Source organism: Gymnoscopelus microlampas (genome assembly GCF_963454915.1).
Source record: "Gymnoscopelus microlampas genome assembly, chromosome: 24".
Taxonomy (NCBI): Eukaryota; Metazoa; Chordata; class Actinopteri; order Myctophiformes; family Myctophidae; genus Gymnoscopelus; species Gymnoscopelus microlampas.
Window position 1 is genome coordinate 34,077,596 of NC_139961.1, and position 71,499 is coordinate 34,149,094.

Here is a 71,499-nt window from a genome sequence, read left to right on the forward strand (position 1 = left end):
GTTGTACTTTTACTCAAGTAAATCTTGAATTCCGGTCTTTTACTTTTTTTACTTTAACAGAGTATTTCTACATTGCTGTATTGATACTTTTACTTAAGTAAAAAATGTGAATACTTTTTCCACCGCTGGTAGCTCACCTAAATGTTTGACCCTGGTAACTGGACTTCACTCTCACTGAGGACCAGCTTGCTGCACCAGGGATCTCCTCCGGCCTGGAAGAAACAAGCCTTCACCTCCTCACTCAACCTTTCAGCCATCTTCACCTTAGACACCTGGGCTTATGCTTGGAATAACATTATTAGACAGCTACATGCTAAATGCACCTCCCACAGCACAGCACAAGTGAAACATGTAGGTCTACTGTCAGTGGAGACCAGAGAAAAAAAAATTAAACTTAATCATTAAGTATGCGTATGATATTATCCACAAGAATTGGACCAGAGTCCATGATCTTTTAAATAGGTATGGTTAAGAACACTCACAATTATACAAGAGCAAGCATCATGTCAGGGTTAGTTCCTGTAGTGTAGAAAATAAAACATGGCATTGATAGAAAATAAGAAAACAACATAATTGACGTGATGCTGCAAACAAATGCATAGTATGCATAGTAAAATGCATAGTAAAACATGTGACTCTGGGCACAGAGGTTACAGCTTGTTGGAGCTCATTTGAGATCATCAAAAACTTTGAAAACTTTAGAAAGCCGCTGCAACCAGTTCCCAACAAGATGAGTGGAGTGCTGGAGAACCCAGCACCCAACCTGTCTGCCTGTGTGCTTGAGAACTCAGTACCCTCCCTGCCTGTCTACAGTAGCTGTGTGTTGGAGAACCCAGTACCCTGCCTGTCTGTCTGTGTGCTCGAGAACCCAGTACCCCTAAACTGTCTGTCTGTGTGCTGGAGAACTCAGTACCCTCCCTCCCTGCCTGTCTAGCTGTGTGCTGGAGAACCCAGTACCCTGCCTGTCTGTCTGTGTGCTCGAGAACCCAGTACCCCTAAACTGTCTGTCTGTGTGCTGGAGAACTCAGTATCCCACCTGTCTGTCTGTGTGTACCTGGATCCTCTGGTATGCAGTGACAAGTCCTGAGCACCTCTGCTGCAACAGCTTTGGTAGCAGGGTCCTGAAGCATCCTATCCAAAAACACCATGCACAACACTATTACACACCCTGTCCTTCAACTATAAATGCCCATGTCATTACAGTTCTCAGATAGCACCCATGTTACTCACTCAGAAATGTCTCTCACTCTCCTCTCCCTAGTCTAGCCTGAGTTGACCAGCCACAGCCTGCCTTGTAGTTATTAATGTCAGCTGGTTATGGTAAAATACAAGTTAAAGTCCTGCTCCAAACACACTAACCTTCTTGTTTATATTTTTAACAGGGTTACACACTGATATCCTCCCCTTGGCTCTTAATTTGGTGACAACATTATAACAAACACTTCAACATCACTGTTTTCACCTGTTTCTCTCACTCTCTCTTCCTCCTTTTTTTGTCCCACCCCCTTTCAGAACCTGGTAGGTTGACAACAGTTGATTGACACCCGGCTCCTCCCCAATGGCATTGTGTCCATGAGTAAAAATGCATAACAAACCAGTCTGGATCCTAGTGGACCTTGCCATTTAGCCAACTGGTTGGTGGTGCTGCCTGCGATATGAGAGACCTGGATTCAACTCCCCATCTGCATGTCTTAGTTGTTTGATGCTAGGTTAAGAGTACTTTAAACACCTCTCTAACCTAAATTAAAACTACATTTGTACAAATATTAAAAGTTAATGTCTATCTTTCCTCTCTTTTATCATTTGTCTCTCACTGTATGTGTCTCACTCATTTATGATCATTTACTGTCTCCGCCAGGCCGAATGGCCGAAGGCCGAAGACTTTGTCCACCTCAAGCTCACTCAGCGTACATAAAATACCTTATATGAAAAGTTATCAAAGTGTGAGTTTTCACCAAACAGCGTTAATTGTCTTAACCATGCTTTTTGTTCTTCAATATGAGCCTTGCTTGGATATGCAGATAGCCTGGCCAGTCTATCTGGCTGGCAATCCAACTATCCTACCAGCTTGACCACCTTACCAGCTGGGCTTTGCTGGTCAGTCCAGCCAGCCAGCTGGCCAACCAGCTTGACCTGCTGACTCCAGCTTGGCCTGACTGGGTGATCAGCCATACCAAGCTGACCAACTATACATACTGACAAACCAGCAAAACCAATCTGACCAGCTTGTCCAGCCTATTAAACCAACTAAACCAGCCCAAGGCCAGCTAAAACCATGCTTTTTTATAGCAGGGTTTACTGTACATGGACTATACTTAGATTGACCCTAACAGGGCATGTAGGATATCCCTTTATCAATCCTGATAGATTGATACAAATCCCTCCAAAAAAGTAATAATTAATTCTAAGGGAAATTCAGTCATAGCAGCACCGCAATACGGATGAAACAAAAATAAAGGTAAGGATAGAGAATAAATAGACATACGTTTCTAGTAACAAAAAGGCTAATATACTGTAATGTTTTTAATATAAAAGACCATATAAAGATAGTGTAAAGATGACTTAACATCCGACCTGGCCTTGCGTGTAGCATCTCTGACTTGACAGAACAGTTTCACTTTAAAAACTTTTTTGAGTCAAACCTGGATGAACGGAGGCTATTTACCGAGGGCAACAGGGAGCAAAATTGGGAAGATGTCCCTGATGGTGTGTACACTCAGATACTGTATAGTATCTGCATCTACTTATTGTACCCGTCTATACAAGCTGGTGTGTATTTTGTTAGCTCATACTAACTGTCTGTAGTCATGTCTTTCTTCGGAGTTGCCTGCACATGCATGCTTGGTAAGAAGTGCTGATGTCTTAACCCAGCACATTAAATTGCAGGCTATTTTCAATACCATTTGGCCCACATCATCAGAGTCAAACCTATAATCTGAAGCATAGCTGCTGATGCACTTATCAGAAAGAGGTGGTTTTACCTTTTTGCTGAAAGCATAGAATTCGGTATTCTATTGTGTGTGTGTGTGTGTGTGTGTGTGTGTGTGTGTGTGTGTGTGTGTGTGTGTGTGTGTGTGTGTGTGTGTGTGTGTGTGTGTGTGTGTATTTCACTGGAACTGGAAAAAAATAAAAATTCCGATAATCAACAATGGTAATGGAGCCGAGAAATCCTGTCTAGGACTGCAAGTTGTTTTGCCCTGTGCCATAGAATTGTCACGGACAGACAGGAGCCTACCATTTTATACTAAGGAGTGCGAGAAGCAAAAAGAGAGTCCCGGCACTTACAGCCAAAAAGGTTATTGCAGGTACAACGTTTCGCTGACCGAAACATACCTGCAATAAACGTTTTAGCTGTATGCGAAGACAGTGTGCGGGACTCTCTTTTTGCTTCTCAAACTTTGTCTGCCTACTCCTACGCACCTGTCCTTTCAAGTAGATGTGTGAAGGGACCTTTTTATTAGGTCTACTAAAACTAAGAAGTGCACCATCTATCATTCCCTATTCTATGCTTGGAGCATTTGGTTCACACGATGAAATGGAGACAGCAATGACTGGAATGTGGAATTTGGTTACATGGATTTCAACACATAAAGCATAGTGCAAGCAGACACTTGCCACCCGCGTGCACGCACACGTGTGTCTTAAATCCCCAGAATGGCTGGCTGTGATTGGCCAGAAAATCGGATGTTTTCTCATCCAAGCATTTCCCAGACACACCTCTTGCTCTGTCTTGTCTGTATGTCTAACTCACTCTCGCTTCCTGCCCCCCCCCCCCCCCATCTCATCCTTCTGTCTATCACCCTATCATTTATGTCACAGCTGTCGGTAACCGCCTTGGCCCTAGACACCATGACAAAGACAGAGTCAAGTAAGTAAGTCATTCACACAAGTGACACATACTGGTTTGTAAGGTACCGCATATCCTTTCAATGATACAAAATGAAATGTGAGGACGTTTGTTAGGATCGCTAGGATTGGTTTTGGGACATTAATAAAGACCTTGAATCTTGAACCTTGGTTCTAGGACCACATTTTGGGCAAATTGTACACCAAATCTCTTTGCCATAAATACCTATTTGCAAGCTCACAACGCATTTTGTTGTGAGCTTGTAAAGCTGATATTTTTGGTGAATGTTCACCCCAGAGTAGGGACAGTAGGGTTAACAATTATTTTATTATTTTAAGTATCTACAGGATCTACAACCTTGTAAATCGGCTATTTTCTCTATTCCTCATACGACATAGTATATATTGTAGGGCTTAAGTGGTTAAGGCATGCAGTGGAGAGGGTTTGAATTGGTGTTAGGGAAATAAATCTAGCAGGGAATCAGTCAAAGGTCCTCACAGACGTAGTAGTACACACCTGTGTTTGCACACACCTGTGTTTGCGCGCACCCGTGTGCGCGTCTCCCTGCGACATACAAACCCACATACACACACAACCCCCGGGGCAGTAGAATCACTGAGGTATGTAAGGTCTCTTTTTGTTTCGGGGCTGTGAATAGTACTCACACACACAGCACAATTCACAGCCTACCAGTGTTGATTCAACTCCGAAAATGTAACTTTTTTACACCCTGAGTTAAACCAACACTGAGCATTTTACTGTGTGATATCGGGGGGGGGGGGGGGGGGATAGGTTGATCAAAGGACCACCTAGGCCCCAGGGAGAAGCTTGCAAGTGAAAGCAAGGAAGAGAGCTCGAGTTTCTAGACATCATACTGGGCCACCCACCCGCTGACACACACACACACACACACACACACACACACACACACACACACACACACACACACACACACACACACACACACACACACACACACACACACACACACACACACACACACACACACACACACACACACACACACAAGAGCGATAAGAAGGACATACTGGGAGCTATAGGAAGAACGCAGACTGACTTTTGATGGAGAGCAGGAAGGCTGATGGGGGGGGGGGGGGTGGCACTGCTCATTAAATTGGTTGAACTCAGACACTGGCAAATACATATATAGGTATACTGTATGTTTTGATGGTAACCTCAATCTATCAATAAGCTCAATACAAATTTGGGTTTGTCTCAGTGCTAACAAGGCTCCCCCTCCCTCCCTCCCTTTCTCTCTCGCACACACGCACGCACGCACGCACGCACGCACAGGGCTTCTTGAGGCGAGCAAATGACGGACCAAGAGAAATGCCAGATGAGACAGACAGAGAGACTCACCATGAAGACGACAGAAGGAGAGACTTACAGTAGACTGAGACTCATGACAGGGTACTTGGAGCAGCACTACCACACACACATACACACGCACACACGCACACACGCACGCACGCACGCACACACACACACACACACACACACACACACACACACACACACACACACACACACACACACACACACACACACACACACACACACACACACACACACACACACACACACACACACACACACACACACACACACACACACACACACGTTTTCTCCCCATCAGGTAGACAGTAGCAATACCTTTTAGACATATACAGAGTAATACGTGTGTGTGTGTGTGTGTGTGTGTGTGTGTGTGTGTGTGTGTGTGTGTGTGTGTGTGTGTGTGTGTGTGTGTGTGTGTGTGTGTGTGTGTGTGTTCACACACATTCACAGCAGCTCCTCCCATTCATAGAGTGAGGGAAGGACAAGGAGAGAGAGAGAGAGAGAGAGAGAGAGAGAGAGAGAGAGAGACCACGTCAGTATAAGCTGTGTTCACACATGTAGAAACTCTCAGTCCGCAATCCACTCCTTCATTCAATCCGCTGGGACAGAGATTTATTTGGACTTATTGGATGCATCCCTCCCTCTTTCTCCATCGCTCCCCTTGGATACGCACTGAAGTCTAAGCAAGGAAGCTGCTTGGGAAATTTACAGTTCTTCTTGTGCAGGATTTGGAATAAACTCTCTTACAACTCTGCATACCTGCTCTCTATCTCTCTCTCTCTCCCTCCCCCTCTCTCTCTCTCTGAGGATCAAATAACCCCAACAATAGGTTAGGATGGATTTACAAAGTGGGACAAAACTGTGCTCCATCCTTGAGCCGCAGCACATTTTAAGTATGTCTGAATGAAACATTGAGTCTTCTGAAGAACACAACAATAACTTAAGAGAAGGAGAAAACGAGAGAGAAGAGGGGAGTGACCGTGAGAAAAAGACAGAGGAAAGGAAAGAGTGAAGAAGACAGCTGTCTGAGAGGAGAGAGAAAAAAAGATAAAAGCGTGAAGAAAGTCATAGAAACGGATAAAACAAAGGACAAGCACTGAAAAACAAATTATAAAAGGCATTCAGGATTACAACACTCACCACAGACTCAGATTGAAGAGTTCCTGTTTCAAATGCAAGGTCATTTGACTTGCATTAAAACTGGATCAGCTGCCTACTGACAGGAAATGTGCTTAATTGTGGGTCTTTTTCCTTTCTCGTGACTGTTATTTATGTTTTGTTTTTGTTTTTTTTAACCAGTTTAGCAGCGAAGCACAGCTCTACTAACAAACACACAACACTCACTGGCTCTGGCAAGTGAAAGGTGCCAAAACACATCTGCAGAAAGGATGGAGTGACTGAAAAAGGCGAGGAATACATTTCTATGAAGAGAGGACCGAGACAAAAGACCGTCTTTGAACACAAGAAATCAAAGAGGAGATACTTTGTTTTGTTTTTTCCCCATCATGTTTTGCACAATAAATTGCCTTTTGGTAAGCCTCATCCTGGGCCTCAAAACCAAGTATGTTCCTGGCTAGCAGGAAGACATGAGACGGAGAAGAGAAGACAGAAGCTGACTCAGTTATACCTCTTCTTCCCCATCACCTCTCTCTGCATCCCTAATCAATCGTTACACCTTCCTCCTCACCTCTCTCTCTTCCCACTATGTGGATACTAGCCGTGTTCCTATGGATTCTCAAAGTCAGTCATTTGTGCTTTGGACAGGAGTATAAGGAATATTACGAAACTGGAGACATGGGCACTGAGGTAAACCTTCCTTCTTCTTTAAATTTCACACTGATGCACTCACTTGAAAATAGGCCAGACAACTCCTCCACAATCTTTGAATGCTGCAGTATTACAGTTTGTAATTCTGTCTCGTAAAATTTGACACAGAATTACAGTCATCTGCTCTACAGACCGGAAGGGTATTCGACCAATCACTAATGCAGAGTTCATGAAAATATTATTTAAAAATATCTCTGTAATATATTTTTTTGTTTCCAATTTTGTTAAGCAGCTAACTAGCTAGGTTTTGTCTCATTTGGTTTTCCAGTAGGAGTTAATTGCGCGACTGCACATGCGAAACGGAAGTGGGAGGGTCTGATTTACTTTCTACTCATTGTCAGGGCTACTGAAGAGCAGACTGTTTAGGCGGAAGCATTTGAAAATTGTGCAAGCCAACACATCTGTCTCAAGATACTAAGTTGAGAACAACTTTGAAAGCTGACCCAGACTGTTAGAAGTTGAAAGCTGTGAGGGGTCCAGACCTTTTGAGAGCGTCTGACACCTGTATTAAAGATAACTTGCCGGTTTTATGACGATTAGACTGACACTCATTCATTTAAGGCCAACTTTGTTACAGGCCACATCCTTTCTGGGCAATATTGACACCCCATGTTAATTCAATTCAACATTTTGGGGACAAAGCATTTTGGGGACACATTAATGGCTTAATTAAAAAATATCCAGCAAGTTTGGTGATTTTTTGACAAACTGCGATTGATTTAAGGCCAAATGTGAGCCTGGCTCATACAAGGGTTTGGAAGTGATGGCCCCCCCTTATTGGGTGATTTCAAAATGGTTTTATACACATGGTTTAACAGTGCTATGAAACACATCCTGTGAGAGTTTAGTTCTGTAATGATTGGACAATAGTTTTTAATTTGTAATCCCATGTTTTGCATTTGTGGCATGGTTTAGGAGGAGATGTCATGTAAATAGCATAAAATCTATACAGAAAATCTACCCAGAAAATCTACTTACAGTAGGTGTAAATGAGCATGGCTTATATGATCAGATTCGTATTCGGGACCCACAGAACCCAGGAACAAAAGAATACATTTGTTTGTGTGGCTTACAGTTAAAGAACAACTTCACCCATTTTTAACCTATCATCGTATAATTGTTCCTCACCAATGCTCATGATAAAATGTTACCTTTTTTTCTACTCGGTCTGAAACCCGCCTACAAGTGACATCATCGTTAGGCAGATCTATATTAAAAATATATGTTTTTATTTTTTATTTACGCAAGAACAATGGCTTCCATTATAGCATACTAACTTTCTAGAAATAGAAAGCCTGCAATTTCTATTAGATTAGCTTGAATTCCCCATGGATGATGTCACTGGTAGGCGGTTTCTGAACTGTCCACAGACTCTGAGACACAGAGTGGACAAAATTGGCAACATATTATCAGGAGCATTAGTGAGGACCAATTACATGAAGATAGGTTGAAAATGTCCGAAGTCTTCCTTTGAAAGCTTATAGGTTGTTGTTGTAGCGCCACCATCTGGCCAATTGGTATGTTTTTTTTGTCTGAGTAGTGGATGAGTTTCCATCCTATCTGCCAAGATTGGCTTTTACGGTTTCTGAGACACAGATACTTTTAGGGTGGAAGATAGAAAGAAGGAAAGGAAGAAAGAATAAACAGATAGCAATAGTAATGATAATAATAATAATAATAATAATACTAGACAATACCTATTACTGTTTACAGTAGTTTTCCAGAAAACAAAAGGCAAACTTTGTTATTAAACGTGACATTTTAGAATAAGAACCCTCCTTGGATTGGGTTACTGTATCCACAGTGCGAGTGATCTGATTGCCTGGTATAAGCTAAGACTGTTCTATAAAATGCTGGTTTGTCTAGGGGTTTCCACAGGTATGCACAGGTAATCCATGCTTCTTTGAGAGTATGTCTCTTTGGAACACTGACAGAACCGAGATACTGTAGCTTGACAATATTCATTTAAAAGTTACGAGTGTTGTCATGTCAGCCTTGGTTCATTTGTAGCTTAGTTTAACAGATTTAAGCATAATAATGAATGTCACCCATGACTTGATGGTACATAGCAAATTCCTAAACACAGCAGATTACAAAATATGGACCTAGTATTTGTACTAAACTCTAAAAGTTAAGTGAACACTTAGCACTAGCAGTGCTGTGTACTGTAAATCAATACCATTGTTTGTTTTTCTGTTTGTTTGTTTTTTAAAGACGATGATTAAGAATATCTGCTTTGTTAAGACATTGTAATGGAGATTGAAAAGATGCACCACAGGTGCTGAGCATGCCCGGAACACAGGACGTCACATTCGTCACAAGTTAGCACACAGGCAGCACAACAGTAGGTTGAGATAGGTTACATACAGACGCACATGCTTAAAAGGTGTTCCAAACACGTTGTATTAATATTGATTTCAAAATGTGAACCAAGAGGTTTTCATTAGTGTTGGCTTCAGTGGTGTTTTCAGCCCCATGTGATCCACTGCCAGTATCGTTTCACAACTCCTAGGGTAAACACTTTGACGCACATTCAAGATTTAGTTTATTGTAATTTTCCTGCATACATAAAAAAAAGAAAAGAAAAGCTGTTCCTCCCATAATAAAATGATGTCAGCATTGTTCTGTGTAACAGTGAGAGATTTCACCACAGGGCTCCCTGACCATCCAGTGACGGAAACGTCTTTGTTTCGTGGAATTCCATCATGACGCATAAGTCATGTTAGTCACAGTTCTGGTTGGACATGTGTATTTGTGTGTATTGGATACGGAAGACTAGGATGACATCAATGGTGAATGACTCTCTAGGTCAACAGTTGGTGACACTTGACCTGTGTTTGGTGTGAGGCCAACAAGTTCTGTTAAAGATAGTGTGTGACCTCAGCTTGTGTCCTCATTGCAATGGATGAAAGGGTGGGTGGAATGAATGATTTTGTCTTAGACAACAACAAAAAAAGTGACATAGTAAGAAATAAGGTTTGCACATGTGTGTGCACTCATAGCGCAATTTGATTTAAATAAAAAAGACGTTTGTATCACTGGATGGTCAGACAGGAATCCCTGTGGTGAAAATTACTCACTGTCATTGAAGTTGTGAAATGATATTGGCAATGGATGTCTTATCCCTGTCTTAAATGTTCTAATTTCAAGGACCAGCAGTCTGGTATGCATTAGGCCATTAGTTCTCAAAGCGGCGTCCGGGGACCCCCAGGGGTCTTTGAGGGGGTTCCAGAGGGTCCCCAGCAAAAGTAGTTAATGTAGCATCACAATCATTTTAACCATTTATACGTTGGCTATTCAAAAATTGCAGATCTACAAACTCACAGCGCGTCACTTTGTGCTGCGCTGCAAGCTTGTACGTCCCCCCTCATGTCCCCACTTTGAGAACCACTGGCTTAGCTGAAAGATAAAAGGTGGAAAGAGACATAGTAAGACACGGTCTCTGTCGAGACCAAATTCAAAAGCATCAAAAGTAGCAGATCTACATGCTCAAAGCTTGCAGATCTGCTACTTTTGATGCTTTTGTGTGACGCTGTAGTATGATCAAGTAGGGCATTAATTTACGAAAAAACAACAATAAGTTAGAATATGGAGATAAGAGGGTTTCTGTGCCTGACAACGACATAAAGTGTGTGCTCATGCGTGTGTGTGTGTGTGTGTGTGTGTGTGTGTGTGTGTGTGTGTGTGTGTGTGTGTGTGTGTGTGTGTGTGTGTGTGTGTGTGTGTGTGTGTGTGTGTGTGTGTGTGTGTGTGTGTGTGCGTGGTGCGTCGTGCGTGCGTGCGCGTGTGTGTTTGTGTGTGTGTGTTTGTAATAAGCGATGATGGACATATACCCCAGAGGACTGGACAGTAAGCCTCTGGCTGATCAGCTATTGGTCCAACATGACCTCATGTTCCCATAGCGATGACCTCATGTCATGTAATCTCTTGATGGGAGGGGATGCAGACAAACACACGCACACGCACACACACGCGCACACGCGCACACACACACACACACACACACACACACACACACACACACACACACACACACACACACACACACACACACACATGTAAACATACAAATACTGGCAGAGAGATAGGGAGACAAGGTTAGAGAGAGAGAGAGAGAGAGAGAGAGAGAGAGAGAGAGAGAGAGAGAGAGAGAGAGAGAGAGAGAGAGAAGGCAAAAAGATTCAATAATTAGGTTTGGGCATAAAAATCGACCAATGACAATTATCTAGTGGTGACCTCTCACGAGTCATGACTATACAGGTACTTGAGTTGTTGCTTGGAAGTTGGTTTTGCATTTTTAAATACAAGATGTTCATCTTAACTGTGTCACCATCACAGTGTCCCACGCTGTGATGGAAACAGGGACAGGCTGGAGCGGAAAAAGCGAGGGTGAAAGAAAGAGAGGAAGATCAGGTTTCTATCTTTCCTGGGAACCAAGACAAAAGCTCTCTTCTCCTGGGGTATAGCTTTAGTACTTGACACTGTGATTGTTGTTGTGAGGTAAAATTGTCAGTATCATTGTGGGACTTTTCTTTTAAGCAGGCTCGGGACAGGAAGGCTACAAGATCTACTGTCAATGTGCCCTTAAGCAAGGCAGTTCTACTCCTGCTGCTTCAGTGGCAAACAGGTCATGGTTGTGGCTGTATGGCGATTGTGTGTGATGCCATATGATGTTCCACCAGTAGTGTATGCAATGTCCAGCTAGCTGGATGGAAATAGTATAGCCAGCCAGGGACCGGGGATCCACGGGGGCCATACTGTACAAAGGGTGGGTGGACAGACTGGGGGTCTTCCATTTTCAGTAAAGAGATTGGTGTCGAGGGAAGAAAGGAGGGGGCCAAGAACAGACCCCTGGGGGACACCGATCTACTATAAGTATAGGGTTTAAGTGATTAATGTGACAATGGGACGGAGCAGAAAAAACATCATTTGCCGTGGCAAATTGTGCAAATATCTCAGGCGTCTGACGAGTGCACGTACTGTACACAAACAAACTCCTTAAATCAATAACATGATCAGTCAGGAGTCAGGATAAAGCACACACAAACAAAAAGCAGCCGACTGGAAATGTTTTAATGTGTACGGCTATCCAGCTGGCTGACGGTGCTTGAGGGCCAAGTGACAGTGATCACTTATGACAATGACATAGCATTCAGCACTTATAACCACTAGTGTCTAAAAGCCTACCAACTGACTGTTTCATTCCACAGCCGAAAAAAGGGGCTAATTCAAGGAGTAAACTTAATAGAGAGAAATGGGGGAACATAACACCATATCAAACATGTTACATGCGCAGCTAACATTCCCTGCAGAAATAAAGGTTAAAAAAATAATAATAAAGTTGGGCCTGTGAGTGACAACACTTAACATTGCTGTGTTGAAATATGAGAGGGTTGCTCAGAGCAGAAATAAGAGTGACTGACAAGAGGCAGTTTAAAGACAGCTAACAGTAAGTAATTAGGTGATTGTTGGTAAAGTACAGCACATTGTATGCTCTGCTGACTTTCTGTTATCTTTCTCTCTCAGGGAAACATGGCGCCACTGTTAGTGTAATACTGTATCTGAAATGATAGATGATGATAGACAGACAGGGAGTCTGTGAGCAAAGAAAAATGAGAAGATAAAGGGAAGCAGCGCAGCTTGCATGTGTGCTTGCATGTAACGGGCTTGTGCGCGTGTGTGCGTGTGTGTGTGCGTGTGTGTGTGTGTGTGTCTGCGTTCCATAGTGCCCACTGGGGTTGAAAAGTTGGTAAGAATCCAGGGCTATTGGCTAACATTGGCCCTCACGAATGCCACGGTTTGTATGTTTTCTTGTTTAGCAAGTATTATTCAATATCCAGTAAGATATGCAACCACGAGGACCTGAATACCAAGCAGCACTCCTGTGTGTGTGTGTGTGTGGGTGAGAGTGGGTGAAGAAAGGACAGACTAATCCATAATAAGTGTAGTAGCCAACGGCAACATGTTACAACACATTGGCAGCTGTGGCATTCCATGTTTCATTCAGCCGCAAGGAACAAGGGAAATTTACCCTGGAAACTCTCCAGTATCAGACACACAGTAAATTCCTCAGTGTTAATTTAACTCTGAGTGTATACATTATCAGTTGTATGATTGTACTGTGTAGTGTTTCCTTTGTTTTATTTAGATTTCTATCATCTGTAATTGTAGAATACAAACTGCCAATCATTTGCACATTCATTAACAATTATGCGTCTAGTTTTTAACGACTTAAGCCTAATTGTATACTTGATCATAGTCACACAAAAAAAGCAAAAACTGCAGATCTACAAGCTCACAGCTTGTAGATCTTTTATTATTTTGGCTAAAGTGACATCACGCCCTAGTACGGGTGAAAAGGGGTAGGGAATCGGCGTTACATGAGTGTGTTGTAGGTGCAATCAAAGGTGCTTCTTTCGTAGATTTGGCTCCTTTTTGTTGCTCGGGAACTTGAAAAACAAATATTAAATGAAATAATATACGACATACATACTGCACTTACAGGAGACACACAGACAAATGCTTTTCTATATGGCTCGTGGAGTTTTTCAACACCTCTCTCACCTATTCCCACCTCCGCTCCCTCTTCCCTACAATACTTTTCTCCTTTGAAACTTCTCCCTCTTTGTCTCACAGGCTCCTGGAGTGTCGAACGACCAGCCAAGTTTGGGGACGGTGAGCAGCGTGGATGAACTGTTAGAACTAGTGTACCCAGAATTCAGTTTGCTTCAGCACTGTCAGAGGAAGAACTCACAGCTCAACTTGCCTTCCCCCTCATATTCCATCACATCCTCCGTGCCCCCTGTCTACCAAACGGAAGCCGAGGATCTGTGGGGGCGGCCGAGGGAGGCGGCGCTCTACAAGGATGACGGCACGTTTGAAGGTGCAATTCTGGAAATCAGTGGTCGCAAAGCGTTGTGGAAAATGGATGCATCTTAGTCTATGTTCAGACTGGCAGCCCAAATCATATTTTTAGCCTATTCAGATTGGAATAGGGGCGCCTGATGGAGGGGAAAGGAACTGGTTGGAATAACGTGTTCCTTCCACGCACTACGTCCTACCGGGAAAACTCCCCCCTGTCAGGTGATAAGAAGTGGCCTGCTCACTCCTCATGCATTGAAGGAAGCATGAGCGATTCAAATCTGATTTCTAAATATGTGTCAGTCTGGAGACTTGGACACTGTCACACGAGGAAACACATTGTGAGCTTGTAGATTGGCTATTTCCGACGATGTCAGAACACACAAATCTTATCTGATCGCTTGTTGACAGTGACAGTCAGTCCTAAAGATCATTTTTGCCTAGATTTGGATTTGACTGAAGTCTGAACAAAGCCTATTCATTCATTCATTCATTCATTCACCTGTGAAATGCTGCCATCACTCTGAAAATACCTCACAGAGACGCAGTGAACACTCTGTGTTCAGACGATGCATGCAAACAATACTTAGACAAGTCTCTTTAAATTGGTTCACTCTGGCGCCATCTTGGAAACATCCCCGGGTAGTAAATTCTGACTGACAAGACAAGACTCCTATCTCTTTGAACAGGGACTGGGAGTCATCTAAATCTCAATTCATACGTATTATCATCTACATTATCATCTACATATTCTGGCGTATTATGGCATGTTACATTTAATTCCAAACACTGTTTTAATAGAAAAACAGAATGCTATGCATCTTTAGCGTTTCAACTTTTCCCATTTTAAATAGCTCTGTCTCCTTTAATATGTCTTCTCTGGCTTAGACATATCCTGCTGCTGCCAGAATGCAGATATAGCCTTTGCTAAAAACACTTGAAAAACAAATGTTTAATCACTTGAGGCCCTAGCATCCCTATTCTGGGGGAAACATTCGCTGAAAATAGCTTATAATGCGTTGCACTGTGAGGCGTTGTGAGCTTTTACATCACCTATTTTCAGAAAAGAGATTTGTTGTCGGAAGAAACAGAGTGGACCAAGTACAGAGCCAACCACAGTCAACTAAGTTTTCGTTTACTAATTATAGAGGGTATAAGTGGCTAAGTGCATGCCATCAGCCATTCACTGTCAGAACAGGACTACCCATCAGTGTGTGTGTCGATGTTTGCATTGGAAACTATTTCACTTTAATGGCAGGATGTGTTACAATACATAACTCAAGTGTTAAGTGCATATTCTTCTATGCTCTCAGTCATCCTTGAGGAGATACAAAGAACTTTGTGTCAGCCCAGAGAAGTGTGCGTGGAGGTCTCTAAAGAATACCCAGAATCCACCAGTCAGTTCTACCTCCCCCGCTGCGTGGCGCTGCATCGCTGCGGCGGGTGCTGCAATAACGAAGCCTGGTATTGTACCAACACCAGCCACGCACTGGTTAATAAGACGGTAAGCACCTACCAGCACCTATTGTGTGTAGCATGAGGACATGAGATGAATTAGCTAACCTTTCTGAGTATGCCGCAGTGCAGCTACTAGACATACTAACATAATATAAACATAATGCAATGGCTTTTGATGTGTTTGATGTATGCTACTTTTGTAGTGTTTACTAGTGCATACCTATTGAGTATGCATCATATGTAGTTTGGTCTTCAAACCTACCACCAGTCCTCACTGGTCGAAAACGTCAGCCCATATAACCCCCATAAGTTGGCCAACTCCACTGGCTCCCAGTCCACCATACAGAGTAAAGGAGTGGTCTTCAACGGGGGGTCCGGGACCCCTAGGGCGGTCCTCAGAGTTACTACAAGGGGTTGAAGATCCCTGGAGTAAAGCATTAATGGCCAAAGTCCCTGTTACATCAGTGACCTCATAACCGCCCACAAACCCTCACGCTCTAGCCAATCCCCTCTGCTCCACATCCCCCCTACGTCTCCAGACGATGGGAGACTGAGCCTTCTGCTCCTTTCCTAATTGCCTCTGGAACTCCCTCTCAGAAGTGCCCCTTGTACAGCGGTTTGTCAAATGGGCCTTAAAACCCCTTTTTATCAGCACACCTTCTTTAAACCCTTTTTACAGTGCCTCACCCTTGTTTTAATCAACAAAATGAACAAATAGAATAGAAACCAATGTGATGACTTATGCAATAACATGATCTCTATCTCATACTGCTGGGCTTTGGTCATAACTGGACATCAGGCCCATTTGAGCATTTATTTAAGGTCAAGGTTTGTTTAATCATACTCACATGACAGTTTATAAAATTGAAAAGTGAATATTTACAAAATCCATTAATAAAATGAGAAGATAGGATACAAACACAATCTGCACTTAAGTCTACACATGAATAGCCTAAAACAATGATTTAGAAAGTACACTACATTCTGCCTGACGTGTCTTGCCAGTGTGTGGGTTAAACAGAGGGAAGCAGGGGAACCCAGATACAGAGTAAAATACTCATTGTTAATTAAAGCAAAACCCAAGAAGTAGTTTACAGTGATTTTAGAGCAGCTAAAAGGGGGTGTTGTTAGGCACGATGCAATGCGGAGTGTTTATGGAGTATTTTACAACAGGATTCAGCCAATCAGAATCAAGCAATGGAACTATCTGTTTCATAATTATCCATTCCACTTGTAACTCTGACAGTGTAGAAGAAGTGTAATGAAATTATCCTCTAATCTTGTTTACAACATGAAAACACACACACACACACACACACACACACACACACACACACACACACACACACACACACACACACACACACTGACCTCCCTCTTCCTCTGTCCCTCAGTTGGTGGAATTGTCCCCGCCACGGATGGACCGCTCCGTCGTCATGGTGACGTTCGTCAACCACACATCCTGTGAGTGCCTGCACAAACGACCCCTGCATTCCATCATACGGCGAGCTGCAAATGAACACCTGTGAGTGTACACAGTGCGTGCGAGGGTCTCCACGCAATGTGTGTGTGTGTGTGTGTGTGTGTGTGTGTGTGTGTGTGCGTGTGTGTGTGTGTGTGTGTGTGTTTTCATGTGAACACGTTAATAGAACTATGCATGCATTTGTTTAGTTGTTTATTTGTGTGTGTGTGTGTGTGTGTGTGTGTGTGTGTGTGTGTGTGTGTGTGTGTGTGTGTGTGTGTGTGTGTGTGTGTGTGTGTGTGTGTGTGTGTGTGTGTGTGTGTGTGTGTGGTGTGTGTGTGTGTGTGTGTGTGTGTGTGTGTGTGTGTGTGTGTGTGTGTAGGTGCCCTCGCCCTCAAAGCCCCTGTTCTCCTGGACTAGTATGGGATGCAGTCCATTGTCTGTGTGTGCCGATGGACAGCACCAACTACTCTGAGAGAGAATCAGGTATGTGTGCACAGGGCCTCTTTCAGGGGTGAACAGGGTGCTCCTTTAACTCTGAGAGTGTACGAATATAAGGGTCCATTCGGTTACATTCCTACACCCTCCGAGTTACAAATGGGCAAATTAGGAGGATTTTACTGTGTATAATCTTGTGTTGCGTCTGTGGCACTCAATGTTGTCCCCAGTGATGGAAAGTAGCTAGTTACATTACCTAATTACAGTACTTCAGTACAATTTTGAATTAGTTTCACAATTAAGCTTCCCAGCAGCACATAAAGTAATTAAAACCAGCCCAACATCCTCCCTACCAGCTGCAACAGATTAAGACATTATTGCATTACTAATTACAATAATTCAGAATAATTAATACAAGTAAAAGTTGGAATGCACGACTTTTACATTACTTCTGTATTTCTACTAGTGGTATTGTTTGTTACTTTTACTTCAGTAATAAATCTGAGTACTTTGTCCACCACTGGTTGACCCATTGTTTTACCTTGTGTCTTGTTCTGCTGTGGTTCCAGAGGCCTTGGACTCGGGGCTGCTAGCTCTGTGTGGGTCCAACAGGGTTCTGGATCAGTCCAGCTGTGAGTGCGTCTGTCGCAACGGGTTGACTGAGGCCAGCTGTGACCCTGGCTGGAGACTGGACCACGACACCTGTGAGGAGATTTAAAGTTATTAAAACATAATTGTGTGATTACATAAAAGATTATTGTATTATTAGCATTACAATTTTAATATTAGATTTGATCATTTATTATGCGTGTAAATACTGAAAATGTATCATATTCAAATATGCGAATTAGGCATTGAAATGGAAAATGACTCGACACTTAATAGTTAGTAAATGTTTGTCTTAGCTGCATATTGTTTTTTTACAAAATGCAGTATAAGATCTAATGGAACTCACCTCATCTGAAATATACAGTATTCTCTTCTGTCCAACCCCTCCTTTCTCCCAGGTGAGTGTCAGTGTGAGGTGCAGGGAGATGGCAGGTGGTGTCCCCCCGGCCAGCGCTGGGACATGGAGCTCTGTGGGTGTGTGTGCGAGGCGGAATGCCCCGGCAGCCAGCCCCTGAATCCAGACACCTGCCAGTGTCAGTGCAGGGAGAGCCCACAGTCCTGCCTGCGCCAGGGGAAGAGATTTAACCCCAATACCTGCAGGTAAGATGAGCAACACAATCAAAGAGGCAATATAGTGACAGAAATAACAGCAGCAACAGGCATAGTTACTCCATTTTGTTTCACTGTTGCTTCCCCCCCCCCATTCCTACACGCCACAGTAGGCGATTTAATTTGGATTTTTAAATTGCAACACAGTGAAAAGAAAAGATGTGGGGAACAATATTGAGAAAAACAACTGAATAAATCACCACAGATGTCTCTGTGTATACAACAGTGTATTTTGATTTGGTGATAGTATACTATTACATTTCTGAATTGGCTGGTTGAGAGTTCAATCGGAGTTCAAGTCCACACGGTGATGTGACCGAAACTATGTGCAGACTTGGGACCGCAAACACGGCTACATATCCCATAGCCTGTGCCAAAGATGATAATAAACAGCTTACATTTGGGAAAATGTTAAATAGCATCCAGGTCAGTCCCTGCATATGCCAAAGGTCATGTGCAAATTCAGATCGATTAACCAACCCACTAAATGGATGAGCCATGTAATAACTGTATGAAAGTCCCTGTCCACCAATTGGTCCTAAGTCACATTAGCCTGCTGACTATTAGTGCTACTGTGGTCTTGCCAACACCATTAATGAGACCGTTTTGTAATGAAAGCTTCTGTGCTTTGTTGACTAGTGACTACACACACACACACACACACAGCCTACATGAACTGCAACACAGGATTAATTAGTACGGCAATTCTATATAACCCAGCATCGCTGGGTCTGTTGCTTGGCATGCATTTAAATCAAAGTCCTTTAATCCTAGTTCATGGCTATATCATTTATAGCCATCTGATTTTCTCTGCTGGCCTTCTCCCTGGTGTAGTATGTGTGTATATCCCTGAAGCCCGTCCAGCATGCTGCTATAAACAGGAGAGCAGAATTATACAATTGGAAAAACCTGCCGACCAATTAAACCTGGCACTGCTCTCCCTTCCCACCATTACATATCCACCCACAGCAGACTTACTTGAATGCAGAGCATTTGGGATCAGAAAAACATTTTGGATAAGTGTGTGTGGGGGGGGGGGGGGGGGGGGTTCCTCACCCCATACATATAACCAATGGTCAATGCCCATGTACAAGTTCAGATGGACTGGTTAACCCATTGAGGAGAAAAATTAATGAGGGTGGACAGAAGGACATCATTTTATAGTAGGATAGGATTTTCACTGTGGAACTGGCTGTGTGTACACACACACACACACACACACACACACACACACACACACACACACACACACACACACACACACACACACACACACACACACACACACACACACACACACACACACACACACACACACACACACACACACACACACACACACACACTTTATTTACCCTGGTGAAGGGACTGATAAAAAAAGGACATAGCATAGCTACATGGAGGTAGCTGACCAATCAGTGCGACTAAAGTAATGTTGACTGTAGTTTCCCATAGCCAGACTCTCCACAGCTCCGCCTACTCTCCGCCTGAGTGGGCGGAGCTGTGAAAGGTCTGGCTATGCGAGACAATGTTGACTGTAACTGTGAGCAACCTCAATGCGGAAGGATTTCAGCATGTCAAACATGTTTGACATGCTGCATTGATCAAATGCTGTGTTATATATATGTGATAAACAAACACATATTTTCTTATACAGTATGTGATAAATGAAGATCTAGTCACTTGTCGTCACTCTTGGTAACCTACCTGGAGCCTGGTTGCATGATGCACCCGGTACAATGCACATGATGCATTGCTAGGTTGGCAATGATGGATGCCCGGGTGATAATCCATACCTGCCATTAATGATCCTCCTGGGTGTCCAACACTGAGCGAACAGATGCTGTCCATGGTGCTGAACAGCCTTCTCAGTTACCATAGGGACGCAGTTACCTACATAGCTTCATGAGAGGTTTAGACAGAATCATTACAGGTCTAAAGCCAGATACAAAGCTGGAAATCATGGCTATATGATTATATGGCTACACTAACAGTTTGATTCACCACCCCACATGTAACCTTTAGCATGGCTAACCAACAAGCACAGTGCACTGACTTTGAGATTAATATTTGAAATAATAATGTTATCATTTTCACCTGCCCAACATGAAAAGGGAGTATTTTCTGGTCCCTACGGAAGGGATAATAGGCTCTATGCACGGCAGCCATATTGGAAAGAAATTGGGCCTCTTCTTACTTCCTTCACAGGTTTTACCAATTATACTAATGAAGGCTCTGTTCCATTCTGGTCAGGGTGCTGATATTGTGCATGTTGGCTCGCTAGAATCACTCCATTTTGGTTCCCAAATGGCCCCTTATGGTGGGTGTGTAACTCTGAGAGTGTACAAATGGAACCAAATGGACCCGTGAGGGTCCATTTGGTTCATTTGTACACTCTCAGAGTTATGGGGGTCCTTGAAAATAAGAGACCACTGTGCCACACTAAATGGAACAGAGCCTTAATTATTATTATTGGTAACACCTGTGAAGGAAGTAAGGAAGGGGCCCAATTCATTCCCAATATGGCTGCTGTGCATAGAGCCTATTACCGTTACTGCTTTGCCCAGCATATGGCTGCTCAGATTGCTCTGATGAGCGCACTGGGGGAGCTGCTATGGGTTGAGTGTCTAGCTCAGGATCACTTCGCCACACAGACTGGGCAAACGGTCAAACCGGGGATCTTCTGATTCCCAGACGGCCTCTCTACCCACTCAGCTACGGCTACCCATGAGTCACAAAGAGAGACAGAGACAGACAGATGTATAAATGCAATGCACGTTGTACACACACACACACACACACACACACACACACACACACACACACACACACACACACACACACACACACACACACACACACACACACACACACACACACACACACACACACACACACACACACACACACACACACACACATGCATAAATCATGGATACATGATAGAACAGAAACAAGACAGTAACAAAGAGAGAAGTGGGTGCTTTGAGAGAAAGGCATCTCGAGGGGGAGAGAGAGAGAATGCTATCGAGAGCATAATCTCAATGGACATTTCATACATTCCACCCTCAGAAAGAAAGAACTCTTTCTTTCTCCTCTCTTGCCTTTCCTTTCGCTGCCTTGCAGATATTTCCATGGCCTTTTATGGACAAATGTCCAAACTGCACTGGCCTGTTCTCAGCTGTGTGTGCATGTGTGTCTGTGAGTATGTTTAATATGTTCCCAGAGCTAGCATGCAAAAGATCGAGCTCTCTGACCCAAGAGAGAGAGAGAGTCGTATACATGCTACAATCATATGAAGTGTTTAAATTCAGTAACATATAGAAACCATATATGGTCACTATAAGGCATCTTTATGAAATGGCCTCTGCAAGGAATTGTGACATTCATTGAATTGTTTTAAAAAACATGTTTGTCTGGATGATTTCTCATCCTGAGATCCACGCTAATGAAAACATCGTACAAAGAGTTGTGACACTGGGAAGTTGTAACCCAGTTTTTTTTACAACGCACTAAAACCATTTCATTGTGGGAAGCTGAGAGAGACTCCTTGCTCTGACGTTAAGGCTGTTTTATACTCGTAAGACAAGAATAACAGATTGAGATTGAGAGTCTGTTATTTTTGTCGGTCGGCACTGATGACAGACACTTTTATGAGCAAAACAGGCTTTATTCAGTCTATGACATTCTTTTCATTGTTTGTCATCTTTTGGGAGTTTGATTTGACATCTGGTCACAGGAGGTGGTACGCACACACACAGTACTCACTGACCCACAAAGCATAAGTGTTCATTTGTACAAGCACATGCATACACAGACACACATGGGACATAGTACACCTGCTGTTTTTATCCACTTTTCTTTTTGAAGAAGAAGAGACGAGTTCTCAGAAACAACCGAATTCCCGTCCATTCCCTAGGGAAAAATACACGCACGTGCACATGCACATGCACACTTACTGTACACAGGCAGCTTGGATCATGTTTTATCCACAAGGGATGTGAGGATTTGGAAGATCAAGTGCATTCATGCCAAGTGATATAATCTTTCTTTTCTCTTTCCCACTAACATCTTTTCATTCTTGCTCTCTCACTCTTCCTTTCCCACCCACTCTCTCCAAGTCCCCTTCCTCTTCCTCCCCCCTATCTCTCTATACTTCCATTTTCTTTCTTACTGTTCCAATTCCCCCCCCCCCCCTTTCTCCCCTCCAATATCTCCATCCCCTACACTGCCCACCCTCCTATTCTGCTCACTATCTATTGAACCATCATCAATCCATCCATCCATATATTTACCCATCTATCTATCATTCCTCTCTTACTCTGCCCACCACATCTCCCTCCCCATCTCTCCATCTGTTCCATCCCATCCAGCGATTGACAAAGTCCTCAACTCCAGTACTTGAGTCAAATTATAGATAATCCTGGTCAAATATTATTCAACCACAAGAGAGTAGCTCAGTCAACATTTTACTCAAGTCAAAGTACTGGCGTAATTGCTATTAACAAAATACTTGTATTCAAAAGTACATATTTAAATATATATATATATACAGTATATATATATATATATATAAAAAAAGATACTAATGTACTTTGTTACCATCCACCACTGATCCTATCCTCCCTCTGTCTCTGTCCAGTTGTTACAGGTTGCCATGCAGGAAGCCCAGGAAGTGTCAGAATGGTTTCTACTACAGTCACCAGGTCTGCCAGTGTATTCCAAACCACATGAGGCCAGAGTGGAAGTAACCAATCATGGGAAGGCAGAGGTAGTGGAACTGAACTTTGTTTGGACAATATGGACTTCAAACTGCGGCTATAAGGGGGAAATTAAACAGTATTCTGACCTTCCTCTCAGAGAGAGAAATGATTTGGATCATCTGCCTTTTAATGGAGCCAAGACGATGGAACTGAAGTGAGGAAAGTGGAACTACCTAATTACATGAGGGTTGAAGAATTTTAGAAGGCCACAAATGGCACATCATGACGCATATAATGAGAGTGGCCATGTACTGACTCACTTCCAGAACGGTACAACGTACAAGGCCAGGGTGAACCGAACTACTCAAATGGAAACTGAATATGATTCAATGGCCCTTGAGGCTTAGAGTCAACAAAAATAATCAACCTGGAATGACATTAATCATGGAAAGATGGTCAGATATTTCACTTTTTGCATTCTAACCAGGTTACTCTTTTGAAAAGGGCAGAGCAGTGAACAGACCTGACAGATCAGGTTGCAAGATACATTTCAAAGGACTATGATGATTAGAATGCGGTTATAGCAAGAACAGTCATTCATCCTGATCCTATAGACCAAACACATGATGTTCTTGGCTGGAACTGAACAATCCCAGCAGGGCACCACACCAGTATCAGACTAAATACTGGCTGCAGACAGTGTCACTTACTGTCTCTGAGCAAGGCACTCAACCTCACCACATACCTGTTACAAGGGCATCTCACTTCTGACTGGCCTTTCTCTCCGACTCGCCTAAACGAAAAACACAAGAATTGTGAATATAAAGATGAGAAAATAACGTTTCCTGTTAATCCACAATGTATGGTCTTTGTGGATCTTCCTTAGCATGCTCCTGTGAGGATTATTTGATAACACCCAGTCTCGTGAATGTTTTTTTATACATGTTTAAAATACTGCCAACCTAATCAGTTTGGTTGAACATTCAAAAGACAGCTCTGGAGTGTTACCTTAACTAAATTAGTTTCACTTACATGTCTATAGATCCCAAAGTCTCATATATGCTAACAACTCTGCCTTTTAGGTTTGTTTTGGTTTCCTCCAGGGCTTAGTCCTATTATCACTTTACATCGTCTTCCTCTGTGAGTAAATATTTAAACATTTCAACATATTTAAAGTATTGATACTTGTAAGGATGTAATATTCTGTAATTGCATATTATTTAAGAATTAATGTAGTGTCTGGTTTTGTAAAGAAACGTAATGTCTTTATACTCCAATCATTTACTTTTGTTGACTGCAAGATATGGGAAAATGCAGAAATCTGAAGGAAAGTGGATCTAGTGTGCATTCTCCATGTGTTTTGTAGAGATAGCAGTAGTGGTACAGTTCCAGTTTTGGTCTTGCTCCTATGTGTATTTTAATGGGAGATTGGGGTAAGTTATATAGATGTTTTATTTCCCATTTTCTCTAGTAGTGCGGGGCAGTGTTATTGCTGCTACATAGCTATGGGGGAGAACAGCTGCAGAGAAACTGCTGTCTCCAAGTTTTGAAGCTCTTATTGAATAATGAAAATGTAATTCATTAAAACTCTCACTGGGACCGACTTGTTTGTGTCCTTGTTACTTCAAAGTGCTGTCTTGAGTGCACTCCTTAGAGCAGTGGTTCTCAACCACTTCAGGCCGCGATCCCCGAAAATAATCATATTTGAAGTGGGGACCCCCCACCCTGACAGGCTCTTGGAATTGTAGGAGTTGAGGCATTACAATTAGTTTGACCCGTTTCCACAGATAAATATTGTGAAAATTGCAGATCTACAAGTTCACAACGCCTCATGTTGCGAGGAGTTGTGAACTTGTAGATCGGCCATTTTCTTTCTTATGTTATTTGACAATTTGGCCAATGTTTTTGAGGTATAAAAAAAACTTTAAAAAAGTCTTAAAATTCATGGAGATTCTTTAGTTTTTGTCACATTCCTAAGTCAATAATTTGATGACCGGCGGAAAGATGCTAATGTATCCAGTAGGAGACTCTACCGGAGAGACTGCCGGTTATGAAATTATTGGCTAAATAATCATGAATTCAATGCTTCATGGGAAAGTATTTTTTGGGTGAACTACTCCTTTAAATTGTCACTTTACTGTCATCTGGGGATGAAATCATAATCACACACTGCTTGGAGTGAATTACTTATTGCGTGACCATGTTACAATACAGACATGGCAAAATACAGCATTTATCTGTCAGATAATGTAGTTCATACTTGCTCCTGGAATTTATAAACAACCCCACCACAAACACAACCTCAAAACCCATTCACAAGCGCACACCTGTGGTGGAATGTGACTCTTCCATTCTCCTGTTTTCCTAAAAACAAAGATCATCTTTCAGTCACACCTGTGTGTGCACGCGCGAGTGCCTGGCTAAACACCATTCTGTCTGGCCCTTGCCATGTCTATTTAATATTTACTGGAATTTAATTTCAAGTCTCAACAAACATCTATGTAACATAAAAAGCTCTGCAATCAAAAGCATTGTAAAGGTCATATAGTTTTTGTAAACAGGAGCTATTCTCTTAAATAAATAAGACCATATACCAGCTTAAATTAAAACAGCCAAATCAAAATGTCATGTGGGGCAATTCCCTCTCAAGTAACCCGTTTCCCTGGAAATAGGATACATAAGGTCTGCCTCCCTGTTGACTCAATAAGCCAACAGTTAAATGTTAAACTGCTTCAGAGGTGATCAGTCTCTCTAATGTCTTACCCTTTGGTCTTACCGTTTTAAAGTGTACTAGTTGCCTATTATATGCTCAGTATGCTGCTAGTGATTGCTACAGACTTCCGGGAGCAGGGCTGCATGATCCAGAAAATGGGGGAGAGGTCCATTAACACTCCCTTTGCTAGTTCAATTTGGTTGTAATTTAAATAAAGTGTGTATTTTTTATCTATATATATAAATATCCCAATGTCCACACAATGATGCTTTTTTTTTTTTTTTTTACATAGCTACTGCAGTATTAAGAGACTACAGAGCTGCCTATTCAATTTTCAGAAAAAGCATGTTCCTATATAAAAGGCTATAGGCCTACTGAATATTACTTAAATTGGAACAACTACCACTAGGCAATTTGATGCAATTTCAAATAAGCTTTTATTTACTTCAAGAACATGTTATAAACCCAGATGGAACACCCATATATAATAGCCATTCAAACTCTCATATTTACAAAAGATAGAAAATAACGCATACAAATAAATTAAAACCTTTCACTGCTCAGTCACAGTTTTGTGCCCTCTGCATGACACACTTGTATTTTCTTCTTTAACCCTCTTTTCCACCAAGGAATCCTTGAAGAGAATATCCACCCTAAGACACTGGTATCTGTAAAGTCTTAAATTGAGTTTGCAGACATGAACAGACCATGTCCACCAATAATGAGGTCCAGACTCCAGAGTGCCAGAGTTGCCCAGCTGACAATGAACGGGAGAGCCGTTTCAGTTGCGGTGATATTGGCCAGGGTAGTTTAACGCAAATATGGGAACATTTCCTTTATACATGTACGTTTAAAGTAAAAAAAAAAAAAAAAAAAGACTGAATCATTTTTCAATTCAATTTCGTTCCCTCCTTGATAATTGCTGCAGACAACAAAACACTGGGGGTGCAAGTTATTTAAAAAAAAAAAAGTTCTAAGTTAAAAAATAACCCATTTTCATTAGATTATCAAATTTGTTAAAAAATGTAAATACGGTTAACAAAAATACAGAAAAATAGCAGACATACAAGCTCACACCACCTTGCAATGTGACACATTGTGAGCTTGTAGATTGGCTATTTACGCCATTTCTGTGCCACACTTTTGACGAATTATAAAATAGGGCTTAAGTGGTTAATCAGATTAACCAATTTAGTAGACTATTAAAAAAAAATATTTGCCTATAGACAGGGTAACTAACGTTCACTGTGTCCCAGTTCAGAGGCTGCAGCCTCAAAGGACACAGCCAGAGCCCCTGAATTGGGACACAGCAGTTGTGTGGTGACCATAGAATGTGGTGGTGACACAATGAGGAAGGTGAGTTACTATGGTGTAGAACACCCTCTAGTGGACAAATAGGGTGGTGGGAGTAAATACAGCGCACAAAGAAAAAGAGCACAAAATTAATCATCCACTCTGGGATGTGCAAAAAAAGTAAGAAAATAGCCTTTTATAAGAAGTTAAATTTTCCATCCATCCTGCTTGAACATATATCTCAATAATGTATGCAAATGTAACTTAAGTTAGTCTAAAACAGTAGTGTACATGAGACTTATGCTTAAATAAAAAAAAATAAGGCAAATAGTCAATGAAGGAAAGTCTTAAAATGTTATGACAATTTATACAGAGTGCAAGAAGCAAATGTGGTTTAACTTATGGCTTACTTAAGTAAAAGAAAATGTGCATCCTATTAACTGCAGGTGCAGCCTTGTTTTGTTTAAAATTGCCTTTGTTTTTTCACAGCTTACAAGAGTCCAGTCTTTCAGACAGAACACTGGTTCTCTGGACCAGGTAAAACAGCAGTTTAGGTCCAGGGCAGGCACTTCAATACTAGCTCTTCCGCTGTGACTGTCTGGCCATGAGTCAATTCAGTAGACCTTTACCTGTTGGCTATCTCACACGTTCTAGCCATCCCAGGGCATTGTATTAGAGGCAGAGGGTGTAGAAACGGGTCACCCTTTTATGTCCAAGGACAGGAGTCTTTTCACAATGTATGAAGAACCAAGTCGATATATAGCTCCGATTTCCGTTATGACAGGTGCTGTTGGATTTCCCTATGTCTGTCCATAAATCAAAGACTCTTCTGCATCCAAAATAAATGATATATAAATTCTCTTTGAAACAAGAGCGGAAGTCTTCAGTTGCCTGAAAAGGGTGGAGGGGGGGGGGACAAAAATACAATTACAGAAAAACAGATTTTATAATTGTATCTGATTATTTGATTAGACTCATTTATGCAATTAATTCAACCATAACATGATGATAAAATAGGCCAATAAAGTACACAATTGTGGTCAATGCTAATCACAAGTTATCTGTACCCAAATACCCAAAAGACATCTTCAAATTGCTTAATGTTTACAAAGCAGACAGAATGTTTCTAGGGATGCAACAGTTAATGAAATGAATGAATTAACATCTATAAATCGATAATTGAATACAAATCTATTAATTGATCCCTATTTTTACAATTTACAAATTAGGCATTTAGCATACGCTCCTTATCCAGAGCGACTTACAGTAAGGTAAACGCATACATCAAATGCATAGACAGTCTAGGATCATAGATAAACCAAGAACCTAGCATCAGTCTAAACAGTACAAATATAAATAAATAAATAATCTGTACATTATAACATAATATAGAAACTATAGGATGCCAGGCCAACACATGAACATGGCATCTGTCTAAATAAATAGACAGTCTAAATTACATTATGACCTTTGCATAAGACTGCATGGTCGTCAAGTCGTAACTTGCTCTGGATTAAGAGCGTCTGCTAAATGCCTACATTGTAAATTGTCAAGGCTAGGTCAAGGTGGAGTCTGAAGAGGTGAGTCTTCAGATTACGGTGCGAAATTGGGAGTGAGTCTGCAGTTCTAACTGCAAAACTTTATCACCAAAAGAGGATTTCCAAAGAAGTACTGCTTGTCAAAAAAGGTGTGAAATGCAGACTTGCTAAGAAATAATTCCACTCCGTCTCAAGTGAAAAAAATATATGATTTTATTTAGAGTAAGGCAAATGAGTATGACCAACGCGTTTCGACCTAGAAGGTCTTCATCAGGGTCTGTCTTTATTATAGGCGAAAATTTTCAAAACATATATTTTTTAAAATAGTGAAAATAGCCGATCCACAAGCACAGTTGCACCATGACGCTGTGTGAACTTGTAGATGGGCTATTTCTCTAATTTTGCATTAAGCATTGAAGTATAAAATAGCACTTGAGTGGTTAATGAATTTGTTAATATATATTTCTAAACTATAATGGGGAAAAAATTACGCTTCTCGAATCTCGATTAATTAAAAAAAGTAATCAATGGAATAATTGCTAAGATAATCAGTTGCAGCCCTACACGTTTCATTGTATAATATGGAACAAAGACAAATAATTTAGTATCATTTTGGTGAAATTGTAAACTGGCAAATACTAAGAATTGGCAGGGGAAAAAAAGGGGTCGCGCACACACTCAAATTATTTCGAAATCACTTTGGATTGAAATCATTCTCACCCTCATCATCTGAGTCGAAGCCAAAGAGGTTTGAGCACTTCTTCTCCGACTGGTGAGTCTGTAGCTCCTCCACGCTGCTGAAAGAAATAAAACAGCTGGCACATCGCTGCCTCGGGGAAGGCATGGAATGAGCAGCAGACATGGCCTCGACAGGAGATTGGTGCTGGAACATCGTCAACACTTTCCTACGTTTTGGCATGGTGGTGTAGCGCTCGTCGAGGTAGGCCGTAGGCGGGGGACGAGTGAAAGGCCTCTTCCCGAGTAAAGGAGTCTTTTTAGGCTTCGCTTCATCTTCTTCCTCCTTGACCTGACAGTTCTCCAGTTTCATGGCAAACACTTGACCGTCGGGGCTGCTGGCTGAACAAGCCAATGGTGCCTCATGTACTTCTCCAATCGCTTTGACTGGGTTCTTTCTCACCTTTTCTCGCTGGGTACTGGGATCTTTGCTTGGCTTTCTTTTAATCTTTTGGGGTTCTGATGCACTTGTAACGTTCTCAGGATTCTTTTTCTTTGTGTGGGTGGAAGGAGGGTTTTTGTCTTTAGGGACACACGGTTTCTTTGCTACCGCCAATTTCTTTGGCTTCTCCTTGGCTGCTAGTGTCAGTGTTCCTACTGCAGTGGTTGCAGTTGGAGGGCTAGTGTGATTTGAACTTGTAACCTTCTGTAGCTTCTTTTTCTTTGTGGGGGTGGAAGGACGTTTTTTGTCTGTAGTGTCACACCGTTTCTTTGCTGCAGGCAATTTATTTGGCCTTTCCTTGGCTGATAATGCTAGTGTTTCTTCTGGAGTGGTTGCAATTGGAGGGCTAGTGTGGTCTGAACTGCTAGCTTCTATAGATTGCATGGATATATCATTTGAGCTGATTTCTTGATTATTAACACACTTTTTCTTTTTTAAAGGCTTTTTTCCAGTCTTGTCTGCTGGGCTCTTTGCCACCTTTCTGAACCCAGTAACCTGTTGGGCTTCAGCTGGAGTTTTTGAAGTGGTGGGCTGCATCAAATCTAGCTGGGTACTGGGATCTTTGTGTGGCCTTTTTTTCTTAATCTTTGGGGGTTCTGATGTGTTTATAACCTTCTGGATCTTTTTCCTTTTGGAGGTGGAAGGAATGGGTTCATCTTTATTGACAGCTGTTTGCCGTTTCTTTGCTACTGCCAATTTCTTAGATATTTCCTGAACAGTTAATTTCAATGTTTCTTCTGCAGTGGGTGGGGTTGGAGGGCTAGTGTGGTTTGAACTTGTAACCTTCTGGAGCTTCCTTTTCTTTGAGGGGGTGGAAGAAGGGTTTTTGTCTTTAGAGAGACACCTTTTCTTCGCTGCAGGCAATTTGTTTGGCTTTTCCTTGGCTGTTAATGCCAGTGTTTCTTCTGCAGTGGATGTAGTTGGATAGCTAGTGAGGTTTGAACTGCTAGCTCCTACAGATGGCTCGGATATATTTGAGCTAACTTCTTGACTATAAGAATGCTCTGACTGGACACTTAACTCCACTGTGTTATCAGAGCAAGTTGTTGGGATTATATTTTCATCATGCACCTGAGGAATGTTGCTTACTTCCTTTCCTTTGTCGGAGGAAAGCTCTGTAGCAATAGGGACATTTTTTTCCATACACTGGCCAGGTTTCTCTTCAATGACAGATTCCTGTGTCTGATTAGAGGTTGGTTTCTCAGACTTAATTGATTTAACCTTCTTATCAGGGGCCGGTTTCTCGACAGATTTAGTTGAATGTAATTTTTCATCATCAACTGGTTTCTTATCAGATTTAGTTGACTTTAACTTCCCAGCAGAGACTGGTTTCTCCTTTGATGTACTTGACTTTAACTTCTCGTCAGATTTAGTCGACTTTAACTTCCCAGCAGTAACTGGTTTCTCCTTTGATGTAGTTGACTTTAACTTTTCATCAGATTTTATTGACTTTAACTTCACATCAGCGACTGGTTTCTCCTTAGATTTAGTTGACTTTAACTTCTTGTCAGACTTAGTTGACTTTACCTTAACATCAGCGATTGGTTTCTCCTTAGATTTAGTTGACTTTAACTTTCCATCAGCAACTGACTTCTCCTTAGTTTTAGTGGACTTTAACTTCTCTTCAGATTTAGTTGACTTCAACTTCCCAGCAGTAACTGGTTTCTCCTTTGATGTACTTGACTTTAACTTTTTGTCAGATTTCATCGACTTAAACTTCACATCAGCGATTGGTTTCTCCTTAGATTTAATTGACTTCAACTTTCCATCAGCAACAGACTTTTCCTTGGTTTTAGTTGGCTTTAACTTCTCATCAGATTTAGTTGACTTTAACTCCCCATCAGTGACTGGTTTCTCCTTAGATTTTGTTGACTTAAACTGCTCATCAGATTTAATTGACTTCAGCTTCACATCAGTGACTGGTCTCACTTTCAATTTATTTGATTTCAACTTCCCTTCAGTGACTGGTTTCTTAGATTTAGTTGATTTTAACTTCTCATCAGTGACCGGTTTCTCATCATATTTAGTAGACTTTAACTTCCCTTCAGTGACTGGTTTCTCCTTTGATTTAGTAGACTTTAACTTCCCTTCAGTGACTGGTCGCTCCTTAGATTTAGTTGATGTTAACTTCCCATCAGATTTTGATGACTTTTTCTCATCATGCACTGGTTTCTCCTTAGATTTAGTTGATTTTAACTTTGACTTCTTGTCAGAGAGAGTTTTTTCCTCATCTTTAGTTGGCTTTAAATTCTCATCAATGACTGGCATCTCCGCAGATTTGGTTGACTTTAACTTTGAGTTCTCATCAGCAACAGTTTTTCCCTCAGATTTAGTTGACTTTAATTTCACTGATCCAGGAGGACGACCTTTTCTTTTATGGCATTTTATGCTCTTGATTAAGTGCTTTTTCCCCACTTTGCTGCTGGTTCCAACAAGGGAAGGAGTGGGATGTTCATGAGCTTTGGAAAGTACTTGTCCCTTAAACGTCTGCCTACATTTCTTTGTAGAAGTACTAGGAGTTGTGGGGGCTTCCATGTTAGAGAGGTCGTTGATAACTTTTGAATCCTTGGTATCATTTGTTATCTTTGATCTCTTGGACTTCTGTTCTGTTTTGATAGCTGCAGGAAGAAGAGTTTGAATATTTTTCCTTATGGATGGGTTTTCAGGAGCTTGGCCTCTTAATCGGCATGTAGCTTTAAAGCTTTGAGTTCTTTTAACAGCTTTTGCAGGTAGTGAAGTTTTGGAAGTCTTCGACTTGTGACCCTTAAGTTTATTCTTCAACTGCATGTCACAAATTGTCTTGCCCTTCAAAACATCAGTTTCTTTAACAACCTCAGTTTTGTTGGATTTGGGGGTGTAATGTTCTCTTTCGTGAAGGTTAAGTGCCCAGCGACAAATAAAGAGCTTAGAGCATCCGGGAAGGCAGCATACCGCCTGCAGTGGGTCGTGCTTCCTAGAATGCCGTATCATTTCATTTGTTGTTTTGAACCTGGCACCACAGCCCTTGTGAAGGCAGGGATGTCTCGGGATAAGTCTATGACATTCAACATGGTGCTGGTAATGTAGGAAACTCCGGACAACCCTCCCACAACTGTCACATTGACTTTTCCCAACATGGAAAGCCAATTCTAAAGGTTTGATGTTTCCATAATGATGATCTAAAGCATGGTAGAGGAGAGCAACACGGCTTTTAGATGGTACAGTATACCATGTGCATTCTTCTACAGGGCACGAAACCCTGTCCTGTGCCTCGGCAGTATTTTCCAGAGGAGTTCCTCCATTGGTTTTTATTTCTGTCTTTGACACAAGAAGTGGTTCAGTTACCTCCGTTTTAACAGGTGAAGACGACTGGGGCTCTTTCCCTACAATAAGTGGTGTTGTACTAGATCCCTTCTCTACCTCTCCTCTTTCTTGTAACAAATCCCCCTCAGATGCATCACTTGGTCCCTCTGCATGATGGTTCTTCTCCGACTGTTTACTAGTGCACCTCCCTCTTGTGTTCAAAGTATCCGACTCAGTTCCTTCATGCTCATCATCTTGGCTCTTGATAAGATGCCCATTTACTTTGTGAACCGTTGTTTTGCCAGACCACTGGTTGAACATGTTCTGGCTCTGTTTTTGCGTAGATTGATCATCATTTGACTTACTTTTAGACCGTAACTTCCTGTGATCAGATGGAGTTGACCCAGGCGGGGTTAAACACCTGGAGCTTATGATAGGCTTCCTAGGTCTTCCTCTGTGAGGCGCAGAAGACATACTTGAGGTCTCAGCCTTGGCAGACATCTTAACCTTACAGGTTCCTTGGGTCTCAGGAGCCTCATTTTCTTGGCCTTCACTGCCTGCTGTCTCTTTGTGTTTCTTTAGCTTCTCTATATGTTCAGATAGGTGCATCATTGCCCAAATGTCATCTTTGAACAGAATTCCACAAAACATGCACTCATCTTTGCGGTAGTGGAGCATTGCATGTGCAATCACATGTTGACCCTTCAAGACCTTGTTGCAGAGGGTGCAACAATACTCTAACTTGGACTCCTCTGACTCCTGATGGACATTCTCGGACTCCTCTGACTCCTGAGGGACATCCTCTGACTCCTGAGGGACATCCATGGGGTCACTGCTCCCAGGAGTTGCCACATCTGTATCCTCCATTTTCAATTCCATTTCAATTTGCCTGACTTCTTGCTCGGTAGTAGTAGGGGCAGCCTGTTCGCTAACAGAGGGATTAGAGGTAGATGGTATTTTGTAAGGACAATTTGATGGGTTTTCAAGCAGTGAAGGAACCTCTTCAGAGTTACTGTAGTCTTTTGCTAGCTCTTTAAGTCCCTCTGCTTCTGTTGCAAGCTCAGTCACTATCTCTGTACGTAATGTCAGAGCACATATGTCCTTATTGCCATGCTCATTGGTGTTCGAAACCTCTGGCTCGGATGTTTCTTCTGGAGTTGATGTGTTCTCAAAAGTGCCAGTTTCATTCTGAATATAAGCGATAGCATGTGTGTCTGTTGGATCTTTTGTTACATCATGTCTGGAAGTCATGAGCTCTTTTGAGTCTACGGCTGGAACTTCATTGACAGCAAAACCTAAAACACAGCTGCTCTCATTATTCAGCTCTTCTAAATTCACAGCATCAGAAGCAACATGCTGCTCTCTACTAGTAGCATCAGACAATGGACTAGTAATCTCCTTTGGACAATCCAATATACTTTGAGCTGTAGTGTTTTTGCCTTTTTCAGAGAGGGGGAGGAGCACATCAGATTTCTGCTCACCATCTCTGTCAGTAAGCGTTTCCTTGGCGGTAGGTGATTCCTTTTCAGAGAGGGGGAAGAGTGAATCAGATTTCTGCTCACCATCTCTGTCAACAAGCGATTCCTCAGCGGTAAGAATGGCTTTGGTTGCAACAGGATTATTTTCAGACGGGGTTAAGACTGCATCAGATTTCTCCTCACCCTCTCGGTCAACAAGCGATTCCTCAGCGGTAGGAGTGGCTTTGGTTGCAACAGGATCACGTGACTGGGAAGTGATATTATCAGCTACTGTGACTTTAGAGACCGTGGTTATGGATGGTGAGATTTTTGCTGAAGGTGAAAGTTTGGAGATCTTAGCTGCCAAACTCTGAGTAACCTCAGCAAGAGATGGCTTCTGTGAGGATTTACGAGGTGTGTTTTTGGAGACTTTATCATCAATAGGCGTTTGTGAGAGTTTGTCGGTGGCCTGGGTTTGAGAAACCATCTCTTCAATGTGGGATTGGGTCAGCTTGGATGCTGCTTCTGGAGATTGCGAGGCAATAGTAACTTTCATCTCCACAACAGGCTTCTCGCAAAGATCACCTGGTGGTACTTTGGGTGGACTGCTCTGCACAGAGGAACGAGTGATGGTTGAGACAGAGGCTTGGATATTTGACACAACACCTTTGCCCTTTGGACGCCGGGCATAACAATGCAAATGTTGCACAAAGGTACTTTCATCACGTGATCTAAGGACTACCTCTTTGCGATGCACAGGTTTCTCTGGCTGTGACTTGATAGGAACCTTCACTGTAGATTTATACAGAAGCATTTGTGGGTGTCCTCTTTGTCTATGGAAAGTCTCCTCAGGAAAAGAGCCCATCACCTCATTATCTGGTAGGGAGAGCTCAAGAATCACTTCTGGGGGAGTGGCTGGTTTGGTAAAGCCCATAGAAAGTTTATAGTGCTCCTCACTTTCCTTTGCTGTTAATCGAGAGATTCCTGATGCTTTGTGTTTTGTGTTGTTCTTGACTGGACCAGATCCCAGACTCTTCCCCAATGAAGGTTGGTTTTGATTTGGATGTTGAGTTTTCCAGCTGTTCTTTTTAACTTGACCACGAGTGTTATTCTGATGTCTAATTTTATTACGAGAAGTGCTATCACAAGTTTCTGAGTCCTCTATGAGCCACCGCGGCTTTCTTATCTTCCGTTTGGCGGGCTTCTGCTCTGAGAGCCGTGTGATACGCCTGTGATACGCCTCTGAACTGTCTTCCGTTTTGTCCATCTGCCAAAAGGACCGTCTGAAAGATTCCTTTGAAGTTTCCTTCCCAGCACTTGAGCCTTGGTTCCCCTTCTTCTTTACAGCATGATCAACAGTTGACTGTGAAGCTTTATCAGAGCTGACCTTAACCCGTTTGGTTGTCAAGTGATTCTTCTCGTCTTTATTCAGGCGCTTCTTTGCTCCTGCCTGGTGTGCCACTTTTGTTCTTTGCTGGAAGTTGCTTGAATGGGTGTTGAAATGTAAAGTGGGATATTTGGTGCAGTAGTCAGGGACCCACTTGTCCTCCATGATCTCTTCTAAGGCAGCGCTCTCCACCTTCTCACTCATCAGATTTAAACAGCTGGCTCGCAGAGCCATAAGGTCCCAGAGCTCAGGGTCAAAGTCCAAGCCCTTCTTCAGGACCTGCAAGGAGAGAGTAACATTTTTAATTAAATGTAAAAGTTACAATCAATCAAGAGCAGGATAATGCACAAGGATTAGCAGGTTTCACACAAAACGGCTACATTGACAGAAACAATAAAAAAAAGAAAGAAAATAGTACATGACACTGCAGAGTAGAAATAAACTGTATTATTTATGACTTATCCACATACTGTATTTGGTGATGATTTATTAAGGCTGTGCACTACCTGTAGTGTCTCAAAGCGAACATGGTTGCCGATGGGGCTGGCCTCTGCATGGTACTCCTGGTCAGGGTGTGTGTAGAGGAGGAAGACCATCTTGTAAGCCTCCACCGTGGGCTCCAGGAAGAAGACCAACAGGGCACAGGCTCTGCACATCTCCAGGTCATTGGGAAAAAGTCTAGCGATGGTCTTGTAGATCAGGGACTTGGTGAGGACGTCACAAGGAAGACAGGATTGCAGGGCCTTGGTGCACAGCTCCACACAAAACTGGAACCCATCTTTGCCCAACTAAAATAAATATTGACAAAATGACACTGTTGAGTATGACCTCTGAAATATGCATAGATGCTCTCAATACAATGGCTCCTAATGGCTTAAATGAGGAATTCAACATCAAACCATTCTTGTGACCTTTAATATTTCTTAAATATTGTACAGTATTCTGGCTGCTGTTTCCTTCATACTGTACGTATATTTACCTACTGTCTGGTAACTTTGTGGTTGCACTAATTGACTATGGCTATGTTATGATCAAATTCAGCACTTATAACGTGTGGCATTCCAGCACTAATATACCCAGGCCAGAGCCGAGGTGAAAGCGGAGCGGGACTCGTCTCCTTCTCTCCAGAGTGGCTGCGTCTCTCTACAGGCAGTGAGAGAGACGCAAGCTCTCAATTATGCTACCCACTAAAACATAACGTTGTTGTTCTTTAGTTCCTATTTGTTTCTGTAAGTGTAACTTATATTTTTCCCATCATTATTATTATGAACTTTGTATCTTTGTCACATATGTATTCTGAGTTTTTGACTTTCCAAGGAGTAGTGAATACAATGTACAGTAGGACATGCATTGTGTATTGTAGGTACAGAAAGGCATAAAATAAACATCATACCTAACCTAATTCTACTGATCTTTAAAATCAATATTAAAACTGTAGGTTGATACAGTTTCTGTCCAGTGGACGCATGCTATTTTACCTCGACTTGACTGTCGAGGTAAAAAAAATAAACTTCATTATTATTGATTTATTTTTGTACTAATAAGAAAAATAAAGAGAGCATTTTGGGAAAACCTTTTCCCCCCAAAATGATTCAGATTCAGGATTTAGTTTTTACTTTTTTGTTTTTCCAGATACATTATCAGCACACATGAATATAACCATGATTATAGCCATATAATATCAAAATTAACACTGCAATTTCTCAAAAACAACACATTTTATAAGGACATAAAATGTTCCTGGGACTCATTCAAATGACCACCAGTGAGTCCCGGGACTCACTAGATTGAAAACCTAGCAACATCACTGCTGCTCTATTGGGTGACAGCAATTGTTTTATGATCTATACTATATATTAGAGGTGTGGAAATGTATCGATTCCAAGATTCTTCACGTGCGGAAATGGGCATTGACAAAGTAACATTACATTATCAATTATAGCCTACTAACATTAATTGTTGATTTGCCATTTACTTCTGGAAGCAACACATTGCACATTGAACTGCATTAGGCTACATGCTTTTGGAGGCGCATTGTATAGAGGCCCTCAACATGTGATTCCAAATTCCAAAAGTGGATGTTATGTTCATGATATGTGGCGCTTTCTTGTAAGAAATAAGACCCACCCACATATATTGGAAGACAATTACAGGCAAAACTAATAGAATATTTAAACCCTGTTTAAAGGCCATTTTAATACGACTCCCAAGATCATTTGTAGCTAATGTGGTGAAATGGTATCCCTGCAACAAACCGTGACATTTGTAGCATAAACTAGCATCCCCAAATCTCAGTGAAATCTGCGTTGTTTAGAGCAGTGTTTAGAGCAGGTCCTTTTATCTGCCCGCTTTTTTGTCAAATAGGCCCCTCACGCATCAGTTATCAAATAACTGCAGAGATAATGTGAAGCGAAATCTGAATACCACCACGCTGAATATTATTTAAGTTTTATCTAATACATCCCCCATCGCCATGATTGCAAATCTATTGATTGACTGATTGAATTTTCCCAGTGCATCTCAGATTATTCAGACATTTTAAAATACACAAATACACGAACATGGGCAGATTGGGCACCATTTTCTTTGGACTTAAAACAGCTATACTGTAGCATCATACAAACCGCTGTCTTAAGTTTAACTGTAAAATAAAGTAGCTTTTTATAATGAAAATACTTGTTTTCATATCTCACCTCTTCCAGAACGACTCTGATGAACGGGAAGATTGAATTGACATTGGTGGCAGACAGCATCAGCTCATGGCTTTCCTCAAGTAAAACTTGTTTGGAGGTTTGCAACCGCATATGTAGTTTGCTCCATATGAAGACAAGATCACTGTAGGAAATTTAAGACAATTAAAATGGTAAATATTTCTACAACATGCAGCAACATTAGACTACATTAGACTTATGCAAGACAGTTGGCACAGACATAAGAGAAGACAATTTACTAGCAATATTCAAGTGCTCTGAGAATGGCTCAGTCTCTCTTGTCTACAAATGATTTTAATCACACGCCAAATAGAGATGGTTACCTTTTTTCTCAAATCTAGGAATGGGCACGGTTTAACTCATTTAGACCTGAGCCGAGTCTAAAACGCCTTCTAAATCCTGACCCAAGTTTTCTGAAAAACTTCAAATATTTATTAAAAAATGACAAAACAGTTATATACTGTACAGAGCAACAACAACCCCAAAGGGGATTCCTGTCTTAAAAGGTATAGTTACAAATAGGGGTTCCCGCCCTAAATGGGTTAAACCGTTCTGTGCCAAACCATGCACAAATGGGAATGCAATTGGATCAGTCGTTTGCTCTGCTCAGAACAATTGCAGGCATGCCTTGGTTAAAGCCCTATGCATAACCTACAGTAGCTCCCAGGCTTTTGAATCTCAAGGGGTTTGTCATGTTATTAAATAACAATGTCTGTCTCTGTTCTAAGCACATGCTCATTTTTTATTTCCATGCCATACAATCCCCTAGTGCCAAAATGACTGGTGAAGTAGACACAATTCTTTGTGATCATTCACACTTCACATTGGTAGAATCCCCAGCCACAACAGAAATTGTCAGAGCAAAATGCATTCATGCGTCCTTCTGGGACCAGAAACTTGGCGAACAAAACACAATTTGCACCACTTGATGTGATGTGCAGTAGCTTACCAGAAGAAAGCACTACACACAATTAAAATAGTTAACAACATAGTACTATCCAAACTACTGCTGCCTCACGACTGATTGCAAACCCTGACGCATATCTTTTGTTAAATTTATATTTTGACAGGACAGAATTACAAAATAATAACAAAATAATGATTGATTAGCTTCCTCCCCAATGCTACTGCTCCTTCCCCCTCTAAGGTCAAAACAGTCATATCAGTGTTGCCATTGTTCAACCTAGCCAATTAGCATGTCGAAGTTCACCAAGGTTAGGCTGTCTACTCATATGTGTTGTGTTGTGTCTGTCTTGTGTTTAAATTGCATCAACTGAATGGCACTGTAACTTTTGTTGAATACGTGCTTACAATAAAGGCCTTGTCACGCATTTATTTGAGATAGTTCGCATTTTTTTTTGCATAATTGTCATAATCATTTCCATATTAAGAAATTTCATTTTACAAAATTGTGGAAATAGCAGATCTAAAAGCTCAAAACGTGTGCAATGCAACGCGTTTTGAACTGGTAGATCAGCTATTTTCACAATTAATCTTTTTTGAAAGCATAACATAATTTTATATGCAAGTTATCTGCCCTGTGCAGCTTATGTTTACAAAACCTAAAATAAATGTAAATTTTATTCATACTGTTCCAATGCTCAACGAGAGAAACGCAATTAAATCGCCCTTTAGTATTATTTGTGGATTTCTATTGACAGTAAAACCTACCACAAGTGGTCCATGTCTCCTCTTCGGAGCTGCTGGGAGAGGAAGGCTCTTGTGAGGGCCAGTAGTGATTCATCTTTTTCATCGCTCTCCATATTACAGATGACGTGAACAGCATCTTTGCCATTAACATCCGCCACCTGAGGGAGAAAAAAAGGCAGAGAAACCAGTGCCATTGATTACATCATTCAAGTCCCTTTCAGAGCACACCGGTCGATATCTGAATAATGTGTAGTTCCTGGTTTGATTGCTGCTGTGTTCCAATACTTAACTATTACTCTATATACCTTTGGAGTGTGCCGTTAATATCTGCACTAAATGTCCACAACTAAAGGAATAAACAATGGAATAGTTTAACTCAAGACACGTGACTTTTTTCTCAGAAGGAGAGGCGTTTCAGAGAGCACACTAAACAAGACATTTTGTAGATACTGGCTGCCAAATCAAGTTGTATGGTTGTATTCAAATTGTATTGTTACACAAATCCTAAACACAATATTTACACTTTTCCCCGCTCCATACATAATTTCCTGTCTCTCTACAATAATTTCAAAAACACTTCTGAAAAATAATATTTAGATATAATAAATCGATTTGTACTTTCACTCAATATTATTAAACTGTCCTCCCTCATACACATCACATGTGCAGTGTACACATCTCTATACAACACAGTCACTCAGCCCACCTCTTTGTTCAGAAGGTCATGCTGGGAGGTTTTGTGAAGCCAGGTGAGGTACACCTGGAGGAAGAAGTGATGTTGCCCTGCCGTGGGATGCTTAGAGCACCACTTGGCCAGGGCCATGGCCTCACTGACCCTCTCACAGGTCAACAGGTAGTGTATCCGCAGCTCCAACAACACCGGCAGCTGGGAGCTGATATATCTGTCCACTGTGGAGGAGTCAAATAGGAGGAGAAATGTCCATTTAGTTATATAATGGAGAGCTAATGAGGAACAGATGTGGCAGGTATAAGAGATAAGTTACAAACCTTCAGTCTGAGGTAATGTGGACTGTGTGAGGATGGACTGCAGAGTGACGTTCGACCATGGCCCGCCATCTTGTAAGCAATTGCTCACCTCGAGCAAGTGAACATTCTGATGCCTTGCAAGGGACATATGACATTCCTGAAAGACAGCAGGGAAGAAAGAGATGGACTACCGTAATGCACACAATCTGTATAGGGGTTTTCTACTACTGAAATACAGTAAGTTTAAGTTCACCATTTAGTTAACACCAGTCAATAAATAACAATTAACGCCACTATTATAAATTATAAATCTTGTTTCATCTTCACCCAAGCTTTTAGGTCTATCTGCCCTAGTCAATTTGTAGGGGAGGGGGAGAGGGAGAAAGGGAGGGGGTAGAGTGAGAGAGTGCGAAATACAATGTGCACCATAAGTAGCCTAACTACAATATATTTCCTGTTGATTAGATTAACCCAACTGGCTGTCCCTTTCACCCTCAAGTCTCGCCGCACCTCCCAGTGAGGGGCCAACGGCCAACGGTTCCACATAGAGCCCTGCTCTATGTGAAACACATCATCACCCAGACATCCAAAATGGCACTGGAACCAGGGGAGGGTGCACTTGTGATTTATACTTATTTGTATTAAATATACTGTAGTGCTGCATTTAAGGGGCAAGTTGTAACAATGACAGCTACTGTCAAATCCCTTCACAGAAATACAAAATCAGAAAATAAATGGTTTGAAGCCTCACCTGGAATGTAACAGTGAAGTGTTTCAGTGGATCCTGATTGAAGTCATTCTTTTCAAAAAACAGCAAGAGCTCAAACACACTCCTGTGAGGGAACATAAATCCTATAAATGTATCTTTGGGCAAGAAATTAATTCTTGAAATGTGCATCCTGTTTCCTATTAACAGTCCTAACAAAGGCCTCCGCCAGGGTTACTTACAAGGCCAGACTGCTGAGCATGTAGTGTACATCATCACAGCCTACTGGAAAGAAGAAAGAGCCTCGAACAAAGTAGCAAAGAGCCATCTCAAATATCCTGAGTTGAGGCAGTGGAGTTTGCCAGTGACATGTGTACTCCTCCACCAGCTAGAGAGGGGGGGAGAGAGACATCACAAATTAATTGTTATGAATACTTATTCCATTTCTATCCATTATAATGGATGGTGTCACTGTCACTACTGGCCACAAAAATGCATACTGTAGTAAGGTACCTATTGGTAAGTATGTGTGGTATTTGTAAGTTTTCCCACTGTGCAGATTGCACACTTGTAGCACTCAAGCTCTCCATTCACGGACATACCTGCCAATATTGCAATATTGTTAAGATCCAGAAAACTATATATGAATAATAGTATGCACAACAATTCAGGTACAGGATCAACTGTGTTCGTCAGCCAAACCCACCTTGCCTGATTAAGACTGTGGTTGTCGAACTGCTCCACCAGTTCTGGAAGTACCATTCAGGGGTCTAGGGGACAGTAAATGGAAACCACCAAAATGCCCCATTTTGTGGATGTAGGTATGAATATATGCTCAAAGTACAATACTGGGACAAATTCAATGGACTATGTAAAATTACAATATACTGCCTAGCTGTAACTTGATATATAAGCCATGTTCTAACCATATTCCGAATATAACTGCTGTTTATATGATCCAACAACAAGCGGGCAACTTTTAAAATCTAACGTATATCGAACATGCTTGCAAGGTCACTCTCTTGAGCCAATGTTAATGGTTAAGTTAAGGTAAAGGGTAGGCATCACACGCATGCATGCATTTGATACTTTTCACAAGCAAAGGAGGTATGTTTAGTATAGCCTCCTGTCTCAAATAGTGTACTTTCTGCCCACATTATGCAACCCTAATTTGTGCAAAATGGGCACAGGATCAAAGTGTCAACAAAAAACACAACTTCTGTAGCACCCAGGTGCCTTGATTTGCAGGAAAAACGGCTACCACCTTATGTCTCTACACTCTGAACTGATGTCCAGTTCATGCAAGCAGATTCTGTATCTGCTTTTGAATTTCTTCTACCAAATGTGTCCTTTAAATTAACTTTTATATATTTATTCACAGAGGGTACCTCTGTAGTCATCTTTGTTCTCATTCCATCTTTTCTTTTGAACTTTCAGTGATTGTGATACACTTACTCAAAACAGCGGCAATCAACAGAGCAGCTACTGAAGATATCATGCCAATATTTGGAGGTACATCATGACAATGGTAATTGGTAACTACACAACCCATCTACCAAGGTGTCATTCGGCTTTAACATTGTCACAACTGAAAAGTTCTGTCCAACGTGCCAGTGGACTTTACCAAAACAACCACCAAATTGTGTTGTCTTTTGCGGCCATTGCCCAAATGGGGGAGCCATCGTCCATCATGGACAGCACTGCCGGGCCGATCGCCCCCCTTAGACCATACCTGGCCAAACCATAAGTATCACTGCATGTAAACCTACAGGCTGGGGCGGCACCTGTCAGCAAGAAGTGTTGGGCGGGGGTTGTAGGACGAAGGCTCTACATCATTCAGGTGGAGGCTCCTCACTGATAGGTGAATCAGTAGGATACAAGAGCAGTGAGACCATAGGTGTGTGGGGAGGAATCAATTGGCATAATGGCTAAATTGTGGAAAAAAGGGGTAAAAAGCACAACAACAAAAAAGAAGAAATCGCAGCAATATGCCTGTGTACTTGGAAAATAAATGAAGTTCCCTTCATCTTTTTCTAAATCAAAAAGTCACGTCAAAGATCAATAGTTAAGCGCAGCCTCAACAGTACCACTGTCACGGTCGTGAGCAACATGCAACTGATGCAATTAATTGTAATTGGATAATCAGTTAGCTGTTGAATAACATTGTAACATGACAGCCTTATTACAACATTCTGTCAACAATGGGGCGGCTGGTGCTGAAATCCACTTCTCTGTATGACAACGCTGTCACCAAAATACCCTAATACAACATTAGTATCTAAAAACTTCGATGACATATTGGAACCTTGTTGTTGATAACATAACAGTAACTAGCATGATTAGTTCGCATTCACAGAGGGCAACACTGGTCACCAACGTCAAATATTAGTCAACAATTAATCCACTACTATATTTATTGAATGCATATGTTATATGGTTGTTGCCCAGAAACGACTTTGTTGTTTGTGGTACAAATGCTAAGCTAACCATGCTAATACGTTGGGCTAGCTAAACAGCTAGCTGTGGTGTTTAGTTGACTAATTGAACGGTAACGGTCATTAACATGTCAGTTGACAGTCAGTTCGGTGACGCAGGTCAGTTGTTGTTGTGATAAAACACCACATGCATGGAATATCTTATTATCAGTGGATTAGCTAACCTAACGGCTAATGTTATGCTCAGACTTCGTCACGCGAGCGTGCAGCAGCTCGACAATAATGACGCACGGCTGACAACAATGAAACATGATGTGATATCAACGGGGAAAAGTTGAAAACGTCTTTTTTTTGTGCTTCGGGCGACGAAAAAGTCTAAAATTGAGGCTAAAAACGTTAGCTGATTTCTGGGGGAATTCTGGGGGAGGGGAACCTGAAGACTTGCTAGTGGTGTGTTTCGGGGGTTTTCATTTGAATTCGTTAAAAACCGTTGCCTCTGGACTGTCTTACCTTGCGGAATTCAGAACAGAAGGTTTTACCGTCCACCTGCACCGCATGACTCGAGCAACCATTTTTAAATAAACTTTGTAATTGCTTCTCGAAGCCCTCTAAGTCGAGTGCACTGCCCTCTTCCGCCATACTGCTTCTGTAGGCTTGCGCGTAGCTGCTGGTGGTGCTGCTGCTGTGCTGCTGCCATGGAACACACAACAACGACGACTAACAGTGTTGCCAGGTTTTGAGAGAGAAACAAGCAACCGGGTCTATGAAAAACAAGCCCAACATTAGCGAGACTTTAAAAATAACACATTGGCTATTTTCACAAAAATCTTGAAAACAATTTGATATTTTAACAACACAAATCTGGTATGGGGGGGGGGTCCCTGGCATAAAATGTTTTCAGATGGGGGTCCGCAGACAATTACACATGAATTTGGGGATTCTTGACATGAATGTATGTGAGAAATACTGGTTTAAACAACATTAGGAAACAAGCCCAAATAAGCAACTACTCTTTAAAAAAAAGCCCAAAAAAACGCAACCCGCAACTAACAACTTTACAGAAAAATAACCCCAAAGTCGCTTATAATAACCGGACATGGCAACGTTGTGACTACAACGTGACGTGAACGCAACCGTAATTCACGCAAACGTAACATACCGGCGTACTGTGTCGGGAGATGTGATTGGATAAAGCAGTGGTGCTCAAAGTGGGGTCCGGGGACCCAGGGGGTCCTTGAGGGCGTTCCAGGTGGTCCCCAGGAGTATTTGAAATTACAAGTCACAACATGTGAGCTTGTAGATCTGCTATTTCCCCCAAAATCTTGAAAAGAACCCCCTTACGAGATTTGTATGTCGTACATAATAACGTCCATCAGAACATGCAGTAAAGTATGTTATTATTTGTATTTAAATGACCATACATCACAAGTGCTGCCATATTTTGTGAGAGAAATGAGCAATCAGGTCTAGGATAACAAGCCCAAAAGAAGCAACAAACAGCACTTTAAACCGTCGGCTGTTTGAAAATAGCAGATCTACAAAATCACGCGATGTAACGCGTTGTGAGCTTGTAGATCTGCTATTTTCAAAAACTCTTGCAATATAATGTGGAATGTTTGGAATATTTGTTTTGAAACATTTTAACACAAATGCTCCCCCGGCACAAAACATGTTCATGAAAATATTTGAGAACCACTGGTTTAAATAATAAAAACATTTGGAAGCAAGCCTAAATAAGCAAGTCAGCTACACGTTAGAAACAAGCCCAAAAAACCGCAAAAGAAGCCCAAAGTCGCTTATAGTAAACCGACTTGGCAACACTGCACCTGACGTTAACTCTGACGTTGCTTCAGCTCGGTGGGCGTGTCACGAATTGCCTCGCCGAAGTCGTGCTGATTGGACGCGCTTGTGTACAGCGGCACGCGCAACTGCTCATTGGACCCGCGTTGTTTAGTTTCAAAATGAAACAGCCAATGTGCGACAGCGAAGTCGTTGCACGTTGTTGATGAACGTCGTCGCGTATAAAAGGCAGACCACAGCAATGGAGTGTTCATTTCTGCTTGATGGTGATTGTGGTGGTGGACATTGTCATGGAGAAGATCAGCTACAACAGAGGATTCATTCTCAGCCTACAATTCATCGCAGTCAGCATGAAGAAACCTGAGGGCTTGCTAGCCATCAGTGATGTAATCCTGGACAGAGTCAGCAGCAAGAAGCCCCTGGGAAAGGCCAACACCAGCTGGCGTCTACCAGGAGGCATGGACCGTGGCTCTGATTTCAGGCCTTCCGCTGGAGAGACAGGCTGGAGAGACATACCTCGTCGCCACTTCTCCCTGTCCGTCTACGTGCAGCTCAACAAGGCCAAGGAGGCCTGGAAGCCTTCCGGCAAGCAGCAACAGAGGTCTCAGGAGGTCGGCGACACAGAAGAGGCCAAGACCCAGGATCTGTTCAACCGTGTGCGTGGCATCCTGAACAAGTTAACCCTCCAGAAGTTCCAACAGCTGACGAAGCAGGTGAGGGAGCTCACCATCGACACGGAGGGCCGGCTTAAGGGAGTCATCGACATCATTTTTGAGAAGGCCATCTCAGAGCCCAGCTTCTCTGTGTTCTATGCCAAAATGTGCCATTGCCTTATGGAGCTCAAGGTCCCCAGCGCAGATAAGCCAGGAGTCTGTGTGAATTTACGCAGGCTGTTGCTCAACCGCTGTAAGACAGAGTTTGACAAGAAGCAGAAAGAGCTGGATGCTGCCCAGGGGGAGGAGAAGCATCTTCGCAAAGAGGAACTGGACCATTACAAAAACAAGGCCAGGAGGTGCTCCCTGGGCAACATTAAGTTCATTGGGGAGTTATTCAAGCTCAAGATGATGACGGCGGCGACCATGGACAAGTGCATCATCAATAAGCTGCTCATAACACATGACGAGGAGTCCCTGGAGTGCCTGTGTACACTTATTTCCACCATTGGAAAGGACATAGACTTTGAGATGGCCAAGCCTTGCATGGACCAGATGGAGAAGATCGTCAAGGAGAGGAAGACCTCCCCCAGGATCCGCTTCATGCTGCAGGATGTGTTGGACCTCCAACAGAATAACTGGGTGCCCAGGCGAGGAGACCAGGGTCCCAAGACCATCGAGCAGATCCACAAAGATGCTGAGATGGAGGTGCAAATTGAGCAGTTGAAGGTCCAGCAAACCCTCATCTCCAAGGAGTCAATCAGAGGCTCAGGCGACAGATTGGGTGGAGGCCGGCCCGCAGGACGGGGCTCATACACCCCACGACAGGGTAGGGTGGCCAAGGGCTGGAACAGCTTCTCTATCTCCACCAACAACCAACCCATCGATACTTCACGCCTAAGCAAAATGACCAATACTTGTGTTCTTGACATTAACAACCAGCTGCTGGCCCCAGGGAACAAAGGCTATAAAGGCAGCAGCATTGGAACCAGTGTCAAGCCTGCTGACCCTGGCTCAGAGCTGGGCATCCGTCCAGCCACCAGTACCCTGAACAGATTCTCTGATCTGCAGCAACCCTCTTCAGGCTCCTCTCTTCATTCAGACAGACTATTGACTCAGAACAACAGCACTAGCAGAGCGCATGCCAGGAGCACAACAGAGAACATGAAGCAGGAGGCTGCTCCTAACCCCCCACCTCCCCAGACCCCCACCAAGCCCGCCTTGACCGAAGAGGAAGTGGAGAAGAAATCCACAGCCATCATCGAAGAGTACCTCCACATCAACGACATGAAGGAGGCACTGCAGTGTGTACAGGAGCTGAACAGCGGTCAGCTGCTCTTTGTGTTTGTGCGGAATGGCCTGGAGTCCATGCTAGATCGCAGCGCCATCGCCAGAGACCACATGGGGCAGCTGCTGCATCAGCTCGTCAAGGCTGGCATAATGCCCATACAGCAGTACTACAAAGGGCTTCAAGAGATCCTAGACGTGGCGGAGGACATGTCTACAGACATCCCACACTTCTGGCTGTATCTGGCTGAGCTGATCGCCCCCATGGTCCACAAGGGAGGTATCCCCATGGGACAGCTCTTCAAGGAGATCTCCAAGACTCTCATTCCTCTGGGTATGGCTGGAAACCTGTTGCTCCGCATCCTCATTCTACATTGCAAAGGAATGAGCCAGGCAAAGTTGGGAGACATGTGGAGGGGGGCGGGCCTTAGCTGGAAAGACTTTCTGCCCGAGGACAAAAATGTCAACACGTTTGTTTTAAACAATGATCTACATAACTTACTTGTTGATATCAATTAAATACCTCAATCATTCTTCAATCATCAAATAATGATGTACCATATAACTTACTTGTAAATATCAATTAAATATCTCAATCATTCTTATGAAAAACATTGTACCGTTTATTACTTACTTGTAAATATCAATTTAATGCATAATAAATTGTCTAAAATGTTTAAATGTGTCTGTAATAATATTGTATCTTCAAGGTTTAAGGTTTCTTTATTGTTAAGTGTTGTGTACAGTTTCAAAAGAGTACAATTATTTTGTTAGACATTGTAGCAGCATTAATAGTAATAATAGTTAACATACAGTATTATAAACACAGCACAGTACAACAATAGAATATTCAGTAAATAGAATAGTTTAACCATTGTACTTTAAAGGTGTTTAAAGGTGATTTTTTATAAGAAATCTTGGGGTGATTTCTTGGTATGATCTCTGTTTCAACGTGTTTAAAGGGAAGTAATGTGTTAGTGTTATAAAGGGTGTTAAATGAGGCAAGGTATTGTGGAACAGTGGTGTAAAGTAATTAAGTACATTTACTCAAGTACTGTACTTAAGTACAATATTGAGGTATTTTTTACTTTACTGGAGTATTTCCAATTTTCAGTACTTTTACTTCTACTCCACTACATCTCAGAGGCAATTATACTTTTACTCCACTACAATTATTTTAACACTTTAGTTACTAATTACTTTGCAGATTTTTATTATTATTAAAAAACATTAACCACTTCAGCCGTATATACATTTTGGCCATTTGAAAATAGCCGATCTACAAGCTCACAATGCATGGCGATGCTACACATTGTGAGATTGTAGATCTGTTATTTTCTAAAGATTTTTATACATCTGAAAACTTGAAATGGGAGATTCTGCATTATATGCACTTTTACTTTTGCTACTTTAAGTAGTATATTTTGATGTTGATACTTTTGTACTTTTACTCAAGTACATTTTGAATACAGGACTTCTATTGTAACAGAGTACTTCTATATTGCAGTATTGATACTTTTACTTAAGTAAAACATATCAGTACTTTTTTCCACCACTGCACACACTATCATAGAAATGCATGTATGAGATCACTCAGACACTGAAATCCATGCCATATGAAAGAATATTGAGCATCTCCGAGTCTTTCTCTCTCACACACACAGTATAGAAAATACAAGCCAAACTGAACACATACACTACCTCACTCACGTAATCACATTTCATGGAGTTCAGGAAGAATTCTTCTCCTTTTAAATTACACTGTGTGTGGTGGACCATCACATTAAATATAACATAAAACCCACAATCAATCGGAAATCACTGTGGAATAAGTGTCATTCTCATAGCATAAAAAGGAAAAAAGAACAGATCAGATATCAAAATCAAACTTGTGAAATATATACATGATGCATGATATATACATAAGGTTGGGTTAGTTAATAACAGTGGGATGAGGCAGTAAATCGGAAGCAGTAATGTACATAAGGTGCATGGTTTAAGGAACAATCTATAAAATGAGGCAGTTAAAAGTTGCAGATTCCAGAAGTCCAGAATACCAGGCAGGCAGTGATGCAGCCAGTGGTGGTGGTAACTCTGTAGCTCACCACTCCAAAATTGTCATTTCGATATCATATGAAACTGAATAGCAAATCAGAGTTTGGTTTCAGCTTGATGTCTTTAACCTCAATCATTCCGATGACAAAGTTGTCCAAGTGTTGGTCTTTGACCAACGTGATCTGCAGCCTGTCGTCCACCATCTCCGCTGTTCAGTATCTGGCCAGTAACATTGGCATTTCACTTCCCCCCCTTCTAGTCCAGGGGCCAACACTGATATTTTCACAAATTGGTACCAGCTGAGGTGGCCGTAAAGTTTTTGTATTTTTGTATTCCTACATGTCTCTAGTTTATATTTTGGTATGATACATCTTCCAATTCAGTAGCTTAATGGCAGTTATCACTACCTACCAGCTAATGTATCCGGTAGGAGACACAAAGTAGAATCTTTGTGTCTCCTACCGGAAATACACCCGGGCATCAAATTATTGCGACAAAAACCAAAATATATCCATGTATTCAAGGCTTCATGGGGTGTGCAATTGATAACTTCTCAGATTGTTGGTGTTTGCAAAAAGACTGCTTTCCATAAGCTTGTAAAAGTTGACCCTCCTTCGGTCTAGGGTGGTCATAGCTGAATGGGTAGAGAGTCCCCCTGGGAAACTTAAAGGAGGAGTTCACCCAAAAAATGATTATTTTCTGTCAATTGCACACCCCATGAAGCCTTGAATACATGGATATATTTTGTTTTTTGTCGTTATAATTTGATGCCCGGGTGTATTTCCGGTAGGAGACACAAAGATTCTACTTTGTGTCTCCTACCGGATACATTAGCCGGTTTACAGTGATTACTGTCATTAAGCTACTGAATTGGAAGATGTATCATACCAAAATATAAACTAGAGATATGTAGGAATACAAAAATACCAAAAATGTACGGCCACCTTAGGTGGTACCAAAATCTGCCTTGGCCCCTGGACTATTCTACCTCTTGGGTCATCATGGCGATTATAATAGACTTCTGTTCCCAAACCATCTGCCAGAAGTCACCCAGAGTGATAGGTAGAGGTCCCTGGCAGGTGATGAACAAGACGTTCTCATCCTTCACTGGCATCTTGATGAAGTTGGCATTGATGTAGCCTCTATCCTTTCCAAGTACAACTAGAGTGGTATCAACTGTGAAAGAAAAGTAAACCAAAGAATGCTGTTTACTTACATGAACTATCTACCCTTGAATACACCAAAATTGAAAGAGGTTGTTTAAATGTGGCGGCTAGTGCTAGGCAACGATTACTCTCTTGGATGAAATCTCTTATTGTAATACATAATGAAAGCAGGAATTCTGTAATTGGCTTACAATGTTCTTGTAGCGATTCTTATTTTTGTTTTCCTTCGTCTGAACTATTAAACAGTCGTCCAGTGGCTGAAGATTTTGAAGATTCTGTCAAGAGGGCATATTAGAAAACAAAAACAACAAATTACATTCTGTATTCAGTTTATATAGAAAGTCAATGGCAATTATGTGTAGACTGAGAAGAGATTACCTCAAACTCCTGTAGAGGGTCATTTTGCTCCAGAAGTCCTCTCATTATGCAGACCACGGTGTTGAGTTTGGACCCTGTGTACTGGCCATCAGGAACCACCTTGACCAGGGGCAGGGAGGTCAGCTCATCTTCTGTGATGAGGGTCAAATAAATGCAACATTTTGAGAAGGATACTACAACACTCTATGATGGGTGTGTCAAAACATTTAGCACTACCAGATAAGGAACTTCATACCATTTTGTGGAGAGAATTTGAGAAGCAATATGTGTTTAATTGGTGGAGTTGTGCATTTTGAAAAATACCCCTGAGAGTTTTATATTGGGCTTTGCTCTTGGTTGAACCTTTTTGTATCTGGACAATGTGTGCAGATAATGTATAGAACAATGAGCAGAACAAATATCAAGTCTCACCATCTTCTCCCTGTCTGGAGTTCATGTTCTCGATGGGCAGCTCATACTTTAGTGGAGTACTTCCAATTTTCAATACTTGTACTTCTACTCCACTACATCTCAGAGGCAAATATTGTACCTTTTGCTTCACTACAATTATTTGAAAATGTTAGTATTTTCAGATGGGGGTCAGACTGGTCAGCGGCCAAATACTTAATTTGGGGGTAGAACCAATAGGCATAAATATCTATTGTCGCCTTTCATCCTTTGGTGCTTTTTTTTTTTTAAATGACTAGGAATGTTTTGTTTCAGCATAGAAAAGTGATATCCATCCTCTTTGGGTCCAGTACTAACCTTAGCAAGGCTGAGAGTTTCACGATCAAAGCAGGTGATGATGTTATCACAAGGAGGAAATTAAAAAATATATATCTTGGAGGCAAACCTCTCCGGTGATAAAATGGCCGAAAGAGAGTGATCAAAAAGGTCAACCAAAGAACACGCTTTTTGTATAGGATTGTCCGTCTAGTCAGTATGAATACTTTGAAGATTCTTGCAGGGGCCCTCATACAAGGTTATTACGATTATGCATGCTCCTCATGGTATCACAACACTAACAAGGCCTTAAAAACAAGGCTCCAAACATCCCAAAAACAAACTAGTAAGGCTACTTCTTGGCCTCAATCACAAAACCCATCTAACCCCTGCTCATTTTGCTAGGATTGGATGGCTTAGGGTTTAGGACAGAGTACAGCAACTTAGAATGGGCCTGGTCTTCAAGATACACCACAACATTGGGATCCCCCTGTATTTGTCAAAATACTTTCAAAACTTTAATGAAGTCCACGATCATAACATCAGAGGCAGCTCCACGAATCATGTTCAACCCAGATTTGGCTCAACAAAGGAATGAACTCGTTCTCATGCTATTCAACAAACATGTGGAATGCCCTACCAAAAGGAGTAAAGCAGTGTAAAACCCTACTCACTTAAGCTTAGTGCTTTATGAGTCTTCCAGTTTAGTAGACCTTGTATTGTGAATTTGTACTTGCATGTACTGTTGTTCTCTTACTAAATAAAGTACAATGAATCAATATGCTTTTCAGTAATTAATCAATTGTCTTGTGAATTAATTACTGAAAAGCATCGTTTTTTTTCTACAGCCAGTAGAGGTCAGTCTAATCTCACCTGATTGTCTGTTTTGGTTGATCCATGGTAGCTGGGAGGGAACTCGTTAAGATTTGGATCTTGGGGAGAATACCATAGGAGAATACCTATCTAATATTGCAGTTATTGCAAACAGACCACTAGGGGGGCAGCCCAACTCGTTATGAAAAGCATATGCCCATACCTAACACCATGCCAAAAATCCCTGTCAGAGCCAAATCTTAATGATTTTTGACGAGTTAACTTCCCTTTATGGTTGATCTCAGAGGTTGATCTCATCGAGGATCACGCCCACCCATGAGTGCGCACGCGCTCCTGGCCCACACACTTCCTGTGTAGTCCGGAAGCGGTGTGCCAGGGCGGAAGTGTTGTTTATTTGTTATTCTTCTTCTTTACTGTTTTGTTTTCCTTCTAAACGACGTTCACGCAACGGGCTTTGGTTCAGTTTGATCCGGGTGTCAAAAGATCAAGTTTCATATTGATCAATGATCGGGTTTCATATCGATACATCCACTGTTTGTGTTGTTTTAGGATATTTTCCCCTCAGCCTTTCATCATCATGGGAGCACAGCGCACAGAGAGAGACTGGATGGAGACAGGGGAACAAACCACCAAGGTAATAAACATTCAGTGGTGGAAAAAGTACTCACATTCTTTACTTAAGTAAAAGTAAATACTGCAGTATAGAAATAATCTGTTACAAGTAACTAGTAACTAAAGTTATAAAATAATTGTTGTGGAGTAAAAGTACAATATTTGCCTCTGAGATGTAGTGGAGTATAAGTAAAAATACTGCAATTTGGAAATACTCCAGTAAAGTAAAAAATTCTACTAAATTACAGTACTTGTAAATGTACTTAGTTACTTTACACCACTGACGTTATTATTATTGGTCATTACATCATAGACAGTGGACACATCACACATCAAACTCCTCATGCTCGGTTGTCTGTCTCTCTCAGCTGTCTCTCCTTCAGCTGTCTCCCTCTCAGCTGGCCTACTCTCTGTCTCTCATACACTGTCCCACGGCTCTCACAGCTTTCCTACTCTCTCTCTGCAAGGTCTTGCTGTCTGTTTCTCCTATACTGCTTAACTGTCCTACAAACATATGTGTGTGTGTGTGTGTGTGTGTGTGTGTGTGTGTGTGTGTGTGTGTGTGTGTGTGTGTGTGTGTGTTCTAGAACCCATGGAATCTGATGATAAAACACCGCCAGGTCCAGCGCCGTGGGCGACGCTCTCACATGACTGTCAGGTCAGCAAAACCGGGAAAGCATCTGTGTCATTTTAGCATTGGCTATTCAAAAATAGCAGATATGCAAGCTTGCAGCGTGTCACTTCGTGCCGCGCTGCGAGCTTGTACATCTGCTATTTTTTGAAGATTTTTGAAAAATCTTGTGAGAACTGCTGATTTAGAAGGCATTCGTAGAATGGCCTCAGGTCGATATATTATATATATATATACACACATATTTCACCCCGAAGGAAATCGAGTTACCAGGTTGGAACACAGATGCCTTGATGTCTTGTGTCATTGTGTGTGTTGTTGTTGTTTGTTCAGTTACACGGATCCAGTCATCTCCATGGACCTGTTGAGAGCAGTGATTCAGCCCAGCTTCAACCAGGACATCATGAATGTTTACAAGAAATATCTGCAGGTAGAGCCTGAACCATGACACATAATGTCGGAGAGTCCTAGACCAGTGATTTTCCTTTTTCATTTCGACGACCCCCAGGTTGATACGTATTACGCCACGGACCCCCATTTGATAATTTAAAAAAAATCTTATCCCCCCAGAGAATCTTCAGTGTTACAGAACCGTAAGGGTCCATTTGGACCCCTTGTGGTTCCTGGACATGACGTTAAGAAACAGTGTCCTGACCTAGAGATGACCGATAACCCATGTTTTGAATTATATGAAATATAACACACACACACACACACACACACACACACACACACGCTTAATGTGATATGATTGTTGTAGTGATATTGTTGTTTTGTGGCAGTTCTTTGAGAAAGCTGCGGGGAACGTGAAGGAGAACGTTGGAGATGAGGTTCACACTGATCATCTGATCAAAGACGCCTGCAGGAACCTTCTGGAACATGTATGTAACGTAACACCTGGAACCCCAGAAATGTAGAATAATAGGTATTTGTAGTTAACTCCACTTGGGGGCGCAGCGGGAGCAGTTAGGGCTTCCACACGAAGTTGGGGATAGACAGCGCTCTACCTCCTGAGACACAAATCACATGTAAGAAGGGGGGGGGGGGGGGCTCCACAGAAAAGAGTTTGGGAACCAATGCAATAAATCATTTGATCTTGAAATGGTGTTCAGTGGCACTTTCATTCATTGGAATACAAGCAGATCAGAATAAAAACCTGAATAAAAAAACAAATTGTTTTATACAGAACCATGTTGTCCGTAGACCTGTACACCTAAGCGGTATAATAGGGCCTTTAGATTCAGAATGTAGTACAAGCTTGAAAACATAGGACTGTCCAATAAATATTCAAAAATCTATTATCAATTGTAGGGGGGTATTTTTTTAACCAATTGTAAACATGTAAATGTGATTGAGAGCTGAGCACGTGTTCCCCACAGGGAACATTATAAGAGAAAAACTAACTCTATGTGACTCATTCTATAACTTGTTTTTTTGGAATAATTCTTCCATGCTTTCCATTGTTCTTTCCAGGCGAAGCAGCTTTTTCCAGAACCAGAGACCAAGACCTCCAGACCACCAGATATCGGCGTTAAGGTAGACAGACAGACAGACAGGCAGATATAGGCCTACTAAATATTAAAACATTGCCCTGTTCTCCAGAGGGATGGACAGACAGATAGATAAAGACCTACTGAATATTAAAACTTTGTCCTGTTCTCCAGAGGGCCAGACAGACAGACAGACAGACGGATGAAGACAGTCAGAGAGGAAGTCCAGTTCAAAAGAAGGTACGTGTGGACGTTACACCTCTCATCTCTATAAACTATTGGTTCATTTCTTAGTGATTATTCTATTGATTCTACATTTTCATTTAATATAATAATCAAGAGGCACGTTTTTATTTATCTATCTATCTTTTTATCTATCTATCTATCTATCTCTCTGTCTCTCTCTCTATCTCTCTCAAGGAATCGATACTTCAGCCCGCACAAATAGCTTATCTACTGACCTTATCATGTAGTATTGTATTCAGAATGTAGTACTGAACCTAGCCGATAGACGTGACTTAAACAAAATATATCTAATACCCCCCCATTTTATTTATTGAAATGTATCCATTTTCATTTTTATAATTGATTAAATTGATTAGTTTGATTAACTGTTGCACCTCTAATATATACAATATTTACAACATTGTAATGTGTATGTTGTGTTTCCAGAGGAAAGGTCGTCCAGCTGGTCAGACTGCTTCCCACGACAGACCCCCCTTCACAACCCCGTGAGTCTCCCTGCTAACTAGGGCTCCAACTAGCCATTATTTTCTTAGCAATGATCGTATTACGGTACTACATTTTCAGATTTATCAAATTGTTTTTATAAAAATGACATTTTTACACAAAATAAATTCTAATAGATTATTTTATAATCAACTAAATGGGTTGCATTTCATGTAAGAAAGTAATTGTTTTGTTTCTTCAGAGCCAAACCAAAGGCATCAGAATCTGTTAAGAGAGAAGGCCCAAAGGTAAACATTTCTACTGTCATCACATTACATGTAATCTGCTTTTTTTTAAATTAAATCTGATCACACTGAGACGGTTATTGTTGATAAATGAACACAGACAGGGCGACTAGACCCCGACGCAGATCTTGTTATTTAGTAGTTATTGTATTCATATGTCTTAGTGGGATCCATCCAGACTGATTGACAGCAGCACATTTGTCCTTGGATCTCGAGCTAACAAGTAAGTCCAACTACTACTACTATTACTACAACAACTACTACTACTGTAGTAATGCACGTTCTTATATTAGTACTACTACTGTAATAATACACATACTTACAGTATAGTAGTACTATTACTACTGTATTAATTAGGGATGCAACGTCTTGAATTGCATGGCTTTTAATGTTGTTTTATGCTTATGTTAAACACTTTGTATCACCATTGTTTATGAAATGTGTCATACAAATACACGTGTTATTGTTGTGGTTCATTTGAATATGATTTTAAACGTTTTGGTCTGCAGGGCGTTGGGGATGGGTGGGACTAGAGGACGAATCTACATCAAACATGCTGATCTGTTTAAGGTAAAATACACACACAATCACGCTCACACACACTATGGTGGCTGGATAATACGTTATTAGCAGCTTATATTTCCGTAATGACTCTGAACAACGGTCCATATAGTTTTTATCTACTTGGCCTGTGTCTCAGAGGAGGGCTGAGGACAGTTAAGAGGGTCGGAAGCACTCCGTTCGGCATCGTGTCTCACTACAACTCTTAGCTGTTCTACAATCCATGTTAAATCACTGCCTCTTGTGGTTTATTATTTTATTTAGACATTCCTGTTCTCTCAGGCCGTTGGTTAATGTGTGTGTGTGTGTGTGTGTGTGTGTGTGTGTGTGTGTGTGTGTGTACCAGTATGCAGCTGATGCTCAGGATAAACACTGGCTGGCAGAGGGGCAGCACATGAGAGCCACTGGAGGAAAGATGGTGAGTACTTCCTGTTTCTGTCTTTAATTCAGAAGAATGTTCAGATGTTTCCTTCAGATAACTTAATCGAACCTGAACCGCTCATGTACTGCTCTGGTATGTTGCTCTCTAGCTATAACTTTACATAGTGCTTCTAGCACATGTCTAACTTTGTAAATGTTACCTACAGCTAAGTAGCGTTACCTACTGTTTTTAACTAACTTATTTGCACTCTGTATGAACATAGTGCTTCTTATAAGTGCCCACTTTTGTAAATGTGCATTAACTGTAGTTCCTCCTTAGCCTGCATCTTGCTATTATATCAATGGGTACCGGCCTACTCGCGAACGATGCAAGTCGGGAGCGATGCAAGTTGAGGAATGTTTACATACCCGTTGTAGAGTACCCAGTGCGGTGCTCACTACCAAACGACTGATTGCCTATGGAGATACGGGATCCTTGACATCATCAAGAACTGCTGATGTCGTGTTGATGGAACGCACTGTTCCTCCTAGTTACAAACATACTAGTGCAACGACAGAGATCACCCTCCCTGCCCGGCTTCCCTCCTGTAAAATCAGCCAATTGTGTTTGTAGGAACACCAAGCCTTATGCACCACAGAGGATTCGAACTCCTACACTGACACTCTGTGTAGTGGTGGGCAGAAACCTTACCCATGCGCCACCCGAGCGCCTTGAATCAAACAACTTTCTTACTGGTGTGGTGAACATGCACAACAAACTCTGTCTGTCTTTCTGTAGGCTTATCTGCTGATAGAAGAAGACATTCAGGATCTATTTCGCTCTGATGAGTACAAGTAAGTCTGATCTGCACCTCCTGTATTCTCACTCTGTCTAAACCAGTGTTTCCAACATTCTCATGTTGAGGACCCCCAAATTGGTACGTAGTAGGCCCCGGACCCCTTTTGAAAAGATTCCTTGCCAGGGACCCCTATAAGAAAAGATCTTCGATTTCAATATAGATAGTGGTAGAATTCTGTACTATGTATAGAGAGAAGTAACAGTGTATCATATAAACATTTTTATAAGCTAACAATTTATTGTTGTGTATTGTTTTGTGTAATGTGTGTATTGTGTTTCAGGGACTGTCCTGAGTTGAAAATAGACGAACTGAAGCCGTTCTCTGTCCCTCCCTGGATGGTGGACAAGATGAAAAAAACCATGGAGGCCCAGCGCTCTGAGAACATGTGTAAAGAAGAAAAAGAAGAAAAGGCGTGCACAACAGCTAGTAGCTCGGAAAACAGTTTTACTGTGCAAAATGCATAGGCACACGTTTCGACCTAGGGCTGCAACAGTCAATCGAACTCGAAATTGAATCAGTTATTTAAATAAAATATATATTTATCGATAATTTATTTGAATAAAGAATAATTGATTTTGGGGGAGAAGGTTGAAATTTTGCTTTTAAAATTTTCAAAACCTTTTAAAAAATAGCAGATCTGCAAATCACGTGTTGAGTTTGTAGATCGGTTGGTAATCAGACTTATAAATTTAGTTGATTAGAAACAAATCTGTTAGAATTTTTCCTTATCGATTAATTTATAAATTGACAAAACAAATGATTTGACTAATCGAAAAAGTAATCAATACAATAATTGTTAAGAAAATTATCGATAGTTGCAGCCCTATTTCGACCAAACAATTTGGCCTTCATCTGGATGAAAATAACATGTGACCACCTCTGACCCCAATGTTCTGAGACCATGTGACCTCTGGCTGACCCACCAGGTCTGGTCACCATGTTCAGAAAACAAGTAAACATGGACTTCCATCTGTGATTTGATCAAGGTTACTGCAGGGAACAAACACATAGAAATCAATGTTTAGAAAATGACACGCATGAATAGAAACATTGATAACTCACAGATGTGAAGACTTATAAATACTTTCTGTTTTGCTGCCAGTCTTCACAATTCACAAAAACATTCCTCACATTTAAAGTCTCTGAAATGGACTCAGACCATGACGCAGCTATTTATCTTGCATATGTGGACACTCCGAAAGTTCTCTGACCCCTCTGAAGTGAACCTCAGGAGGTGGTCTGTGTACGGTCCGTTTCTTGTCCGCTTTGTGGTTCGTTTCACCCTTTGCCAGTATATTTTAGCCCATTAGGCTTGCCGTTGACAGATAGCGTGTGCCAACCCTAAATATTAACTATAGTGTGAACAGAACAGGGCCACATCAGAGCTGAAGTTGACCAGAAAGATAATCGAGTCCTCTTTCAAATGAACCGACAATGAACGCAAAAAGAACAGTCTTTTTTTCTGTTGGCCGACTTTAATTTGTTTAATGTAATCCAGTGGTTCTCAAAGTGGGGTCCAGGGACCCTCAGGGTTCCTGGTTTGAGGGGTTCAAAATGGACCTTTAAAGGACAAAGTCAGAGTTATGGGGGGTCTGAAAAGTTTGAGAACCACTGGTTTAGTCATTTTTAAACAAACTTTTAACACTGTAGGGAAAGAAATATTTGGTTGAATTTGATAGTCATAAAAATGCTTTTACATTGTGAATTGCTTATTAAAAATCAACATGAACACAGTTGAAGTCCTTTTTGTTTATAAAAGTTCTGTGTATTGTTGCTGGCTGGTAATGATTGACGTGAAACAGCAGTATTCTGTTAAGCCCGAAGAACTTCACGTCACGGATGTATAATAAATCATCGCTGTCAGGCAGAAACCTTGCATCTCCACATTTCAGTTTTTAAATTAAAGCTATATTAGCATATCTATTCAGACAGAATTATCTCCAAGGTTGAACAATGAAATGGAATTTGACTAAGATTTAACACGCCCACACTCTTACCGTGTGCTCAAATGGCATATGTTGAGTAGGCCTAAGCCTGGATCCGTCAGGATTTGTTGAGGCAAACAGACACTTTATATGTCTAAGATAGAAGTTTAATACATGATATCATGGGAGAAGTACCTTAAAACACAGGTCGTGGCAAAGTACTATAGTTCTCTGACCGAAAAGCGCTCAGACTATTATACATAAGATAAGCGAGGAAGTGCTTGTGTCATGAGACCAAGCTATATCCAAAAGAATAAATATCAGGCCTGTGCCATGGCATCTTTTTGATGTTCAGGCTAAGGCCAAATGGTTATCACAGAATGTAGAATATGTAATTAGTTAAGAATCTAGTAATTCTCTCATTACATTTTCCCTATGGCAATCCAAGTACTACCTACTAACAACTATGCCTAGAAACTCCCCTCCTGTTCAATTGGCTGCAAGCATGCAACGACTCACTATTGTATATCAGAATCAACTTTATTATATTGCATAACAATTGATAATCTTTCTAAAAAAGGCTGAAGATCGTATTTACACCAACATTGTCTTGTGAAGTAGTTTTATTTTGGGGAAATTTACTAAAGATGGCCACATCAAGCACCGTCTCTGCGAATCATACGCAAAGAGCGAGCGACTGAGATGAAGAGAGACAGGGAGATACAGTATATGGCTAGACAGTGAGAGATGGACAGAGATGCAATTTGATGTTATGTCACAGTATTAGAGGCAATATAGGGCATCCCATAAAAAAAGATCGAAGACAGCTTTTCATCCCTACATTGAGTCAGACATTACAAGTCAATTCATTACACAATGTATATCTACATCCCTTTTATAATGGGACATCAAAAATGGTGAAGCATTAAAATAAAAACGTGAAAAAGAGGCATACATCAATCAAAATAGGATACTTTCCATCAGGGTAACTTTCGCACAATTTGTGAGCTTTCACAAATAAGCCAGTGTTAAGTTGGATAGGTTTGCTCGCACGTGAAGACCACATGTCTAGACTGAGTGTGCTTCTGACCACTCCGTTTATAGTGGAAAGGGTTTGCTCATGTGTGCACAAAACGCTGGTCTCTCTTCAGATTAAGCAACAGACAGAAACTCATGTCACTGTAGTATAAAGGATTTTCTCCAAAGTGGGACACACACTGGCGATTCTTAGCTCACAGGAGTAATTTAACCCATTAAAACCAGGAGAGCATCTGTGTCATTTAGCTATACTTTAACCACTTTAACCATTATTTTATTTTGTACTTTGGCTGTTCAAAAATAGCAAATATACAAGCTCATAGCGCGTCACTTTGTGCCATGCTATACTTACTTAGGCCTTTAAATTCCATGAGGAACATAGGCCATTGATGAAACTCCTCCATCCCCTTCGGTCTTGTGCCCGCCGCTCCAGTTGTTGCCATGTTCATCTCCTGCTCTGTGGTTCTTCTCGTACCACGCTATGAGCTTGTAGATCTATTTTTGAAAAATCTTTTTAACTCAAATCTTTGCTTGTGGGGGTTCCTGGAACAAAACATTTTGAGATGGGGGTCCGTGGTCAAATACATATCATTTTGTGGGTCCTTAACGCGAAAAGATTTGAGCACCACTGATATAGCAATAAGTTAGGATTTAGAAGACATTTGTAGAATCGGCTTCAGGTCTTTAAACTATTGTCACACACTTTTCAGTGGAATGTTTTAGTGTGGACACGCTGGTGAAACCTTCTGAAACTGAAACCCTCATCACACCGGTTACAGTGTTAAGGTTTTCCTCCAGTGTTGACTCGCTAGTGTGGGAAATATTTTCCTCAAGTGTGCATATACTGGTGGTGCCTTTTCAGATTACCCGACTCATTGAAACTCATGTCACACCATTTACACTGGAAGGGTTTTTCTCCAGTGTGGAGACGCTGGTGTGTCTTCAGCAGACCTAACTGACTAAAGCTTTTGTCACACTGTTCACAGTGGAAAGGTTTTTCTCCGGTGTGAACGCGCATGTGTATCTTCAGGCAATCCATCCGACTGAAAGCTTTGCCACACTGTGTGCAATGGTAAGACTTTTTTCCAGTGTGGATACGCTCGTGTTTCCTCAAATTACTCTGGTCATTAAAAGACTTGCCACAATATTTACACTGGAAAGGTTGTTCTCCACTGTGGACAGGCTCGTGTCTTTTCAGGTCACCTACATGTCGGAAACTCTTGTCACACAATTTACAGGTGTGGGGTCTCTTCCCTGTGGAAGTCAGCTCGTGTGTTTTTACTTCTCCTGGTTGAGTTAAAGTTTCGGTAAGCTGTTGATGACTGTAAGAGCTTGTTTCATCTGTGTCTCCTTGTTTCTGGCTGGCTGCAGTGCTGGTGATTTGTTGACAGGCTGCTGAGGGGATCTGTCCATGCTTCAACATTTGGCAGTAAAGGTCACTGTGGCTTCTCTTCATGTGTTTGTGGAGAAAGTCCTGAGATGTGAAGGCGTAGAGACACTCGGGACAGGAGAAGGGCTGAGTCTGGGAAGACCCGGACCTCACAGCTGAGAGCAAGCGAGAAGAGAGGGAGAGGAAGAGAGAAGGGGAGAGACAGGTGAAAATGGTGAGCAGACAAATCGGAAAGCCTCCATCATCTGTCCAACAATTCTCCCGTTGTTAGGAGCACTATAGCTTCCTTGTTAATTATAATGAGGACAGGAATGTGTTTTGCATTTACCCCTAGTATCTACTGGCTAAGCTAACTGGCGATCTGTGCACAAGATACTTTCCTTCCCTCAGATAAACAAGGCAGACTTCATGTATTGAGCAAATGACTAAGGTATACATACAGAATCATCATACAAAATTAATTTTGTCAATTTTGTCGCTAGTACATGGGGACATGCATCCTACATTTTATGATCGCACATACTTCTGCGCATACAAGTACACTGACTGACTAATATCGATGTCATCTTTTTACAATTTTAACAACACGGGTATGGGTGTGATAAACAGATTATTGTCTGAGTATGGTGAGGACTGACAGTCCGCTGTTATTTACCATTTGTGTTTGCTTGTAGCGTCAGTCTCTTGAAAGTGGCATCTTTTTTGAGTTTTCTGCCTTTCTTCTGCTTGTGCGTCTGCTCTTTTGACCAGGATTCTAAGCCAGAGTACAACCAGTCAGAGTCGCTGCTGCTGTCGTCGTCTTCTGCGTCGTCCCACCACGTGTCAGAACCATAAATACTGTCCTTCTGGCTGCTGTATTGCTGCAGCGGCACCAGTGGCCAGAGAGCAAAGCCGAGTTTGGGAAGGACCACTGCTGCCTGCTTCATTTTAACCAGCAGCGAAGTGGAAGCTTCATCTATTTGTGGGAGTTTGGGAAGGACCACCGCTGCCTGCTTCATTTTCGACAGAAGTGATGTGGAAGCCTCGTCTATTTGTTGGTGTGTTTTGCCTAGTTGCCAAAAGGACCGCCTCAAAGATTCCATTGAAGTTTCCTTCATAGTACGTGAGTGTGCAGCTCCATCAGAGCTGGCCTTAGCCCGTTTGTTTGTCGTGTGATTCTTGTCAACTTTCATCTGGCGCTTCTTCGCCCCTGCCTGGGGTGCCACTTCTGCTCTTTGCTGGAAGCTGCTTAAATGTAAATCAGGCTCTTTGGTGCAGTAGTCAGGGACCCACTCCAAGATCTCTTCTAGGGCAGCGCTCTCCACAGTCTGACTCATCAGATTTAAACAGCTGGCTCGCAGAGCCATGAGGTTCCAGAACTCAGGGTCAAAGTACAAGTCCTTCTTCAGGACCTACAGAAAGACAGTAAAAGTTGTTGACCATTGATTTATTTAACAACATGTACAATTGCAATCAAGAGCCCAATAATGCACAGGGATTAGCAGGTTTCACACTAAACAGTGACATTGACACAAACAAACAGTAAATGACACATATTTGGTCATGATTTATTAAGCCATTACAATACCTGGAGCAACTCAAAGCGAACTTGGTTGCTGACAGGGCTGGCATCTGCATGGTACTCCTGGTCAGGCTGTGTGTAGAGCTGGAAGACCATCTTGTAAGCCTCCACAGTGTGTTCCAGGAAGTAGACCAGCAGAGCACAGGCTCTGCACATATCCAGGTCATTGGGAAATAGGCCAGCAATGGTCTTGTAGATCAGGGACTTGGTGCCGACATCACAGGGAAGGCAGGACTGAAGGGCCTTGGCACACAGCTCCACACAAAACTGGACCCCATCTTTGCCCAACTTAATAGACAAAATGAGAGTGTTGATTTTTAACTCTGAAATATGTAAAGTTGAGGAATACCAGTGAATTCTATAAACGTTTAATCAAATGAATTACTAAAACAGATGTCTTAAGTTCATGTCCACACAAAAAAAGTAGCTTCCTTCTTATATGAAAAATACTTCTATTCGTGTCTCACCTCTTCAAGAATGACTCTGATGAAAGGGAAGATTGAATTGACATTAGTGGCAGACAGCATCACCTGATGGCTCTCCTCAAGTAAAACTTCTTTGGAGGTTTTCAACCGCATATGTAGTTTACTCCATAGGAAGACAAGGTCACTGTAAGGCAAGGCAAGCACATTTCAAGAACAAGGCAATTCAAGGTGCTTTACATAACACATTAAGAATTGAGTCCACTGAGTATCACTGTCATGTTGGTGTGAATGGCACTTTAGTATCATTTGTGGATTTCTATTTACAGTCAAACCTACCACAAATGGTCCATGTCTCCTCTTCCGAGCTGCTGGGAGAGGAAGACTCTGGTGAGGGCCAGTAGTGAGTCATCCTTTTCCTCGTTCTCCATATTACAGATGATGCGAACAGCATCTTTGCCATTAAGATCAGCCACCTGAGGGGGGAAAAGGGTGCCATTACATCATTAAAGTTCCATTCAGGGCACACAAGCGTAGCTAATTGGAGGTGTAATCACTACAGTACTGTATGTCCCTGGTTCGATTCCTGCTGTGTTGCATGTCTTTCTACTCGTCCTGCATAAATAAGTTCCTAAAATACTCTTAACTCATTCACTGCCACTGACGTAAAAAACATTTTTTTCCAATTACCAAATCTGCCACTGACGTAAAAAAAATAATTTTGAAAAACGTCCAAATTTATATAGATCTCACCGTCCTTCATCTCTCAAAGTAATACATTTCATTGTAACACACCCGGATACGGAAATGACGTCAATCGAAGATTTCCGTTTCCGTCTGCCCCCTGTTTAAATCTTCCCCTTAAACTATATAACTTATCTCAGCTTCGTATTTCTTGTCCGTGCTCCGCTCAGACACGCTGTTTACAAACTTCTACTACTGGAGAATGGATTGTCACTGATTGAAAATTTGTTCTCGGCCACTCACACACCTACCCTGTGTGTCTACAAACAGTTGGACACGCGATCATGAGGGATGTACATCTGTGTGGCGAGCTGAAAAAGTGAGTGATCCGTGCAATTTTAACGAGAAATGGCTTGTTTACACTGGGCTGAATGAGAAGGGTTCCGAGACGATCGGAATGTTTGTTGTCTGGGCGTCGCACACACGTACCCTGTCTGTTTACAAACGATTGGACATGCGATCATAATTGCTGGCAGTGGGCAAACACAGCCAGAAATAAATCTGTCAGTGAATGAGCTAAGGTAGGGTAAGTGATTTACTTTGGTTAAAATAAGTGTTAAATAGCTCTATATTCTGATAGTACTCATTGCTATAGAGTGTTTGTTCAGTAAAAGGAGTCTCCCATGTCTCTCCAGCTCTTTATTAAACAGAAAATGCATTTTCAGTGCCCTCTCCTGATTGGCTTAAATGTTGTCACCTACCTGAAAATGTACTATATTCTGTTTACTAAAAAGCTGGAGAGACCCCTGTGACCGAACAAACACTCTGTAGCAATGATTACTATCAGAATATAGTACTTTAACCTTTTTAACCAAAAAATATAAATGACCCAAAAAAATCACTTACCCTACCTTTAACTACTAATAGTCTATATTCCATTCGGAGTGTGTTGGCAATAGGGCTGGGCTGGTTATTTTATAATTATGAGATTGACAGTCATAGACACATTCAAAAAGTTCAGTGTCATAATTGCAATTTATCTATTTAATGTTTATTCATGTGTAAGCTGCATGGCTGAAATTGCACATGTAACACAAATTATTAACACAATATCTAGAAATATACTATATTTAGATAAAATCTAAAAATTATACAGTCCTCCCCAATACACATCACACGTGCAGTGTACACATCATCTCTATACAACACAGTCACTCAGCCCACCTCTTTGTTCAGAAGGTCATGCTGGGAGGTTTTGTGAAGCCACGTGAGGTACACCTGGAGGAAGAAGTGATGTTGCCCTGCCGTGGGATGCTTAGAGCAGCACTTGGCCAGGGCCATGGCCTCGCTGACCCTCTCACAGGTCAACAGGTAGCGTATCCGCAGCTCCAACAACACCGGCAGCTGGGAGCCGATATATCTGTCCACTGTGGAGTCAAAGAGGAGAGACGTCAATTTAGTTTCATCATGGAGAGCTAATAAGGAACGAGTGTCACTTAAATTATACTAGAATGAGTCTTCGTCACAGTAGTGCAGATACATTGAAAACGAACGCAACAATGATACCCAACACCACACATGGTGCAGGAATAACGGAACTTCTCAGCTTCACATTTAATTGCAAGGCTCAAAGTTTGATTAGATGAACTCTGGGTGTTGCATGCATCCAAGTGTCCTTGGGTAAGATACTGAAGTCTAAACCCGACAAGCAGCTTAGCCCCTTGCATAGCTATCTCAGCAGCTGGCACGTGAAATTATGAGTCAATGAGAGGCAAACATTGTGAAGAGCACCGAGTAGTCAGAGTAAGCAATGCAACAGAATGACTTTTAACACACCACTGTGAAGCAATCTATCCCTATAACAATGATAATCGACTGGTTCTTTAGAACCGGACTCAAGAGCCACTCTGAAGGCCTAGCTGGGTTGTAAGGCCAGCTAGTCGTCCTGAATATGTAATCTGTGATTAACTGGGTTGTAAGGCCAGCCAATCTCCTGGTACTCGGGAGAGAGTTAAGATGTCTCTCGGAATCGCTCTGGAATGTGCCTATCTGAGAGGTTTCGAGCCTCTTCTTATAATGCTGGCTTGCGGTCCTGACATCACTATGATGATGTCAGATAGTGTCAGACGTCTCCCTATATGGAGCTGCCGATGTTAGTTATGGCCAAATATGGGATCAAGACTTCAGCCCTGGACGTGATGGCTATGTCTATACAAAGAGTTTCGGGGAAGGGTTCGCTGATGTCAGACTCCGTACAAATGGCACGTTTGGGTCTCTATGACGACTTTGCCGGTCTATTATCTCCATCTATGGGGATCTCCATATATAGGCTATTGCTGGCAACTATGCCCTGAATGTTTCCTAAGTATGCCCTGAATGTTTGTAACAATCCCCTTGTGGAATGAGGTAGCTGTCCTGTCCACATTGTGGAAGTACTGATAAACAGGATTTGTAAGATAATATATTTAACAGACTTGACTGTTCAGACGATGTTATAGTGTGTTCAAGTTAAAACCTCTATTTGTCGGATAACCCATTATTGATTGCACTGGGTTTTGGATACATCTTTTAAATGTGCAAAACTTATGAAAAGTACAGGTAATTCACACACAAGAACTTATTGACTCATTCCTCTAAATATGAAGCTTAATCTAGGACATTTCTGTACTAGCTGCAGTAGAATTTGAATAAGATACATTAACTAAATCTGCCATTAATAGTTGGTAGTGGGTTAGAGGATGGAACAGCCTGGGCAATTATCATTATTTTTTTTATTTATTTAGGAACAACTATTTAAGTGGAAAATATATTTACACACATTGAACATACAATAAAACAAATGCAAAAACGATGGTTGTTGATGGGAGTGTGTGGCAGGTATAAAATATGTTTTCACCATTACATACCTTCAGGCTGAGGTAATGTGGACTGTGTGAGGATGGCCTGCAGAGTGGAGTTCGCCCATGGCCCCCCATCTTGTAAGCAATTGCTTACCTGGAGCAAGTGAACATTCTGATGCCTCGCAAGGGACATATGACATTCCTGAAAAACAGTAGGGGAAAAAAAGAGAATAAATGGCAGCCTCTCACTTTGAAAAGCCCTACTCTATGTGGAACACATAACCGGCACCCAGACATCTGTAAAGACACAGGAATCAGGGGAGGGTGCAGTTGTGATTTATACTTACAGTAAGTTGCATTAATAAATATACAGTAATGTGCAATAGTGCTTTGAAGGAGCAACCATGACAGCTGCTGTCAAATCCCTTCACAGAAATGCATAATCAAGCTACATCAGAAAATGATTTGAAGCCTCACCTGGTATTTAACAGTGAAGTGTTTCAGTGGATCCTGATTGAAGTCATTCTTGTCAAAGAACAGTAAGAGCTCAAACACACTCCTGTGAGGGAACAGAACTCCTATCAATTACTGTTCGGGCAAGAAATGGATTCTTGACATTTGCATCCCATTTCCTAATAGTTGTAACAAAGTCCTCCACCAGGGTTACTTACAAGGCCAGACTGCTGAGCATGGAGAGCACATCATCACAGCCTACTGGAAACAGGTAAGGATCAAAGTTGCAAAGAGCAAGCTCAAGGATCCTGAGTTGAGGCAGTGGAGTCTGCCAGTGACATGTGTACTCCTCCACCAGCTAGGGAGAAAGGGAGAGCGATATGAACAAATTATAAGAATACTTAAAGTCAAGCCGACATACAGAAAGAGAAAGAAAGAGGCTGGATGGATTACAGTGTGAAATGTAATTAGAAATACAAACTCAAATGCTATGTAATATCTGCATTGTATGTGTACTGCTTGTATACAATTAATGCTGTAAAACGTATTTAAATTTAGAATTAAAAGAGTTTCAAATTGCAATTGTTATATTGTTTGGGGATATTCAAGTCTCATCACTTTAAACACATTTACTTCATTGGTGTTTCTCAGGACTGAAGTGTTTGACTTCCTGGTACATTTGATTGATTGAATACTTTATTAACAGTTTGCAAATAGTACAGTGGAACTATTATACACAATAACACAAAAAGCCCTGAGGGCTTGTTTCCATTGTGGTCCTGTGTATTCAATTCATAGAGACAGTTAAATACATACAATACAATTATATATATCTCATTCATGTTTCTGTGAGAAGTGTAATGCTCGTTATATCATCATTAGCATTCACATGGTATTAACCTCAAATATGCGCCAGCATTTAATCCACTACATATTTACTGAAAGTATATCCATAGTTGTTGCCCATAAACGACTTGGTGTCGTTTGTTGAACAAATGCTAAGCTAACCAGGCTAATGTTGGGCTAGCTAGCTGAACAGGTTAGTTGACTAATTGACCAGTAACGGTCATTAACAACTTATTGACAGTCATTTTGGTGACAGTGACACAACCCCCCATATGCTGCATTCAGTTATTGTTGTGATAAAACACCACATGCATGGAATATCTCATCAGTGAATTAGCTAAACGGCTAATGTTAATGACTTCTCCACGCGCGTGTGTGTGTGTGAGTACTAGGTACTGTAGCCCGACAACCGAACCCAAAAAAAAAAAAATTTAAAAGGGGGAAAGATTGAACACTTCCTTCTTTTGTCTAATGGAACAGCATAGTAAGCATGCTCACGCTACGTGGGGGGTCGTTAGCTCTGGTCCATAGCGTCAGGAGTTCTCCTTTAACGCTATGTTACTTTCGAGCCGTTGCCCGCACACCCGCGGTAGCGCAGGCTGCGTCTCTAGTAAAAAATAAAACATACACTTTCACTACTCAACAAAACAAAGACGTGTTTAAGACGTCGAAAGCCTACTTTCCTTAGTGGCAACACTCGGAGCCCGCCACCTCACGTCTAAAATACACGTTTTGACCAAAATGTAAAATAATCCACCGGATGGGGGAAATGTTTTAGTTACTCCACTGCGCCCTCTACAGATCTGATCAATGGATGTTTTTCTATTTACCAGATTGTTTCCATCCGGTGGATTATTTTACATTTTGGTCAAAAAGTGTATTTTAGACGTGAGGTGGGGGGCTCCGAGTGTTCCCACTAAGGAAAGTAGGCTTTCAACATCTTAAAGCCGTCTTTGTTTCGGTGAGTAGCCAAAGCGTATTTTTTATTTTGACTACAGACGAGAGGCTGCGCACAGTGCGCTACCACGGGTGTGCGGGCAACGGGTCTTAAGTAACATAGCGTTAAGGAGAACTCCTTCTGACTGTATGGACTAGAGCTAGGGGGTCGTTAGCCAACTGTCACTGGGGGAGGGGAAATTGTTCTCCTCCACAAGGTTTTTTTTTCCTTCTAGTTATTTAAAAGCTCTTGCCTTACCTTGCGAAAATCGGAAAAGAAGGTTTTGGAGTCCATCTGCACCGCGTGACCCGAGAAACCATCTTTAAACAAGCTCTGTAGTTGTTCCTCGAAGCCCTCCAAGTCGAGAAGAGCACCATGGAGAGCACTGCTTTCCTCCTCCTCCGCCATACTTACTGCTTGTATTGCTGGCTTGCAGTGTTGCCAGGTTTTGGGAGAGCTATAAGCCAGTGGTTCTCAACCTTTTCAGGCTGTACCCAAAAATAATCATATTTTAACTGGGGACCTCCCACC

At 41.7% G+C, this 71,499-nt stretch overlaps 5 protein-coding genes across 7 annotated transcripts; 3 read left to right on the forward strand and 2 right to left on the reverse strand.

Annotated features, from left to right (window-relative positions):
* The first annotated feature begins 5,729 nt into the window (after positions 1-5,729).
* On the forward strand, positions 5,730-24,765 carry LOC311040696 (vascular endothelial growth factor C-like). Its single transcript, XM_084051031.1, has 8 exons — positions 5,730-7,012; positions 13,670-13,916; positions 15,208-15,398; positions 16,747-16,877; positions 17,197-17,300; positions 17,822-17,956; positions 18,260-18,461; positions 23,113-24,765. The coding sequence occupies exons 1-8, from the start codon at positions 6,911-6,913 to the stop codon at positions 23,219-23,221; spliced, it is 1,221 nt and encodes a 406-aa protein (XP_083907157.1). The 5' UTR covers positions 5,730-6,910; the 3' UTR covers positions 23,222-24,765.
* A 1,545-nt stretch (positions 24,766-26,310) lies between these two features.
* On the reverse strand, positions 26,311-45,163 carry LOC311040939 (uncharacterized protein). 2 transcript variants are annotated; one of them, XM_084051375.1, is made up of 11 exons: positions 45,020-45,163; positions 42,317-42,462; positions 42,120-42,201; positions 41,390-41,525; positions 41,088-41,290; positions 40,403-40,539; positions 38,714-38,855; positions 36,527-36,808; positions 31,422-36,299; positions 29,438-31,349; positions 26,311-28,070 (listed from the first exon to the last, which is right to left on the reverse strand). In XM_084051375.1, exons 1-11 carry the CDS (start codon positions 45,146-45,148, stop codon positions 28,063-28,065), a joined length of 8,055 nt encoding a protein of 2,684 aa, XP_083907501.1. In that variant the 5' UTR covers positions 45,149-45,163; the 3' UTR covers positions 26,311-28,062. The 2 variants fall into 2 exon arrangements, with proteins under 2 accessions (XP_083907501.1, XP_083907500.1); XM_084051374.1 differs by having other exon boundaries at positions 29,438-36,299.
* A 1,409-nt stretch (positions 45,164-46,572) lies between these two features.
* LOC311040663 (eukaryotic translation initiation factor 4 gamma 1-like) lies at positions 46,573-48,768 on the forward strand (the record flags this gene model as incomplete). The annotated part of the gene is made up of 1 exon (XM_084050992.1): positions 46,573-48,768. One exon carries the CDS (start codon positions 46,573-46,575, stop codon positions 48,766-48,768), a length of 2,196 nt encoding a protein of 731 aa, XP_083907118.1.
* A 4,980-nt stretch (positions 48,769-53,748) lies between these two features.
* Positions 53,749-60,617, forward strand: LOC311040812 (deoxynucleotidyltransferase terminal-interacting protein 1-like). 2 transcript variants are annotated; one of them, XR_014600324.1, is made up of 14 exons: positions 53,749-54,018; positions 54,584-54,654; positions 54,961-55,057; positions 55,410-55,508; positions 56,101-56,163; positions 56,292-56,357; positions 56,790-56,848; positions 57,049-57,094; positions 57,256-57,314; positions 57,601-57,661; positions 57,999-58,070; positions 58,812-58,867; positions 59,153-59,527; positions 59,574-60,617. XR_014600324.1 is itself a non-coding variant. In XM_084051167.1 (13 exons), the coding sequence occupies exons 1-13, from the start codon at positions 53,962-53,964 to the stop codon at positions 59,334-59,336; spliced, it is 990 nt and encodes a 329-aa protein (XP_083907293.1). In that variant the 5' UTR covers positions 53,749-53,961; the 3' UTR covers positions 59,337-60,616. The 2 variants fall into 2 exon arrangements, 1 of the variants encoding a protein (XP_083907293.1); XM_084051167.1 differs by having other exon boundaries at positions 59,153-60,616.
* Positions 60,618-61,329: 712 nt separating this feature from the next.
* On the reverse strand, positions 61,330-71,377 carry LOC311040459 (zinc finger protein 292-like). Its single transcript, XM_084050762.1, has 10 exons — positions 71,227-71,377; positions 69,404-69,543; positions 69,210-69,291; positions 68,799-68,934; positions 67,117-67,319; positions 65,548-65,684; positions 65,254-65,395; positions 64,793-65,074; positions 63,881-64,616; positions 61,330-63,380 (listed from the first exon to the last, which is right to left on the reverse strand). Exons 1-10 carry the CDS (start codon positions 71,374-71,376, stop codon positions 62,665-62,667), a joined length of 2,724 nt encoding a protein of 907 aa, XP_083906888.1. The 5' UTR covers position 71,377; the 3' UTR covers positions 61,330-62,664.
* Positions 71,378-71,499: the final 122 nt, after the last annotated feature.

Bases quoted from the DNA above. Each gene is read 5' to 3' on its own strand.
- LOC311040459 (XM_084050762.1), bottom strand. From the start codon at position 71,376: ATGGCGGAGGAGGAGGAAAGCAGTGCTCTCCATGGTGCTCTTCTCGAC. The intron at 69,292-69,403 runs GTAAGTAACCCT...GTTCCCTCACAG, and splicing joins ATGCTCAGCAGTCTGGCCTT to GAGTGTGTTTGAGCTCTTAC. The intron at 65,075-65,253 runs GTGAGACACGAA...TTGTCTATTAAG, and splicing joins TCAGAGTCATTCTTGAAGAG to TTGGGCAAAGATGGGGTCCA.
- LOC311040939 (XM_084051374.1), bottom strand. From the start codon at position 45,148: ATGGCGGAAGAGGGCAGTGCACTCGACTTAGAGGGCTTCGAGAAGCAA. The intron at 42,463-45,019 runs GTAAGACAGTCC...CCCCCTCTCTAG, and splicing joins TCTGTTCTGAATTCCGCAAG to CTGGTGGAGGAGTACACATG. The intron at 36,809-38,713 runs GTGAGATATGAA...TATTTATTTTAG, and splicing joins TCAGAGTCGTTCTGGAAGAG to TTGGGCAAAGATGGGTTCCA.
- LOC311040696 (XM_084051031.1), top strand. From the start codon at position 6,911: ATGTGGATACTAGCCGTGTTCCTATGGATTCTCAAAGTCAGTCATTTG. The intron at 15,399-16,746 runs GTAAGCACCTAC...TCTGTCCCTCAG, and splicing joins ACGCACTGGTTAATAAGACG to TTGGTGGAATTGTCCCCGCC. The intron at 17,301-17,821 runs GTATGTGTGCAC...CTGTGGTTCCAG, and splicing joins CTACTCTGAGAGAGAATCAG to AGGCCTTGGACTCGGGGCTG.
- LOC311040812 (XM_084051167.1), top strand. From the start codon at position 53,962: ATGGGAGCACAGCGCACAGAGAGAGACTGGATGGAGACAGGGGAACAA. The intron at 55,509-56,100 runs GTATGTAACGTA...TGTTCTTTCCAG, and splicing joins GCAGGAACCTTCTGGAACAT to GCGAAGCAGCTTTTTCCAGA. The intron at 56,358-56,789 runs GTACGTGTGGAC...TTGTGTTTCCAG, and splicing joins GAAGTCCAGTTCAAAAGAAG to AGGAAAGGTCGTCCAGCTGG.